The sequence below is a fragment of the Salmo salar genome, chromosome ssa11 (assembly GCF_905237065.1).
Source record: "Salmo salar chromosome ssa11, Ssal_v3.1, whole genome shotgun sequence".
NCBI classification, from domain to species: domain Eukaryota; kingdom Metazoa; phylum Chordata; class Actinopteri; order Salmoniformes; family Salmonidae; genus Salmo; species Salmo salar.
Window position 1 is genome coordinate 96,741,450 of NC_059452.1, and position 72,089 is coordinate 96,813,538.

Sequence of the window (72,089 nt, forward strand, 5' to 3'; positions counted from 1 at the left end):
GGAGAGTAGCCTATGACCACTACCAGAGCAGTGTCATCATATTGAAGAGTGAAGTGACACGAACCCTGACCTGTATGGTTCAGAATAAAGTTAGCAGCAGCAACTCCACTATTGATCTTCCAGCCTGCCAAGGTAATCTCAGGACAGTTTCAGTCCCACTTTGTGACTTGCCTGATTAGATCATTATTTATGATAAATTGTATATTTATGTTAGCCCAGAAATTGTCTTGCACACATTTTAAGTCATTCGTCTAACTGAAATCTGTTTCTCTTTTCAGCATTGTATGAATTTTGCATGAAAAAGTGACCACAAGATCAATGATTTGACAAGAACCACGTTTTGAGATTGTGGAAATTACTTTAAGTACTGTATCAGCTGACTTTCAAAATAGCATAAGTATGACATTTTCTAAATATTTAATTTAGGTGATATTTTGCAACATTATACTTGTTTTACTTAACTTTTTTATCAAGATGACTCATATCGGATGTAACTACACGCAAATAAATACTGTTGCTTTATAAATAATCTCCCTCAGTTTATTTTAAAGTTGGAAGCAGAAGTACCTCTTTCAGGGAGGAATCAGCATGACCTCTATTCAAAGCAGAAAAACACATCCAGGTATCTGATTTTGCATCTCACAGCATATTGGCTATTACAATTGCTTAATACACTATACCAGTTTACAACCTATTGCTTCAACCTCAGTTGTAGCCAAACTATTAAGATCAAGACAATGGAACGCCTTCCATTGCATCGTTGATTGTCTTTTCAGAAATAACTAATTTAGAAACATGTGCATAAGAAAAAAGGAATGATACTTTGCATTGCAAGTATACTGTTTTAGCAAGCTGTGGTAAAGTGGCTAACTGATGTGAAAATGAAACGGTCTGATGTGCATCAACAGAGCAAGGCAAACCACAGAAGTTAAACTAGGCCCAAAGTGTAAAATGCATATGGTGCTTTAGCAGGTTATTCTATATTTTATATCAAGTGGTTAATGAGTGTGTTTTGCAGAGTAGCTAAAAAAGAAACGGTACAGCATGCATATGAACAGCGTCCCGCAGCCACACCTGTTAGTGTGGCTGTTTCTACAGCTCAGTAGCTCTGCCTGGCCTGTGATCAGCCTGCTCTTCATGGAGAGAAGAAGAAGTGTTATTGTGTTATTGACTGTGCGTTTGTTTATTCCATGTGTAACTCTGTGTTGTTTTTTGTCGCACTGCTTTGATTTATCTTGGTCAGGTCGCAGTTGTAAATGACAACTTGTTTTCAAAAAGCCTACCTGGTTAAGAAAAGGTGAAATCATTTGTATATTTTTTAAAGTGAAAACATGACTAGGACATGGAGGTGAGTTGACATTGTATACACTGTGGCTACTTGTAAGCACCAAATATTTTTTTACATTTCTCTGTTCAGTGAGTGAAACTTGTAGATTGTTTAAACCCATACGCTGTGGTTTCATGACTAGAGGGCCATTTCCCCATAGCAGGAAACAGAATTGTCTGAGCGTAATGACAACTACACATTCATTTCTTGCCAAACTTTCTAGTTTACAAACATGTCCTCAACCCATACTCTGAGAGCTTTAACATCTACTGGTGGGCTTCCAATGTGGATGTTGCTTCTTCACCTCTACATAAGATATGGTAAGTAGGCTGAATAGTTTTTCTTGATAATCCCAAAATATTTTAAATAATAGTTTTTTGCTCATCTATTTTAAAGCATTGAAATGCTTTATTTTCAGATGTTGCAGAAGACATCAGAGTAGTTGGACGAGTAGGAAACTCCATATTCCTTCACCCTAAAATGCACTTACACGCCAAGATCTCTGACGTAAGATGGAAATATGTTAATACAAATATGTTAATAGCTAGAAATGGTACGCTTGTTAATTTAACGGATAGGTGTGAGATCTTTCTAAATGGTTCACTGAAGTTTAATGAAGGACTGAAAAAAGACAGTGGAAATTATACTGTGCAACAATACAGTGAAAATGGAGATTTTCTATCCGAGCAGCACATTGAGCTCAGTATTCTAGGTGAGTTGTTTGAAATTACTGCAAATTTAGACACCTGCTATAATCTAAAACATAATTTTTCAATTTGTCAGGGATGTTTTAGCACAAGCATACACATCTATGTTGATTAAAGGGGCAATCTACAATTCAAACAATAATGGTGTACACCCAGCCATTGTTTTGGTAAACAGCTGAGGGATGGGGCTGTAAAAATGCATCCACTCTCAAATTAAGACTAAGTTATGGATGCACAATATCAAAATTATTGTTTTAACAATGTTTTGAAGCTACACAGTTTGTTTACAATCACATTGTCTATAAACAATGGAGTAAAACAGGCTTATTTTGGGTTCTGGTGGGGTACAACAGTTGAACTAAGCTCATGAGGCATTTATAAGTAATATTCTTCAAGAATCAATGGGTATATCATTAATTTAAGTCCAAATATCGATGTACCCACTTGCAAATTGCCCCTTTAATGTAAGAATTAAAGTTATTTTTAGATTTTTGCTTTCGTTAATTTATTGTCCATTAATGTTAATGTATTTGCTTCATTTTGACTGAAAATAATATTCTCTGTTGCAGCTTGTTGATTGACTTTGCACTGTGTGAGTGTATATTTGTGTGACATGATTGATTTACATTTCAGAACCCGTCTCCAAACCAAAGGTGAGAACCTCCTGTACTTTTCATGGGAGAGTTGTTCTGACCTGCTCTGTTGATAAAGGAGACAGCGTTGTGATGAACTGGACCGAGCAGCCATATGCCTGGACAGGGTCCAATCAGACCCTGAGCTCAGGTCCTGTTCTATTCCTGGACAGCTATACGCCTGGAAACCTGACCTGTGTGGCAATGAACGAAATAAGTGAAGAATGCTTCAGTCCAGTTGTCCCGACATGCAGAGGTACAGTAACTCCTCATGGACTTTCTGCATACTATTGGTCCATAACCGTTCTCTCTGCACAGTACAGTAGACCTGCCCATTACTTGTCCTTTAATTGGGTAGGACAGAATATATTGAACCAAGCTTTGAAGGCACACATATGAGTCAGGTGACAGGGTACTACAGAACAAAGTACCATTTTTAAGATTCATGAATATATTTAGAATTAAACTGTGGCATTTGTTTTGGGAAAAGGTCGCACATCAGCGGTGGCTGCATTTGGGCTCTTTGCATTTGCAATGACGACACTGGCCGTCGCCATTCTAAATTTGAAGATGAGGTGTCAGAAAAAGAAAAAAGGTAAAAATCTGACTGAATGTAAGTATCTACTTTATGCATTTCTGTTGTATTTCTATGGAAAATTCACATGAAACATTTCTATGGAAAATTCACATGGAACATTCCATTTCTCAAACTGCACTGTTGTGTGTTTAGATGTGGAGGAGAACAACTACATTGAGATGCGTGGGAATTTATGCAACAAATGTCCTCAGGAGGAGACCACAATCCACCTGGACCAAGACACCTCCCATTACGTTAACTCACAGCAGAGAATTTCACACAGTACATTTCCATCACAGTTTATTAAGTGATAGTTAATAAGACTTAAAGTTAGTGCATTCATCTTAAGTTAGTTGGTGAGACAACCACATATCACAGTCGTCGTCATTTCATCATAGTTTGTGTACAGTAACAAGTATTTTATTTTAACACCGCTTTATGATTATGAATGTATATTTTGTAAGATGTTGAAATTGTATGCAACTACGCACCGTAATTACTGATCATTTTTTACAATTCATTATGGTGTATTTCTGTGATAGATGTATTTTTGTTGTATAGTCGTAGAGCCTAGAGAAGTGACATATAATGCAACGGTTGTTGTCGGGAATAGAGGACCAAAACGCAGCAGGAATGTGGATGCTCATCTTGTATTTATTTTTAAATAAAAAGAACACCAAAATAACAAAACGAAGAACTCACGAACAACAAAACAGTCTTGTCATGCTCACACAGGCAAAACAAGAAACAATCTCCCACAAACACTTAACCAAACACATACCCATATATAGGACTCTCAATCAGAGGCAACTAGAAAACACCTGCCTCCAATTGAGAGTCCAACCCCAATAAACTAGACATAGAAATACAAAAGACTAGAGACCACATAGAAATACAAACCTAGAACATAACGCCAAAACTAACTAAACCAACACCTTACTAAATAAATCACCACCCCGAACCACATAAACAAAATACCCTCTGCCACGTCCTGACCAAACTACAAAATACAATAACAAATAACTCTTATACTGGTCAGGACGTGACAGTACCCCCCCCTAAAGGTGCAGACCCCGGATGCACCTCATAAATAAACAAAAAAACAACAACAAAAAATTCCCCCTAAACTAAAGGGAGGGAAGGGAGGGTGGCTGCAGGGTGACTTGTGCTACACCCCCCCTCCCCAACCCACCTATACAGGAGGTGGTCCTGGCTCCGGCCTACTGTCCTCCAGACTGCAGACAGACTTGCTCAGTTTCGGGCCGTAGGCAGACTCCCATCGTTCCGGATCGTAGGCAGACCTCTTCCGTTCCACACTGTAGGCAGACTCATTCGATACACAGTTAATCATCTTTAGCTCCGGATTGTCAACAGACTTACTCAGTTCCGGGTTGCTGATCGACTCCCTTGGTTCCGGGTCATAGGCAGACTCACCCAGTTCTGGGTCCCAGGCAGATTCCCTCGGTCCCAGGTCGCAGGCAGACCCCTTCGGTTCCGGGTCGCAGGCAGACTCCCTCGGTTCCGGGTCGCAGGCAGACTCCCTCGGTTCCGGGTCACAGGCAGACTCCCTCGGTTCCGGGCTAGACACTGTTGCCGGATATTCGGACTGCACACTGTTGCCGGATACTCTGGACTGCACACTGTTGCCGGATACTCTGGACTGCACACTGTTGCCGGATACTCTGGACTGCACACTGTTGCCGGATACTCTGGACTGCACACTGTTGCCGGATACTCTGGACTGCACACTGTTGCCGGATACTCTGGACTGCACACTGTTGCCGGATACTCTGGACTGCACACTGTTGCCAGATACTCTGGACTGCACACTGTTGCCAGATACTCTGGACTCCACACTGTTGCCAGATACTCTGGACTGCACACTATTGCCGAACTCTCGAGGCTGGGCTGACGCACTGGAAGCCTGATGTGTGGTACTGGTACTGGATGTGCCAGTTTGGGGACACGCACCTCAGGGCTAGTGCGGGGAGCGGGAACAGGCCGAGTCGGACTGGGTTGACGCACTGGAAGCCTGATGCGTGGTGCTGGTACTGGAGGTATCAGCCTGGGAACACGCACCTAAGGGCTAGTGCGGGGAGCGGGAACAGGCCGAGTCGGACTGGGTTGACGCACTGGAAGCCTGATGCGTGGTGCTGGTACTGGAGGTATCAGCCTGGGAACACGCACCACAGGGCTAGTGCGGGGAGCGGGAACAGGACGAGTCGGACTGGGCTGACGCACTGGACCGTAGAGGCTTACTGGCGGTCTCGAGCGCAGAACTGGCATCGCTCTTACTGGCTGGATGCCCACTTCCCCCTGGCAAATGCGGGGCGCTGGTATTGCGCGTACCGGCCTAAAAATACTTGGCCTCGCCACAGTACCCATTACCCCGAAGCACGGGACCTGTCCAGTCACTGGTAGCCCAAAAAAGGTACGGGGATTTGGCCTTGTGCTCACTCCTCACCCAGCCAAACTACCCGTGTGCCCCCCCCCCAAAAAAAAATCTTGGGGCTGCCTCTCGGGTTCCTTTGAATCCTCCACAGCCCTGGAAATGCCTCTCCTCAACTCTGCCCATGTCTCCTTTTCCCGACAGTCCATATCATATTCCCATCGCTCCCTTCTCCGCTGCTTGGTCCTATTGTGGTGGGAGATTCTGTAACGGTTGTTGTCGGGAATAGAGGACCAAAACGCAGCAGGAATGTGGATGCTCATCTTGTATTTATTTTTAAATAAAAAGAACACCAAAATAACAAAACGAAGAACTCACGAACAACAAAACAGTCTTGTCATGCTCACACATGCAAAACAAGAAACAATCTCCCACAAACACTTAATAACCAAACACATACCCATATATAGGACTCTCAATCAGAGGCAACTAGAAAACACCTGCCTCCAATTGAGAGTCCAACCCCAATAAACTAGACATAGAAATACAAAACACTAGAGACCACATAGAAATACAAACCTAGAACATAACCCCAAAACCCTGGAACTAACTAAACCAACACCCTACTAAATAAATCACCACCCCGAACCACATAAACAAAATACCCTCTGCCACGTCCTGACCAAACTACAAACTACAATAACAAATAACCCTTATACTGGTCAGGACGTGACATATAGGGCATTATTTCATCTGTATTTTGATATTTTATCATACCCGTAGTCGCATAACTTCATTTTCAGACTTAACCACTAGGTGAAAGCATTACAGTATGATAAAGAAACAGGATGACTAGAGGTGAGAAGAAACATCACAGGATTACTGTCATTACATCAATAGTTGTTTCAATATATATGGACACTGCTGGGACGACTGTAAATTATTCAATTTCAAACTGTTCTGGTTATTATTGTCTAATGTATGTTTTTCTTCAAAATGTCCAGATAGAGGACTCCTGAGTGGCGCAGCTGTCTAAGGCACTGCATCTCAGTGCTAGAGGTGTCACTACAGACCCTCGTTTGATTACAGGCTGTATCACAACCGGCTGTGATTGGGAGTCCCATAGGGTGGCGCACAAATGGCCCAGTGTCGTCAGGGTTTGGCCAGAGTAGGCAGTCATCGTAAATAAGAATGTGTTCTTAACTGAATTGCCTAGTTAAATAAAGGTATAGCCAGGGCTCTCTGTTCCTGGAGAGCTACCATCCTGTAGGTTTTTAACTCCAACCCTGTTCTTGAAGAGCTCCTGGGTTTTATCTCCAACCCTGTTCCTGGAGAGCTACCACCCTGTAGGTTTTAACTCCAACCCTGTTCCTGGAGTGCTACTGTCCTGTAGGTTTTATCTCCAACCCTGTTCCTGGAGATCTACCATCCTGTAGGTTTTAACTCCAACCCTGTTCCTGGAGAGCTACTGTCCTGTAGGTTTTATCTCCAACCCTGTCCTGGAGATCTACTGTCCTGTAGGTTTTATCTCCAACCCTGTTCCTGGAGAGCTAATATCCTGTAGGTTTTATCTCCAACCCTGTTCCTGGAGAGCAACCGTTCTGTAGGTTTTAACACCTACCCTGTAGACATAATTAGTCAGGTTACAGACCATGTATCTAGGCCTAAAACCCCTAAACATAACATGTAAGGTTACAGAGAATGTAGATAGGCCTAAGACCCCTAGACATAATCAGTCAGGTTACATACCATCCAAGACTTCACGGCAGAAGCACTACAAGGACCGTTGACGCAAGGAAATGTCCCGCCATCACAAGAGTCTTCTGAGCCTGTGTTGCGACCTGATTAGAATTTGGTTTTTACTGATAACAGGTTTATTTTGTTTAGTAAATTTATTTTTCGGTAGTTTGTATGATTCGTTTTTTTTTGGGGGGGGGGGGATCTGTATTATCCACCCACACAGTAGGTGGCGGAATGCACATTTAATTGCACATTTAACGCCATTATACCATAGAAGAAGATGAGGCCTTTCATTGGTTTTGAGTCTTGAGTTTTGGCATGCTTTTTTTTGTACATATCTGTTTTTCGTCACCATCTGAAGAAATGGTAATCTGCTTGGATTGGCCAAACAAGAGGTCAAGAAGGAGCTTGCCCTGGACATATGGTAAGGTTGCTGTCTCCCGAGTACAGATATTCAACACCTAGTCACACGTGCTTACTTCCCACATTTATGCACACATCAAATCAGGCTACAGACCATGTAGCTAGGCGTAAGACATATCGAGTAAGGTTACAGACCACGTAGCTAGGCCTAAGACCCCGAGACATAACGTATCAGGTTTCAGACCACGTAGCTAGGCCTAAGACCCCTAGACATAACGTATCAGGTTTCAGACCACGTAGCTAGGCCTAAGACCCCTAGACATAACGTATCAGGTTTCAGACCACGTGGCTAGGCGTAAGACCCCTAGACATAACGTATCAGGTTTCTGACCACGTAGCTAGGCCTAAGACCCCTAGACATAACATATCAGGTTTCAGACCACGTAGCTAGGCCTAAGACCCCTAGACATAACGTATCAGGTTTCAGACCACGTAGCTAGGCCTAAGACCCCTAGACATAACGTATCAGGTTTCAGACCACGTAGCTGGACCTAAGACCCCTAGACATAACGTATCAGGTTTCAGACCACATGGCTAGGCCTAAGACCACTAGACATAATGTATCAGGTTTCAGACCACATAGCTAGGCCTAAGACCCCTAGACATAACATGTCAGGTTACAGACCATGTCGCTAGGCCTTAGACCCCTAGACATAATGAGTCAGGTTGCAGACCATGTAGCCGGACCTAAGACCCCTAGACATAACATGTCAGGTTACAGACCATGTAGCTTGGCCTAAGACCCCTAGACATAACGTATCAGGTTTCAGACCACGTAGCTAGGCCTTAGACCCCTAGACATAATGAGTCAGGTTGCAGACCATGTAGCTGGACCTAAGACCCCTAGACATAACAATTCAGGTTACAGACCATGTAGCTAGGCCTAAGACCCTTAAACATAACGAGTGCAGCAAACTTACTTGGCTAATTATTGGTTTCATAACATATTGGAGTTAATTGTTAGAGGTTAGCATTAGTGGTGTTAGTCTGGCTGGTTTTTAACGAGTATGGTTCGGAATGTTGATTGTGGAGCAGGGGTTTGTGTCGAGCTAGCATGCTAGGTGAAGTTTGCAGTAGCGCTGGTGTGAGTTTTAGTTTTCTGGATAGCAAGCTGGCTCATGGTTTTGGTCAACAGAAATGTTTGGGGTGGCAGCCAGGAGGTTAGTCAATTGTTTGCAGCTGGTAGTCGTTAGCTACTGTAGGGCTGATGTTTTATTTGCTCGTGGGCAGGAACATTTTGTGTTGACCACTTTGGTTATGGTTTTGGTAGCGTTAGTTGGCGCTGTTGCAGAAATAGATTTCCAGGTTTGGAGTCTGGACCCAGCAAACAGGGGACATCCTGAGGACATTCGGCGATGTTCCTATTAGGTCCCTTAAGGGTTTCGATGTGACATTATCCCACTGACGTTCTGAGAACGTTCTCAGTACGTTGCGTGATGGTCCAAAGGAAGTGTTCTCTGGGGGACCTTTGTCTATTTCCCTGTATGTTCCCAGGACGTCTCAGGATTTTCATTTTACAAGTCCTTAGGACGTCTCGTGATGTCCCAAGGGAATGTTCTCTGGGGGACCTTTTTATAGGTCCTGGTTTGACCCGGGATCGTTTTCAGGACGTTCATAGGACATGGTGTCATGGTCCCCTGGCAGTTTTGGCTACATCCCAGTTTGTCAGTTTGTCAATGCATTTTAATAAAAAGTTAGCAAAAATAGATAAGCTCTTGCTACCGTGTATTTTTTAATTTTTTATTAACCTTTATTTAACCAGGGAAAAAGAGATTGAGACCTAGGTCTCATTTGCAAATGTGCCATGGAAACATTACAGAAAATACAATTATACACAAAATTGTATAAATTGCAAATACACTGCTCAAAAAAATAAAGGGAACACTTAAACAACACAATGTAACTCCAAGTCAATCACACTTCTGTGAAATCAAACTGTCCACTTAGGAAGCAACACTGATTGACAATATATTTCACATTCTGTTGTGCGAATGGAATAGACAACAGGTGGAAATTATAGGCAATTAGCAAGACACCCCCAATAAAGGAGTGGTTCGGCAGGTGGGGACCACAGACCACTTCTCAGTTCCTATGCTTCCTGGCTGATGTTTTGGTCACTTTTGAATGCTGGCGGTGCTTTCACTCTAGTGGTAGCATGAAACGGAGTCTACAACCCACACAAGTGGCTCAGGTAGTGCAGCTCATCCAGGATGGCACATCAATGCGAGCTGTGGCAAGAAGGTTTGCTGTGTCTGTCAGCGTAGTGTCCAGAGCATGGAGGCGCTACCAGGAGACAGGCCAGTACATCAGGAGACATGGAGGAGGCCGTAGGAGGGCAACAACCCAGCAGCAGGACCGCTACCTCCGCCTTTGTGCAAGGAGGAGCAGGAGAAGCACTGCCAGAGCCCTGCAAAATGACCTCCAGCAGGCCACAAATGTGCATGTGTCTGCTCAAACGGTCAGAAACAGACTCCATGAGGGTGGTATGAGGGCCCGACGTCCACAGGTGGGGATTGTGCTTACAGCCCAACACCGTGCAGGACGTTTGGCATTTGCCAGAGGACACCAAGATTGGCAAATTCGCCACTGGGGCCCTGTGCTCTTCACAGATGAAAGCAGGTTCACACTGTGCACGTGACAGACGTGACAGAGTCTGGAGACGCCGTGGAGAACGTTCTGCTGCCTGCAACATCCTCCAGTATGACCGGTTTGGCGGTGGGTCAGTCATGGTGTGGGGTGGCATTTCTTTGGGGGGCCGCACAGCCCTCCATGTGCTCGCCAGAGGTAGCCTGACTGCCATTAGGTACTGAGATGAGATCCTCAGACCCCTTCTGAGACCATATGCTGGTGCGGTTGGCCCTGGGTTCCTCCTAATGCAAGACAATGCTAGACCTCATGTGGCTGGAGTATGTCAGCAGCTCCTGCAAGAGGAAGGCATTGATGCTATGGACTGGCCCGCCTGTTCCCCAGACCTGAATCCAATTGAGCACATCTGGGACATCATGTCTCGCTCCATCCATCAACGCCACGTTGCACCACAGACTGTCCAGGAGTTGGCGGATGCTTTAGTCCAGGTCTGGGAGGAGATCCCTCAGGAGACCATCCGCCACCTCATCAGGAGCATGCCCAGGTGTTGTAGGGAGGTCATACAGGCACGTGGAGGCCACACACACTACTGAGCCTCATTTTGACTTGTTTTAAGGACATTACATCAAAGTTGGATCAGCCTGTAGTGTGGTTTTCCACTTTAATTTTGAGTGTGACTCCAAATCCAGACCTCCATGGGTTGATGAATTGGATTTCCATTGATTATTTTTGTGTGATTTTGTTGTCAGCACATTCAACTATGTAAAGAAAAAAGTATTTAATAAGATTATTTCTTTCATTCAGATCTAGGATGTGTTGTTTAAGTGTAACCTTTATTTTTTTGAGCAGTATATTATATAAACAATCAAACAAAACAAACACATTTATCCATTTAAAAATCACTTGCCTTTCTCCTAAACTGACCCAGAGACAAATTAAACGTCACAGGGTTGGTTAATGATAGGGGCCTGATAGGAAATTTACCCAACTCTGTGAATACACGTGGAGTCTCCATCATTAAGCAACCCTGTGATCTAGTGTTTTAATCTGAGTTTCTATATTTCAACACTGATGCTAAGTAAATTGGTAGTTTATTGAGTAAGGCTTTATGAACGAAAACAGAATAATGAAGTGACCGACGTGTTTTTAGAAAGGTCCAATTAACTTTATGATAAAGGATACAGAGGTGTCAAAACTGTCAGATGTTGTAAAACAAAGTGTGCTATGATAAATTGTGTCCAAGGGCTTTAAAACACTGGTAGCGGCATTCATGTATTTAAAATCACCATAATCTATAACAGGAATAAATGTAGACTGAATGATCTGTTTTCTACTATTTAATGAAAGGCAAGCCCTATTCCTAATTCTTAATTTCTTGACTAACTCGTCAACATGCTTTTTAAAAGATAGCTTTTCATCAATCTAGAAAGAAAATACCTGTCTGTGGAAAAACACCCTCATTAACTCTTTAGCCATACCTCAGTTGACCTACAGTATTTGTTTATGGCCTTGTCTACACATAGCGACTTATTTATTAAATTATATGAGCAAAAAATATTCTATTTTATTTGAAACGGCAAGCCAGACAAAATAAAACTGGCCTATTCACATAATGAATATAAATTCGGAGTGCAGAATTTTTAAATATTAAAGCATTAGACCTTTCACTAAAGGATTTAGTCATACAAACGTTATACTTAAATACGAACTGGTTCTCCAGCAGATTAGTAAGAATGTCTCCCATGTTCAAGAATGGCCTTTTGCTGTCCCTTGGGGGAATAGAGTGTGGAAGTATATACTGTATAGTGTGTTTGTCTATGTCCTAACATTAACCTTGTTATTGCTCCACAGTTAGTGACGTGGCCTGTAATCTCTCTCATGAGAATGGAACTCATCAATGCTATGGGGCTTTGGGAGAATCTTAGTCCATGCAGCTGGGTGCAAACAGCAGTAATGAAGAAATAACATTGAAAAAATGTTTTACTCGTATTCTGCAGTTCAAAACCGGAGAAGTCTGGAGATTTAACCTCTTGGCGTTCCCCTAGGATAGGGGGCGCTAAAGCGATTTTTGAAAAAAATCGTGCCCATTTTAAACGGCCTCCTACTCAAACTCAGAAGCTAGGATATGCATATAATTAATACTTGTGGATAGAAAACACCCTAAAGTTTCTAAAACTGTTTGAATGGTGTCTGTGAGTATAACAGAACTCATATGGCAGTCAAAATCCCGAGACAGATGGAAACAGGAAGTGGAATTCTGAATTGCGAACTCAACTTCATCACATTGCCTATTAATCACACCGTGAGCTATGGTTCATTGAGCACTTCCTATTGCTTCCACTAGATGTCCCCAGTCTTCACATATTGGTTTGAGCCTTCTACTGTTAAAATTGAATGAATGAGACGCTGTGGAACGTGGTCACACGGAGAGGGCCATCACCATTATGACGCCGGCGCCCCTGGTTACCCTCCCCTTTCGAAACGTTTTGAAACACAATGCAATCGTCCCCCTCGAATCTTGTTGGCTCTCTTGTTGAAAAACGCCCTGAAGATTTATGTTATACAACGTTTGACATGTTTGAACGAACCTAAATGGGGAAAAAATGCATTTTCTCGAAACAGCTGTCCCGTGGCCGACGGAAGTTTTGGAGCAGCCTTCAGACGCGCTAACAAGAACAAGCTCTTGGAACATAAAGGAGTAATTTTTTCGAACAAAAATACATTTGTTGTGGATCTGGGATTCCTGGAAGTGCTTTCTGATGAAGACAACCAAAGGTAAGGGATTATTGACAATAGTATACAAGACTAGATGTGATATGCGATTGTTCCAAGATGATGCAGTCCTATATTTACTAGGTAATTTTCTGAGTATCGCATCCCCTTTCATCGCAAAGTGTGATTACCCAGTAAAGTTATTTTTAAATCTGGTATTACAGGTGCTTTCAAGAAATATTCATCTATAAATCTTAGAATGACAATATTACATTTAAAAAATGTTTTCGAATAGTAATTTAGTAAATTGTAGCTCTGTTTCACCTGATGCATTTGAGGGAAAATAGTTAGTCAACGTTACGCACCGATGTAAAATGCTGTTTTTATATATAAATATGAACTTTATCGAACAAAAGAATGTATGTATTGTGTAACATGATGTCCTAGGTGTGTCATCTGATGAAGATTGTCAAAGGTTAGTGCTGCATTTAGCTGTTTTTTGGTTATTTGTGATGCATGTGGTTGGTCGGAAAATGGCTATGTGGCTACTTTTACGATATACTCCTCTAACATAATCGAATGTTTTGCTTTTGCTGTAAAGCCTTTTTGAAATCGGACGACGTGGTTCGATTCAGGAGAGGTGTATCTATAAAACGATATAATTTGAAAAAAATATATTTTTTTAAATTATTAAATTTTGTTATGCTAATGGCGATATGATTTTTCGCTGGAGGCCGCACAGGGGTTAAACAAAACAATAAACAAACTACTACAAACGTGAAAGCCGTAGTGCACAAAACACGAACACAAACAATATCACACAAAGCAGGTGGGAACAGGGAACCCTTAAGTATGATCCCCAATTAGAGACAACAAACATCAGCTGCCTCTAATTGGGAACCATACTAAGAGCACCAACTAGAACACCCCCTAGTCACCCCCTGACCTACAACACCATAGAGAACCAAGGACTCTCTATGGCGTGACAGGGAGCGTGACAGGGAGCATTGTTGAGGGAGCATGGTTGAGAGAGCATTGTTGAGGGAGTTAGCAAATAAGCATATCACTGCACATTTTATACCTGCTGTAAACTGTGTATATGACTAATAAAATGTCCCCCCCAAAGGTGCGGACTCCGGCCGCAAAACCTGAAACCAAATGGGGAGGGTAGGGGTTGTGACTAGTGTCGGTGGCGGCTCCATTGCGGGTCGTAGCCCCCGCTCAGACCCCGGATCCGGCCATGGCGCCGGGCTGAACACCGTGCCTGGACTGGATATCGGCGCCGAGGAAGACTCCGGCCTTGGAGCGGTACTGGATGCCGTGCCTGGACTGGGCACCGGTGCAGAGGAGGGCTCCGGCCATGGAGCTGGGTTGGACGCCGTGCCTGGACTGGGCACTGGCGCAGAGGAAGGCTCAGGCTATGGAGCTGTGTTGGCTGCCGTGCCTAGACTGGGCACCGGCGCAGAGGAAGGCTCCGGCCTTGGAGCAGGACTGGACACCGTTCCTGGACTGGGCACCAGCGCAGAGGAAGGCTCCGGCCTTGGAGCGGGACTGGACGCCATGCCTGGACTGGGCACCGGCGCAGAAGAAGGCTCTGACCATGGCACCGGCGCAGAAGAAGGCTCTGGCCATGGCACCGGCGCAGGAAGCTCCGGGCCATTGACCGTCGCTGGAGGTTCTGGGCTGTAGAGGCGCACTGGAGGCCTAGTGCATGGTGCCGGCACAGGTTTCACCGGACTAGTGACACGCACTTCAGGGCGAGTGCGGGGAGCAGGCACAGGACGTACCGAGCTGGGGAGGCGCACTGGAGGCCTGGTGCGTGGAGCCGGCACAGGACGTACCGGGCTGGGGAGGCGCACTGGAGGCCTGGTGCGTGGAGCCGGCACAGGACGTACCGGGCTGGGGAGGCGCACTGGAGGCCTGGTGCATGGAGCTGGCACAGGTGGCACCAGACTGGTAACACGCACTTCAGGGCGAGTGCGGGGAGCTGGCACAGGACTTACCGGACTGGGGAGGCGCACTGGAGGCCTGATGCGTGGAGCCGGCACAGGTGGTACCGGACTGGTGACACGCACTTCAGGGCAAGTGCAGGGAGCTTTTGGGAACCATACTAAGAGCACCAACATAGAAATAAAAAGACTAGAACACCCCCTAGTCACGCCCTGACCTACAACACCATCGAGAACCAAGGGCTCTCTATGGTCAGGGCGTGACAGGGAGCATTGTTGAGGGAGCATGGTTGAGAGAGCATTGTTGAGGGAGTTAGCAAATAAGCATATCACATTTTATACCTGCTGTAAACTGTGTATATGACTAATACAATTTTATTTGAGTACCCATATTAAATATATCTGTTTCAACAACATGTTACCATGTATTTGTGTATGGTATTGAAGCCCAGATGTTAGGCGTGTGTATCGGAGGCGAAGTCAGGTGCAGGAGAGCAGAGTGTAGTGAACAGGCGCACTTTTTATTCCCGTCAAATTGACAGCACAAAAATAACAAAATGTGCTCAAAACACGGAACATAGACAAAAAGTAATGCGCGTAACAATATCCACAATATCAACATACACGTAACACAAACAATCCTACATAAAGACATGATGGGGAACAGAGGAATAAATACATATGAATTGATTGGGGAATGAAAACCAGGTGTGCAGGTAACAAGACAAAACTAATGGATACATGAAAAATGGAGTGGCGATGGCTAGAAAGCCGGAACAAGGAGAGGAGCTGACTTCGGCAGAAGTCGTGACAGTACCCCCCCGGACGCGCGGCTCCAGCAGTGCGTCGACACCGGCCGCGGGGACGACTCGGAGGGCGAGGCGCAGGGCGATCTGGCCGGCGACGGTGGAACTCACGCAGTGTAACATACGTCGTTCACTCTCCTCAGGACTTCGAATGGCCCCACAAACCGCGGGCCCAGCTTCCGGCAAGGCAGGCGGAGGGGCAGGTTTCGGGTCGAGAGCCAGACCCTGTCCCCTGGTGCGAACACCGGGGCCTAACTGCGGTGACGGTCCACGCTGGTCTTTTGGCGCAGTGCGGTCTGCTGGAGGTGACCATGGGTGGCTTCCCAGGTCTCCTCCGTACGTCTGAACCACTCGTCCACCGCAGGAGCCTCGGTCTGACTCCGATGCCACGGTGCCAGAACCGGCTGGTACCCCAATACACTGAAAGGGGGAGAGGTTAGTGGAGGAGTGGCGGAGCGAGTTCTGTGCCATCTCTGCCCAGGGCACGAACTCCGCCCACTCCCCCGGCCGGTCCTGGCAATAGAACCGCAGAAACCTGCCCACATCCTGGTTCACTCTCTCCACCTGCCCATTACTCTCGGGGTGGAAACCCGAGGTAAGGCTGATCGAGACCCCCCAAACGTTCCATGAACGCTCTCCAGACTCTTGAAGTGAACTGGGGACCCCGATCAGACACTATATCCTCAGGCACCCCGTAGTTCCGGAAGACGTGTGTAAACAGGGCCTCCGCAGTTTGTAGGGCCGTAGGGAGACCGGGCAGAGGGAGGAGACGACAGAACTTAGAAAAATGATCCACAAGGACCAAGATTGTGGTGTTCCCCTGTGAGGGAGGAAGATCCGTTAGAAAATCAACCGACAGGTGTGACCAAGGCCGTTGTGGAACGGGTAAGGGATGTAGCTTACCTCTGGGCAGGTGTCTAGGAGCCTTACACTGGGCGCACACCGAGCAGGAAGAAACATAAACCCTTACGTCCCAAGCCAAGGTGGGCCACCAGTACTTCCCAGACAGACAGTGCACCGTCCGGCCGATCCCCAGATGACCAGAGGAGGGTGATGTGTGGGCCCAATAGATCAACTGGTCACGGACAGCAGACGGAACGTACTGAAGTCCGACGGGACACTGGAGTGGAGCGAGTTCAGTACGCAACACCCGCTCAATGTCCGCGTCCAGCTCCCACGCGACCAGCACTACCAGGCAGGATGCCGGGGGAATGGGAGTCTGATCCATGGGCTGCTCCTCTGTGTCATACAGCTGGGACATGGCGTCTGCCTTAATATTATGGGAACCTGGACTGTAGGACAGGGTAAACACAAAATGGGTAAAGAACATGGCCCACCTTGCCTGACGAGGATTCAGTCTCCTCGCTGCCCGGATGTACTCCAGGTTGCGGTGGTCAGTCCAGATGAGGAAAGGGTGTTTAGGCCCCTCAAGCCAATGTCTCCACGCCTTCAAAGCCTTAACCATAGCCAACAGCTCCCAGTCCCCCACATCATAGTTCCGCTCCGCTGGGCTGAGCTTCTTCGAGAAGAAAGCACAGGGGTGGAGCTTTGGTGGCGTGCCCGAGTGTTGAGAGAGCACGGCTCTGATCCCAGCCTCTGACCCGTCCACCTCCACTATGAATGCTGAAGAGGGATCCGGATGGGCCAGCACGGGAGCCGAGGTAAACAGAGCTCTCAGCTGCCCAAAAGCCCTGTCCGCCTCAACCGACCACTGCAGACGTACAGGACCTCCCTTCAGCAGTGAGGTAATGGGAGCAGCCACCTGGCCAAAACCCCGGATAAATCTTCAGTAGTAATTGGCAAACCCTAAAAATTGCTGTACCTCCTTTACCGTGGTGGGAGTCGGCCAATTACGCACGGCTGCTATGCGGTCACTCTCCATCTCCACCCCTGATGTGGAAATGCGATACCCTAGGAAGGAGACGGACTGTTGAAAGAATAGGCATTTCTCAGCCTTGACGTACAGGTCATGCTCTAACAGTCGTCCAAGTATCTTGCGCACCAAGGACACATGCTCGGTGCGTGTAGCAGAGTATATCAGAATGTCATTGATATACACCACTACACCCTGCCTGTGCAGGTCCCTGATAATCTCGTCTACAAAGGATTGGAAGACTAATGGAGCATTCATCAACCCGTACGGCATGACGAGGTACTCATAATGCCCTGAGGTGGTACTAAACGCCGTCTTCCACTCGTCTCCCTCTCGGATACGCACCAGATTGTACGCACGCCAAGTATACTGTGCCTGCTTGCAAACTTCATATTTTATTCCACTGTCGTGTCTTTGGCTATGCCGGATTAAGTGATATGACATGCTAACTTATAAAATGATTTCTCTGTAATTAATATTACCTGATTAAGCTAATCATGTAAATGTAATTAACTAGAAAGTCGGGGCACCACGGAAGAACGTTTATAGAGCCGTTATCTTCCGAATAAACTCTTAAAATACTTTGTAATATTTTACATCGATAGCAGTCAATATTAACCCTTATCTTATTTTCAGTCTCATAATGAAAGTTGTAAATTCTTGGCTATCTTCACGAACCCTGGCGAACAAGTTGAATCAGCAATACAAAATTGGGTTTAATTATTTATTTACTAAATACCTAACTAATCACACAGAATTACAAATACACAGAATACAGATGATGTCAGACAGAAAACGTCCCGGTGGACGGAACCTGGTTACACAAAGGAAAGGGGGTTGGGCTTGAATGAAAGAGCGGGAAGATTTAGGAACAAAGAAACAGCAGCTATGCTATCGTAAATACATTATCTTATGCATTCTAAATTACCGCCCATTTGGAAAAGGAAAATGCAATAAATATTTACTCTGAGCTGCGCTTCGGTAGATTGGTCGTAGATGCTGGCCGGGTTGGCCAACAGATCTCCCTGTTTTCGGAAGAATGTCAATGGTGGTCAACTGGATACGTGGTGGTATCTTCGTCTGGTTGTTAGACTGGATCCGTCGTCCGTCCTTTCCTAGCCCACGTTACAGCGGCCGCTGCTAACTCAATGTCTAGGAAGTAGCACTTCTGTAGTGAATAAGCTCAAAGTTCATACCAGTTCATACCAGAGCTCACGCCGAGGTTGGCTTAGTTCTGTACTTGACATGTGTGTCCTTCTAACGTAGAGGCTGCAGACCTCCCGTACTGGAACAACGTGGTTATCTTTTCGTCAAAGGCTTATATAGTGGAGAGGGGGAGGGAGGTGTTTCATCGTTTATAACCCCTGTCTCTTCACAGGGTTGGGCCACTGATCAAGCAGGGCACTTTCCTTATGAAAACCAAATTCTCTCATTTGGAAGCTAAAATTACATTTAACCTCTATGGGCTAGGTGGGACGCTAGCGTCCCCCCCGTGGTGCACTCCATCAACAGCAGGTGCATTTCAAGAGCGGCAAATTTGAAACCAAATAAATGTCAAAATTCAAATTTTTCAAACATACAACTATCTTACACCCTTTGAAAGATAAACATCTCCTTAATCTAACCACGTTGTCCGATTTCAAAAAGGTTTTACGGCGAAAGCATAAAGTTAGATTATGTTAGGAGAGTACATTGACAATAGCTGTGTGTAATGTTTTGTCAATTCAAAGACAGGGTCACCAAAACCATAAAACCAGCTAAAATGATGCACTAACCTTTTACAATCTCCATCAGATGACACTCCTAGGACATTATGTTAGACAATACATGCATTTTTAGTTCTATCAAGTTCATATTTATATCCAAAAACAGCGTTTTACTATGGCATTGATGTTGAGGAAATCGTTTCCCTCCAATAACCGGCAGTCAAGTCAGCACCACAAATTAAATAATTAAAATTAGAAAACATTGGTAAAATATTATATTGTCATTTAAAGAATTATAGATTTACATCTCTTGAACGCAATCAACTTGCCAGATTTAAAAATAACCTTACTGGGAAATCACACTTTGCAATAATCTGAGCACTGCGCCCAGAAAAATACGCGTTGCGATACAGACTAGCCGCCATGTTGGGGAGATCTAAAATCGAAAATACTATGTAAATAATCCATTACCTTTGATTCTCTTCATCAGATGTCACTTCCAGGTATCACAGGTCCATAACGAATGTAGTTTTGTTCAAAAAAGCTAATCATTTATGTCCAAAAATCTCCGTCTTGTTAGCACATGATCTAAGCCCGCCGGACTTCACTTCATGAACGAGGGGAAAAAATATATTTACGTTCGTTCAAACATGTCAAAACGTTGTATAGCATAAATCATTAGGGCCTTTTTTAACCAGAACATGAATAATATTCAAGGTGGACGAATGCATTCTCTTTTATAACGTATTGGAACGAGGGTACCCAACATGAACTCGCACGCCAGAGTCTAATCGGCCATCACCGTTCCATGGCTCTTGTTCGGTCAGATCTCACAGTAAAAGACTCAAAACACTCAAAACACTTTGTAAAGGCTGGTGACATCTAGTGGAAGCAATAGGAAGTGCCAAAATATTCCTCAGCCCCTGTGTTTTTCAATGGCATAGGTTTAAAGGTAATACAACACATCAGATATCCACTTCCTGTCAGAATCTGTCTCAGGGTTTTGCCTGCCAAATGAGTTCTGTTATACTCACAGACACCATTCAAACAGTTTTAGAAACTTTAGGGTGTCTTCTATCCATATATAATAAGTATATGCATATTCTAGTTACTGGGTAGGATTAGTAACCAGATTAAATCGGGTACGTTTTTTTATCCAGCCGTGAAAATACTGCCCCCTAGCCCCAACAGGTTAATCTCCTAACAAACAATTTCCATATCAAACATTTCAATTGCATAATAATTCCATGTGACTCTGATAACTAGAGGGTGGATACTTTCCCAGGTACAGTTTATGTCGTCCTGTCATCAATCATAATGTCTCAGATGACAACTGAAATGAAATCCATACTCATTACGTTATCAAGCATATTTCCAACTGGTTTTATTAACAAAATATGGTTCCTTTCCCCATTTCTTTGATGTTCCCAGACTCTCTATATTTAACACAGGCTATTCAAGTCCTTCAGCAGATTCAGAGAGGGGAAGGGAGAAAGGTATTTATGGGGGGGGTCATAAACCTTACCCACAGGCCAACGTCATGACACCACTTAACTTGTTGTTAGGCATTTACTACCATATTATTTAATGACGATTCTCCACATGTGAGGTGGATGAATAGAGAAAATTAAATATATAAAAAAATTACTCAAGGAATACAATTAAAAGGTCATAAACTTTAACCCTTATTAGCTGCAATGGAATAAACATATTCAAAAAAGCATAAACCTATTATTACAATTTTGATTTTAGCAAAATAAATCTTACTCTGCATTGTTGATTAAGGGCTTGTAAGTAAGCATTTCACCGTAAGGTTTACATATGTTTTATTCGGCGCGTGTGAATAATAACATTAGATTGTATTTGATCACATTCTTTGATCCATTACAACCATTGCCAATTTCATTGTAGAGATCCTGAATATAGGTCCTAATGTTGGTATTTGTTTCTTTTGTAAAAAAATTATTATAAAATATCAAAGTTCAATAACTGTTACTGGCTTTTTTTGTAAAGATTGGTTTTATTAGTAATGGTACCTTGGTAAGGTTAATATTCTATGGACCACTTTCCAGGACAGAGATTATGCCTTAACTAAAAAACATGATCAATAAAGAATGTTTATCCTCTCTAGGGTAGGGGGCAGTATTTTCACGGCCGGATGAAAAATGTACCCAAATTAAACGGCTTACTACTCGGGCCCAGGAACTAGAATATGCATATTATTAGTAGATTTGGATAGAAAATACTCTGAAGTTTCTAAAACTATTTGAATGATGTCTGTGAGTATAACAGAACTCATATGGCAGGCAAAACCCTGAGAAAAATCTAACAAGGAAGTGAGAATTCTGGTGATTGTAGTCCTTTCAAGTCATTGCCTATCGAACACACAGACTTAGGGTTCATTTTGCACTTCCTAAGGCATCCACTAGATGTCAACAGTCTTTAGAAAGTTGTTTGAGGCATCTATGATGAACAGAGAGCAAACAAGAAGGTCGGGAAGTTGGTGACCCAGGGAAGGACATCAGTTCATTGGCGCGCATTCACGTGAGAGGTAGCTGTGTTCCAAAACGTTTTTCAAGACAATGGAATCGTCCGGTTGGAATATTATTGAAGTTCTAAGTGATAAAGGCCCTAAAGATTGATGCTATACAACGTTTGACATGTTTGAACGAACATAAATATAACTTTTTTTACTTTTCGTCGTGACATTTTCCGCGTGCTTCCTACACTTGGAGTAGTTTACTGAACGCGCTAACAACAAGGAGCTATTTGGACATAAATTATGGACTTTATCGAACAAAGCCACATTTATTGTGGACCTGGGATGCATGGAAGTGCCTTCTGATGAAGATCATCAAAGGTAAGTGAACATTTGTAATGCTATTTATGATTTTAGATGACTCCAAAATGGCGGGTATCTGTATTGCCTAGTGTATTTTTCTGAGCGCAGTACTCAGATTATTGCAGTGTGCTTTCCTCGTGAAGCTTTTTTGAAATCTTTCACAGCGTTTGCATAAAGGAGATGTTCATCTATAATTCTTTGAATAACAGTTTAATATTTTATCAATGTTTATGACGAGTATTTTTGTAAATTGTTGTGCTGATCCACCGGGAGTATTGGAGGCAAAATATTTTCTGAACATCAAGCGCCAATGTAAAATGGGGTTTATCGAACAAAAAATGCATGTATTGTGTAACATGATGTCCTAGGAGTGTCATCTGATGAAGATCGTCAAAGGTTAGTGCATCATTTTAGCTGGTTTTCTGGTTTTTGTGACGCCTGTCCTTGCTAGGAAAATGGCTGTGTGCTTTTTCTTGTGTTGGAACTGTCCTAACATAATCTAACTTTATGCTTTCGCCATAAAGCCTTTTTGAAATCGGACAATGTGGTTACATTAAGGAGACGTGTACCTTTAAAATGGTGTAAAATAGTCCTTTGTTTGAGAACTTTGAATTATGACATTTTGTGGTTTTGAATTTGGCGCTCTGATTTTCCACTGGCTGTTGAATAGTGTGAACCGCGGGTGGGACGCTAGCGTCCCACCTGGCCAAGAGAGGTTAACTTGCTACACCCAGAGAATTGCCCTAAAGGTTACGCCCACTTCTGACCCGAGGGTATAAGACATGTGAGTTAAGAAGTAACATATCAGACTAAGGGACCCGAGCTGCAGCCGTGGTCTGAATAGTCAACGAACCCAACACAAGGTTGAAGAGAAATAAATATTTTTTCTACCCATGCTAAGGATGAATAGCTGTGTCTAAGCGGGTGAATTCAAGCCGGACCACCTAGCCTCCACTCTCCATTGAATCGTGGTATCTACGCTGTTTCATTCCTACGCTGTGAGCTCTGAGCTACAGAGCTGTCTGTCCTCAGAAGACCCCTTCCAGAGCAAGGGTGAGGAATCAGACCACTAAGCCAAAAGGACACTGACATCGTGAGGACAACCAGAGAGTTGCACCGGAGAAGTGCATCATTGAGAAGCCTAAACGACCCACGTGGAGCTTCCCATCTGAGACCTCCAACACGTAATTACATCATTATATTCTGACCCATAAGAGCGGCAGTTCGGGGCAAGGCTAGGGTTAAAATAAGCATAGCTGACAAATGCACCCAAATGTATATTTCTCTCGTGTACTTTCTCTTATTCTCTCTCTTTTAAATCCCCATTTTGGGTAACACGCGCCATAGTGTGTTGGCCCGTTATACTAAATTCTAATCAATAGCCTAGACTGTGTTTTGTGTATGTGTATCTTTTATCATTAATTTAGCTTTCTAGGAAATAAATAATCAACTACAATTGGTGTGGTACGAACTCATTGGTGGTCTGTGCAGATTCCCAGATTATGCGACGTTCAGAATGAGATTGTAGAGGAAACTGATTAATTAGCGACTGTTGTAAAATCGATATTCTGATATTCTTTGAGTTAATTTGGGAAATATAAACTCAATAAAACAAATGTTCCCATGGTGCCCCAGGTTAATGAGTTAATAATTGCTTGATTAATTGAATCACGCAGTTAGAAACCTTTAATCATTCGATGAGCAACAGTCGTCTCATTAACTAATACAACGTCACAACAGCATCTATTGCATGAGACGAAAGGCACTGACGAATACTGGAAGCTCGTCAACAACATGGATGGCCAGACCCACTCACCAGAGGGTGAGCAGTTTCTGCAGATGATGACAAGTGTCACAAGATGGAAGGGACAACAAGTCGATGGCAAGATTGGGATAGTGAAGCTCAATCAAGCTGTGACTCTTTCGCCCAAGTCTGAACACTTAGTTTGGGGTAAACTTCTTAAACATGTGGCATTTTCTCCAGGCAGCACTGTAATAGCCTCCCTGTGGCTCAGTTGGTAGAGCATGGTGTTTGCAATGGTGTTTGCAATGCCAGGTTTGTGGGTTCGATTCCCACGGGGGGCCAGTACGGAAATTAATTGAAATGTATGCATTCACTACTGTAAGTTGCTCTGGATAAGAGCGTCTGCTAAATTACTAAAATGTAAATGTAATAGTTGAGCCTACCAGGTCAAAGGTAGCCCAGAAACATACTTGTGGATAGAGTTATTACGCCCATGTGGGGAGATGGCTGGGTCCCTTTAAAGTAGTAAACTGTTCTGACAAACATCTCACCCTAAGACGTAACATGAAGCTGGCTGATGTGTCTACATGCTCGGCTGTTGAGGATGCAACAATCTTTCAGGGCCTTCATGAAGTGAGGAAAACTCCAATGGAACAGAAGCAGGATGACAATGGCTGCCACAACCTGAAACAAAGACTGTCTGATCTAGGATTAGGGGACATTGACATTGATGGATGCCAGGTAACTGACCAGTGGAAGGATAAGCTTGTGAATACCATCACAAAATATGAAGACATCTTCTCAAGACATAATCTGGACTGCGGAGAAGCCAGGGGTGATGTTCACCGTATCCACCTGGTTGATGACAGACCCTTCCGGCTACCATACAGAAGAGTTCCACCTGCTCATTACCTGAAGCTGAGGAAGGTATTGACAGATATGGAGGAAGTAAGTCTTATACGCAAGTCGGTTAGTGAGTATGCCTCCCCTTTAGTCATGGTATGGAAGAAAGACGGGAGTCTGAGGTTGTGCACTGACTTCAGGTGGATGAATGCACGAACGGTGAGGACGCTCATCCCCTTCCTCATCAAGCAGATTGCCTCGCAGCCCTTGGTGGCAGTGCATTTTTCAGCACCATGGACATGACCTCAGGATTTTATAATGTTCCAGTTCATGAAGAGGACAAGAAGTACACAGCCTTTACCATACTGATGGGACTTTATGAGTACAATCGCATGCCACAAGGTCTGTGTAACAGCCCGGCCTCTTTCATGAGAATGATGTTAAGAGACCAGTCAGAAATAACAAGTAATATTAATAGTAACATAATTATCTACATAATAGAACATAATACTGTATGTGGGAGGAGCATCAAAGCACTTCTTTAGGTTCTTCCAATGAGGACTGAGGGTATATACCATATATCTTCCTCCTTTTTATTGTTGTCAATACAAACCCCCTCTTGCTTGTTAGAGCATTTGAACTTGCAGCGGACAGTGTAAACTACCTTATTCTGCCAACTTCAGAGTAAGAAGCAATTTACAAAAGACCACTAACACTGTCCCAGGATTTTCTGCAATAAGTTAGATGTTTTTATACTAAATAGTGTGTTCTTCTGATAAAGATTTGTTGTGGAATAAAACAAATATATATATTTTTTGTGACTTTGTTTTATTGATGTCCCATTCCCTCTATTTTGTTACTCTCTAGTGTTAACATCACTGTTTATTGCATGCAGGTGTATAAATGAGCATTGTATCTCTCTGCTTGTGTTTCTAGTTCTCATTATGGTACTGTATAGGAGGACAGCATATCGTAGGATTTATATTATTCTGGATTGGTGACACTTTCTTTCTTTATATATTTCTGTATATGTGACGCTTTCTTTATATTATTCTGGAAATGAGACGCTTTCTTTCTTTTGAGGCATGCAAGTTTGTAATGTGCTGAAGTTGATGTGTGTCTGTTTTTAATTGTTTTTATCTAAAGGGTCAAAATCGTAATTTGCTATTATTATATAATATACTGTGAATGTGGGTCTGTAAATCAAAACATATTATTATGTAAAGGTATTACAAGTTTTACAGTGTTTTAACCTGTTGGGTCTAGGGGGCAGCATTTGCACGTCTGGATAAAAAAAATGTACCCGATTTAATCTGGTTACTAATCCTACCCAGTAACTAGAATATGCATATACTTATTATATATGGATAGAAAACACTCTAAAGTTTCCAAAACTGTTTGAATGGTGTCTGTGAGTATAACAGAACTCATTTGGCAGGCAAAACCCTGAGACATTTTCTGACAGGAAGTGGATACCTGATGTGTTGTATTGATTTTAAACCTATCCCATTGAAAAACACAGGGGTTTAGGAATATTTTGGCACTTCCTATTGCTTCCACTAGATGTCACCAGCCTTTACAAAGTGTTTTGAGTCTTCTGGAGGGAGATCTGACCGAACAAGAGCCATGGAACGGTGATGTCCCATTAGACACCTGGCGCGCTACTTCATGTTGGGTACCCTCGTTCCAATACGTTATAAAAGGCTATGCATTCGTCCACCTTGAATATTATTCATGTTCTGGTTAAAAAAGGCCCTAATGATTTATGCTATACAACGTTTGACATGTTTGAACGAACGGAAATATATTTTTTCCCCTCGTTCATGACGAGAAGTCCGGCTGGCTTACATCATGTGCTAACGAGACGGAGATTTTTGGACATAAATGATGAGCTTTTTTGAACAAAACTACATTCGTTATGGACCTGTGATACCTGGAAGTGACATCTGATGAAGAGAATCAAAGGTAATGGATTATTTACATAGTATTTTCGATTTTAGATCTCCCCAACATGACGTCTAGTCTGTATCGCAACGCGTATTTTTCTGGGCACAGTGCTCAGATTATTGCAAAGTGTGATTTCCCAGTAAGGTTATTTTTAAATCTGGCAAGTTGATTGCGTTCAAAAGATGTAAATCTATAATTCTTTAAATGACAATATAATATTTTACCAATGTTTTCTAATTTTAATTATTTAATTTGTGACGCTGACTTGACTGCCGGTTATTGGAGGGAAACGATTTCCTCAACATCAATGCCATAGTAAAACGCTGTTTTTGTATATAAATATGAACTTGATAGAACTAAAAATGCATGCATTGTCTAACATAATGTCCTAGGAGTGTCATCTGATGTAGATTGTAAAAGGTTAGTGTATCATTTTAGCTGGTTTTATGGTTTTGGTGACCCTGTCTTTGACTTGACAAAACATTACACACAACTCTTGTAAATGTACTGTCCTAACATACTCTAAATTTATGCTTTCGCCGTAAAACCTTTTTGAAATCGTAAAACGTGGTTAGATTAAGGAGATGTTTATCTTTCAAATGGTGTAACATAGTTGTATTTTTGAAAAATTTGAATTTTGACATTTATTTGGATTCAAATTTGCCGCTCTTGAAATGCACCTGCTGTTGATGGAGTGCACCACAGGTGGCACGCTAGCGTCCCACCTAGCCCCAAGAGGTTAAGTTATTAGAGTTTCAGTAATGTGATCTACACGTCATCAATCATAGTATTATTTGAAATTATTGAATTGATTTGATTATGAAGACACTTTCCTGTCGCTGTGGAAGAATGTAACTTTCTTCACCCATTTTTCAGTTTTTTAACTTTCACATTATGGTCAAAGTGTAGGGCAACTTGCTGTCCCTAAAGCTACTTCAGGCTCTGCTCAAACGCTACAACCCAACCTGAGTTCTTCATTCTGACACTTCTGGTCTCTTGCCCCTCCCACCCCTTCGGGAGGGGAACTCCCGGTCAGCCCCGTCCAAGCTCTTCTCTGTCCTGGCACCCCAATGATGGAAACAGCTTCCCCCTGAATGTAAGACAGCAGAGTCCCTGCTGTCTTACATTCATGTCCCCCCCATCAGCATGGGAGGGGTGGCACCAGCCTTGACTAAGCATTCTTAGTGTCAGCTATATATTTATTTATTTTACCTTTATTTAACTAGACAAGTCAGTTAAGAACAAAATCTTATTTTCAATTCCATATTTTTACCTTGTCAGCTCAGGGATTCAATCTTGCAACCTTTCGGTGACTAGTCCAATGCTCTAACCACTAGGCTACCTGCCGCCCCATGTCCCCGGGCAGAGTACATTGCCTGTAAAGATTAAGTTCTCAGCAACACACACTTCGAAGTGTGCGGTTGATGTCTTCATTATTGCAATAATTAATAGCTATTACATAAAGACAAAGTCGTTCTCACACAATTAGAATATTCCACTACACTTTGAAAGTTTCTTCAAGTGCAGTTTCAAAAACAATCAAGCGCTATGATGAAACAGGCTCTCATGACGACCGCCACAGGAAAGGAAGACCCAAAGTTACCTCTGCTGCAGAGGATAAGTTCATTAGAGTTACCTGTCTCAGACATTGCAGCCCAAATAAATGCTTCACAGAGTTCAAGTAACAGACACATCTCAACATCAACTGTTCAGAGGAGACTGTGTGAATCAGGCCTTCATGGTTGAATTGCAAAGGACAAACTGCAAAGAAACCACTACTAAAGGACACTAATAATAAGAAGATACTTGCTTGGGTCAAGAAACACATGGACATTAGACCAGTGGAAATCTGTCCTTTGGTCTGATGAGTCCAAATGTGAGATTTTGGGTTCCAACCTATGTGTCTTTGTGAGACGCAGAGTAGGTGAACGGATGATCTCTGCGTGTGTAGTTCCCACAGTGAACCACGGAGGAGGAGATGTGATGGCGTGGGGGTGCTTTGCTGGTGACACTGTCAGTGTCAGATTTATAACCAGCATGGCTATCACAGCATTCTGTAATGATACGCCATCGCATCTGGTTTGCGCACAGTGGGACTATCATTTGTTATTCAACAGGACAATGACCTAACACACCTCCAGGCTGTGTAAGGGCTATTTGAAAAAGAATGAGAGGGATGGAGTGCTGTATCAGATGATCTGGCCCCCACAATCACCCGACCTCAACCCAATTCAGATGGTTTGGGATGAGTTGGACTGCAGAGTGAAGAAAAAGGAGCCTACAAGTGCTCATCATATGTGGGAACTCCTTCAAGACTGTTGAAAAAGCATTCCAGGTGAAGCTGGTTGAGAGAATGCCAAGAATGCGCACAGTTGTCATAAAGGCATAGGGTGGCTACTTTGAAGAATCACAAGTATAACATATATTATTATTATTATTATTTTTCACCTTTATTTAACCAGGTAGACCAGTTGAGAACAAGTTCTCATTTACAACTGTGACCTGGCCAAGATAAAGCAAAGCAGTGCGACAAAAAACAACAACACAAAGTTACACATAAACAAATGTACAGTCAATAACACAATAGAAAAATCTATGTACAGTCTGTGCAAATGTGGAGGAGTAGGGAGGTAAGACAATAAATAGTCCATAGAGGCAAAATAATTACAATTTAGCATTAACACTGGAGTGATAGTTGTTCAGATGATGGTGTGCAAGTAGAAATACTGGGGTGGAAAAGAGCATAAACAAATTTTTATTTGAGACGCAGAGTAGGTGAACGGATGATCTCTGCGTGTGTAGTTGTTAAAGGAATTCTATATCTTGATGATAATAATCAATTCGCCTTGACTAATGCCCAAGGTTTGTAAGACAATGGGTTAAATAATTAGGCAAGGACTCAGCTTTCTGCAAAAGATTTCTGTAGCTTTATTCATGAGAACGTTCTGAGGTCAGGATAACAAAACAGTCATTTTATAGATCTTGCTTACTTACGCACATGCATTTACACACAAACTGTTGGTGACCTGCATCCCCCATTGACTTCTCACACTGTTTATCACATTCTAGCTCAGCCTGTTCCTTTCCCTCAAGGTTAGGAACCTTTTGAAGTTTTACTCTCTTTACCATCTGTCCCCTGCTCTCTATACTAATTGCATACACACATTTCTTTCCCTCTCCAGTGGTTCTTGGACTTTCTGGAACTAATCAGACCAATCGATCACTACATTGATCATTACATTGATTATTCATTAACCATGCTGTATGACTAATAATTCATCATGGTTTATTGATTCATTTACCTTTATTAGATAATTTTCTTATCAATTCCACCCTTAAATTATTAAATAATTGTCACGTCCTGACCAGCAGAGGGCGTAATTGTCTTAGTTTTGGTCAGGACGTGGCAGAGTTTTTGTTTTTCTATGTTTAGTTAATTGAGGTTGGACTCCCAATTGAAGGCAGGTGTGTTGAGTTGCCTTTGATTGGGAGTCCTATATAGTAGTGTGTGTTTTTCTTTGGGGTTGTGGGTAATTGTTTCTTGTTTAGTGTGTTTGCACCTGACAGGATTGTTGGCTGTCAGTTTCCTTGTTTTGTTTGTTATCCTCTTGGGGCTAGGTGGGACGCTAGCGTGCCACCCGTGGTGCACTCCATCAACAGCAGGTGCATTTCAAGAGCGGCAAATTTGAATCCAAATAAATGTCAAAATTCAAATTTTTCAAAAATACAACTATTTTACACCATTTGAAAGATAAACATCTCCTTAATCTAACCACGTTTTATGATTTCAAAAAGGTTTTACGGCGAAAGCATAAATTTAGAGTATGTTAGGACAGTACATTTACAAGAGTTGTGTGTAATGTTTTGTCAAGTCAAAGACAGGGTCACCAAAACCATAAAACCAGCTAAAATGATGCACTAACCTTTTACAATCTCCATCAGATGACACTCCTAGGACATTATGTTAGACAATGCATGCATTTTTAGTTCTATCAAGTTCATATTTATATCCAAAAACAGCGATTTACTATGGCATTGATGTTGAGGAAATCGTTTCCCTCCAATAACCGGCAGTCAAGTCAGCGTCACAAATTAAATAATTAAAATTAGAAAACATTGGTAAAATATTATATTGTCATTTAAAGAATTATAGATTTACATCTCTTGAACTCAATCAACTTGCCAGATTTAAAAATAACCTTACTGGGAAATCACACTTTGCAATAATCTGAGCACTGCGCCCAGAAAAATACGCGTTGCGATACAGACTAGACGTCATGTTGGGGAGATCTAAAATCGAAAATACTATGTAAATAATCCATTACCTTTGATTCTCTTCATCAGATGTCACTTCCAGGTATCACAGGTCCATAACGAATGTAGTTTTGTTCAAAAAAGCTCATCATTTATGTCCAAAAATCTCCGTCTCGTTAGCACATGATGTAAGCCAGCCGGACTTCTCGTCATGAACGAGGGGAAAAAATATATTTCCGTTCGTTCAAACATGTCAAACGTTGTATAGCATAAATCATTAGGGCCTTTTTAACCAGAACATGAATAATATTCAAGGTGGACGAATGCATACTCTTTTATAACGTATTGGAACGAGGGTACCCAACATGAACTCGCGCGCCAGGTGTCTAATGGGACATCATCGTTCCATGGCTCTTGTTCGGTCAGATCTCCCTCCAGAAGACTCAAAACACTTTGTAAAGCCTGGTGACATCTAGTGGAAGCAATAGGAAGTGCCAAAATATTCCTAAGCCCCTGTGTTTTTCAATGGGATAGGTTTAAAGTCAATACAACACATCAGGTATCCACTTCCTGTCAGAAAATGTCTCAGGGTTTTGCCTGCCAAATGAGTTCTGTTATACTCACAGACACCATTCAAACAGTTTTAGAAACTTTAGAGTGTTTTCTATCCATATATAATAAGTATATGCATATTCTAGTTACTGGGTAGGATTAGTAACCAGATTAAATCGGGTAAAAAAAAATTATCCAGACGTGCAAATGCTGCCCCCTAGACCCAACAGGTTAAAGTGTTCTTTCTAATTAAATTGAAAGATGAATACTAACTCCGCTGCATTTTGGTCCATTCCTGAAGACAGCTGTGACAATAATTCAGCATGATGATCAAATGCTACATGAGAACCCTACTAATCACGTGCTATATGTAATCACACATAATCACATGCTATATGGAAACACAAATAATCACACGCTATATGTGATCACACATAATCACACGCTATATGGAAACACAAATAATCACACGCTATATGTGATCACACAAAATCACACGCTATATGGAAACACAAATAATCACACATTATATGGAAACACAAATAATCACACACTATAAGTAAACACAATTGTGATACAAGGATTAAACAAAACCAATACATGAATATTCCTCCTATACCCATCAATGACAGTCCTTGGCCTATTTCCAATTATGACACTTCGATTCAGGATTTTCATCATCATTTTCATTAAAGGAACAGTCAATCTAAACGTTGAAAATTCAATCTAAACGTTGAAAATTGTTTCATCAAACATTGGCATCTCATGATCAAAAGAAACGGAGCCATCTTCCTGGCCTGGAGGTCCGCATTCGCCATCCCACTGATCGGAGCTCGGAATCGGTCCATATCTCACCAACTGCTGCGTCATCGATCTCTCGAGAGTCCTGGTGATTAAACCTCTCACACATGGGACGAGACAACATCCACACAACACAAGCACACTCATACAGGTTAAAGCAGCCCACAATACAGTACTTACAACACTTTTCCATTTCCCAAACATGGGCTGTGTTATCAGGAATGTACGTGCAGCAATGAACCTGATCATTCTACCTACACCGCCCTCTTCTGCCAATAACATATCGAGAGTCAGTCTATTTTACCAGGTCATGAGTGGGGTGGCGGATAATTGGTCAGAGAACCTCTTTACTGCATCCCCGTTTTCATTCATGAATCTCTGTAGATTATAAAAGATGTCATTAATCCCATCCACATTTTTATTTATTGTTAACCACCAAAATAACGTAGTGTTAGAGCCTTCACATATTTGATTCATAGCTTTGTATTCATCTGGAACTTCCCTGAGGATGCCAATAGCATCCATCTAGACAAAGCTACTCCCATCCTGGTCAAAACTCCTCCTGTGCCTACTTTAGCCTCCTATAACTGGCCTCAGATGACTAACTCGAACTGGTTGGACCTATAACCCCAGGGCGCAAGTTCCTAACCACCCTTTGTGGTATCTTCTGTCGTATGCGTCCTTTACTGGTACTAGCCCACCCTACATCAGTTATAGGTGCTATGAGGTTAAACATTTTCTCCTGTGCTTTCAAACCTATGTCAGTCACATTAACGATTACCTTTCAGCCATTAAAATCATCTAAGTTCTCGGTGCCATTCTTGTATCTATAACACTGGTATTCATCCGGAGTTAAGGTGAACCGAGGTGGGTTGGCTAAGTACTTCTATCTGGCCAACCCCAATTCCTGTACAGTTGTCTGCTTCCCCAGGAAAGTGTTTAATGTTTACCTTAAACCTACATCCTGATCTTTTTTGATTCCTTATTCTGTATGTCACTCATCAGTGTATTATATAGTTTATCTTTTACTTCTTCTCAATGACAACGGTATCGTATGATTAGTACCGGAAGGTGGTGGATCTGAATGTATCAGAAAGGTTACCAAAACTATGATGCAGCTCAGAGTCTCTACTCTTCCCAAAAACCGCCAACCCTCTCCTGCCCTTAGTCTCTCTGTTAGGTACCACCCCATACTCACACCTCTAGGAGCACACACAGTGATGAACGGTCGGGATAGGAAATCTTCGTTACCTCCTTGCAGTGGATAACGTGGACCCAAGTGACTCTCTCAGCTTTTCTAATGGCAAAGGCAGTGGTTAACAGAACCTGGTATGGGCCTTCCCAACGGGGCTGCTTCCAGTCTTTTCTCCTCAGGGACTGGATCCACACCCAGTCTCCAGGTTGGACTGAGTGAATCACCTTCTTCTGTAATTCACCTGTTGGACACAAAATCTTGGACATACGGGTTTGGTTAAAAAACAGTCTTCTCACTAGTTCTGTTAGTATTTCTTCAACTTCTATGTCTACCTGTTCTGGTATCTCTATTCTCCCTAACTCTGGCATTCTATAGGCTTTACCTGATTAGCTAAAATGTCATCCATCATTTAAAGAGATGGCTCCTAGTAAACCAACTCTAGGGATCATATCTTGACCTCATGTTTTAGCTACCATAATCATGTCCACCAAGTAAGTTGGGAACGCTTCTACCCATTTGCTATACTTATCTATTATTGTTAACCACCTGTCACATCCTGACCAGCAGGTGGAGTAGGTGTATAAGTTTTGGTCAGGGCGTGGCAGAAGAAGTTGTGTTTTCTATGTTCTGTCTAGGTTGGGTGTTTCTATGTAGAGTTAATTGGGGTGGACTTCCAATTGAAGGCAGCTGTGTGGTGTTGCCTTTGATTGGAAGTCCTATAATAGTTGGGTGTGTTTGTCTGTGTGTTTGTGGGGAATTGTTTTTGCACTGCGTTTTTGTATAGCCTGCAAAACTGTTGTGAGTACTGTTTTGTTTTTGTTCTGTGGATGCGTTACATTTTTTTCATTAAAAGAATGAGTATCCATATACCCGCTGCATTTTGGTCTTCCCTGCAACACCACGATGAATTTTGTGACACCACCCCTTCCCCTTACTTCGGAATAGTTCAATAAGTCCAATTCCAAATGTTGGAATGGATCTTCTTATAAAAAAAAATTGTTTAAGTAATTATCCTCTAGGCCATCACTCTTTCCTAACTACTCTACTTCCCTCCCCTTGATACATTGCTTAGCCTATGTATCAATATTGCTGCATATCCATACAATGTCTTTGGTAGGATAAGTAAATTATCCTTATGTCAGACCTTCTCTTGTAGGATGCCCCCTTTCATTTTACACATGTCCAATTCTCCCTGGGACCTTCATCCTTGTCTATTCTGTAACAATTCTCTGTCAAGTGTTTTATCTTCTTTAAGATTTATCTGTGCTGCTTTGTATGGTTTTAAATGTCTATGTGCTTGTCTGTGTAAATAGTAACTTTTCTCTCCTTTCTTATTTCACCGGTTCTAGTCAATGCTACTATTTTGGCCTACGTGCAGAATAGTGTCTGGGCAATGGTTCAGTGTCTAACACTTGAAACCAACTAAGCTTTCATTGCCCTTTTAGTTAGGGTAACAATTACTTTCAACAAAATGATCATATCTCCTCCTAGCGAATTTACCAAACATAAACTTAAAATCAAAACTAAAATACATGCCTGCCAACGGAGCTGATAGTCTCTCCATGAATTAATATCCTAAAGCTAAGTGAACCATATTCTCTTCCTATCTACTCCTGCTGGCCCCCCTCCTTTCTTCCTGCTACTCCCCAACCCTCAAGGTTTCAGCAGTGCAGGGGAGGATTTCTCCGTCTGCCCTTCTATCTGTCTCCAGCTTTTTCTCATAACAGAAAGTGTCAAATATGGGTTGTTTCCAAATATTGACTAAATGTCTCATTGTCTCCTTGGTTGCACTCCTGAATTTTAGAAAAATCAACCTATCTGGATATTGCATATCTACTTCAATTTATCTCGATACCCTCAATAATCCTGGATCACCTACAGATGTCATATATCCCTGTCCTGTTGACATAAGTCTACCATTATTAAACTTATTCACAACAAAATATAGTAATACTATTATATCAATTCCACAGCCTTGTTGTGTTAAATCTCTTACACTGAATTCAACAACAGCTGACTTCCTAAGGGAAAATAAACTTATCTAGATCATGTAAAAAATACCCCTGCTACTGGTCAAAATATTTTCAAATAACATAATCAGATCAAAATGACTAATCTGATTTACTCCACCAAGAACATTTATTGTACCTTTATCGTCATTCTGTCTTCTCATTGGTTCAAATTATCAATTGTGTCTAAGAACTTTAACTCCATCATAATTATCAGTTCTACAAATTCCCTTAAAATCAATATCACCAATGACCTTAAATTCACCATCCAAATGGCTTTTCAATGTAGCTGATCAGACCACACAGAGAAGCCACTAGAGGGATCAAAAGTCATACCACCCTTTCAGAACCGTGTTTCTTACTACATTAGACAAATGAAGGCTAAGAATTTTATCTACATTTTGTATCCCAGGTTCCCAGAACATTCCCTATCAAAATAATTTCACGTGCTTAATTAAAACTCAGAAAACAAACTTCAAAATGCCATGTGTGTACCCCTTTAAGATATCCTGTCCCTAGGAATTTTTCCCAAAGAGAGCTAAGCGCTCCTTTTTCCATAAAATAACACTTGGTCAGCGTTTCATCCTACCACACTGATTCAAAAACCCAAAAGTTGACTCTAAACAAAACCTAATAGTACTTATAATTCCATTGTACTCCCCCAAATCATTAGTTTTAAACTTCCTCAATGGTTTATGTGATTGAACATGCCTTTCCTTCCTCCTCTGAGTCTGGCTGTGGGCGCCTGACCTTCTTCTCTCTGTATTTGTCTCGACCCCCTCTCTGGCCTTTCTTGTCTCTGTTTTTGTTACAATCTTTACGAGAATGGTTTCCCTCCTTGCAGTGGTTACACAGTGCTTTACAATGTCTAGCAAGGTGTCCTAGCTTGTGACAATTGAAACACTTGTATTCCTCTTTCTCTCCTTTCCTGCTATTCTGTTCTCTTTTGTCACCTCTACCATTCCCTGCAATCTCTCCTAGAGTGGCCATCAAATACTCTGCTCCTTTCCTTTCCTTCTTCTCTTTCTCACATTTGCCATGCTGCTCATAGTGTACTGAATATCTCTTTATATTGAAATTGTAGCACTTTCTGTCCTCGGGTTCTATCCACTTTCTACATAAGTTTGTTAAAACCTGTTCTTTCTGTGTCTCTTCCTCTTTACCTCCCTTGGCTCCCTGAGGACCAGCATATGGGGGAGGGGGTATCGGTACGGGCGGCACTTGATGTGGTTGCCTCCGTCTCACTACCACCACCTCGTTATCTGGGTTCTCCCGCCACCCCTGGTCAGCCAGGGAGGGGTATAATTTGGGTTTAGATGGTGTCTGTGGGAGCCGTGAGAGTCCTATCTGTCTGCTCCTGGCTACCCAAACCTTTATTCTTAGTAACTCCCTTATCCCTGGCCCTCTCTGCTCTCTTCCTAGCTTCTGCCAGCCAAACACGAGCGGTGTCAAGGCCTTCTGTGCGCTGCTTCTCTGTCTTATCCCCACAGACCCTATGTATTTGTTTTATCCTTAATTCCAATATTTCAACATTTAAACATCAATCCTCCATTTCGGGCCAAAATAAAATGTTCCTCTTATCTTTTCCCAGCATAAAACGTTCATCTCCCGTCAATACCGGGATCTTGTTAGAGGATTTACTACCCATGTTTTTAAAGTACACTCGTATTTATTCTGCTTCTTCTCCCAATCTATAATTTTAGAAGGATTATTCGTAAGAACCTTAAACTATCTTTTATTCTATGTGCTTTAATTTATAAAACTCTGGATCAAATACAATCAGTGTCTACTCGTTGTTAATCTTTATGTGTATGCTATTTACTGTTATTAATCTAGAATTTTTGAATTATTATTCGCATGCTTCCTGACATATTATTTATATCTCACATGTATACGACTATAAGTTATACTTATTTTCCTGTCGTTCCCTGCGACTCTTGACTTTATCAATATATCTTTCGCACACGTAACTAATTATCTTTTTCCGTTATTAACCTAGAATTTGGAGAATAATTATCATGACACATTGATTCTATCTCACGCGTAGAAGAACTACTCAGTCCTTCTCGTGACTCTCGACTTTATCAATATATCTTATGTGTAACAACACCCATTAATTTCCTTAATTATCAATATAGAGTTATTCTGCTAGAATGATTGATCCCCCACACCGATCCTGACTCACGTATAGACAAACACCGCAACCCATTTTATTTTTAGGTTTTACTGCCTGTTTTTCTTCTTTTTTTTCTCGCGATTGTTGACTGGATTCTCCTCACATGCAATCACTCATTCCAGCATAATCACTCTATCTCTCTCAAAACTTTATCTATAGAGGGGACTCTTGATCGGACATTAGGTCGAATACATATGCAACTATAAACTATTTTCCAGGGGTCGTAAAGCCCTAGTTAACAGCCTATTTATCTGTTGCTTCATGTAACTCTTGACAATAATATCTGTTTCTCACTCCGCCATATTAGGTTTCTCTTCTCCCATGGATATCAGACCTAAATAAACTCTATCTTTATGTACCGACTATCCCCCTATGGACTCTTGACCCTTTTACTACGTTATCAGGTCTCACCATGAACCTTAGTTTAGTTTTATGCAGTGGCCACAGTTGCCCAGGGTCGTTTCGGACCCTGCATCTCTTTCGAATTCGTATCCTTTTGAATTTACAACTAATTCCTGCCTTCCATTCGCGCAGAATACTTGATTCCCTTTAAAACAGTTTTCTCCACGCAAACTTCTGAAGCCAGGTCACCAGCTATAACATTCACCAATTTCAGCGTCTAACACCCAGAGTACATTAACATCCTCTACTTGCTCCCGCCTTTCACTCTCACATCAATCGCTTTTGCCTTTCACTCACATGAATCGCTTTTGCCTTTCACTCACATCAATCGCTTTTGCCTTTCACTCACATCAATCGCTTTTGCCTTTCACTCACATCAATGTTTCCTCATTTAATGCCAAAACCCAATTGTGTCCCTTATTCCATCATGCAATGCAGACATACAGGTGTATTCCTCATTTCATCATGTAATGCCGACTTACAGGTGCTTCACTCATTTCATCATGCAATGCAGACACACAGGTGTATCACTCACTCCTTATTTAATGTAATCATACAGGTGCTATTCCCCAAAAGTATGAATAAAGCTTACTAACCTTGTTATTTGCAGCTGAGTTTTTCAATGTTCATTGAATCTCGTCACCACCTCTGTCGCGTACCAGTTTGCCACCGGCCTGTAAAGAACCCACAGTAAAGGGCCAGGTCTTTGATTTACGGATATTTCATCCGCCCGTGCACGGTTTCGGTGTCTCCTTGGAACGACAGCAGCAGTTTTTGAGATCCCGCTCGAAGGACCAATTGTTAAAGGAATTTTATATCTTGATGATAATAATCAATAATCAATTCGCCTTGACTAATGCCCAAGGTTTGTAAGACAATGGGTTAAATAATTAGGCAAGGACTCAGCTTTCTGCAAAAGGTTTCTGTAACTTTATTCATGAGAACGTTCTGAGGTCAGGATAACAAAACAGTTATTTTATAGTTCTTGCATTTACACACAAACTGTTGGTGACCTGCATCCCCCATTGACTTCTCACACTGTTTATCACATTCTAGCTCAGCCTGTTCCTTTCCCTCAAGGTTAGGAACCCTTTGAAGTTTTACTCCTTTTACCATCTGTCCCCTGCTCTCTATACTAATTGCATACACACATTTCTTTCCCTCTCCAGTGGTTCCTGGACTTTCTGGAACTAATCAGACCAATCGATCACTACATTGATCATTACATTGATTATTCATTAACCATGCTGTATGACTAATAATTCATCATGGTTTATTGATTCATTTACCTTTATTAGATAATTCTCTTATCAGTAGTTCCCACAGTGAAACATGGAGGAGTAGATGTGATGGTGTGGGGGTGCTTTGTTGGTGACACTGCAAGACATACAAATAAACTAATAAACAAAACAACAAACCGTGACGAAGAGGTGCAACATACACTTATTCAAAATAATCTCGCACAAAACCTAGTGGGAAAAACAACAACTTAAATATGATCCCCAATTAGAGACAAAGATGACCAGCGGCCTCTAATTGGAGATCATCTCCCCAAAAAAACATAGAAATACAGAAACTAGAACCCCACATAGAAATACATAAACTAGACAAAAACCCCAACATAGAAAAAATAAACTATAACCAACATAGAAATAAATAAACTAGACAAAACCTCCTGTCACGCCCTGACCTACTCTACTATAGAAAATAAAAGCTTTCTGTGGGCAGGACGTGACAGTGCCTTTGGAAATTATTCAGACCCCTTGACCATTTCCACATTTTGTTAACCTGTTAGGGACAGACGTTCCGCTAGTGGAACGCCTCACCAATATCCAATGGTAGAGCGTGGCGTGAAATACAAAAACCTCAAAAATGCAATAACTTCAATTTCTCAAACATATCACTATTTTACACCATTTTAAAGACAAGACTCTCGTTAATCTAACCACATTGTCCGATTTCAAAAAGGCTTTACAGCGAAAGCAAAACATTAGATTATGTCAGAAGAGAGTACCCTTCCAAAAATAATCACACAGCCATTTTCAAAGCAAGCATATATGTCACAAAAACCAAAACCACAGCTAAAGTCAGCACTAACCTTTGATGATCTTCATCAGATGACACTCCTAGGACATTATGTTATACAATGCATGCATGTTTTGTTCAATCAAGTTCATATTTATATCAAAAAACAACTTTTTACATTAGCATGTGATGTTCAGAACTAGCATACCCACCGCAAACTTCCGGTGAATTTACTAAATTACTCACGATTAACGTTCACAAAATACATAACAATTATTTTAAGAATTATAGATACAGAACTCCTTTATGCAATCGCGGTGTAAGATTTTAAAATAGCGTTTTCGGCGAAAGCACATTTTGCAATAGTCTGAGTACATAGCCCGGCCATCACGGCTAGCTAATTTGACACCCACCAAGTTTGGCCCTCACCAAACTCAGATTTACTATAAGAAAAATTGGATTACCTTTGCTGTTCTTCGTCAGAATGCACTCCCAGAACTTCTACTTCAACAACAAATGTTGTTTTGGTTCCAAATGATCCATAGTTATATTCAAATACCTCCATTTTGTTCGTGCGTTCGGATCACAATCCGCATTTCGTGACAAAAAAAATCAAAATATTCCATTACCGTACTTCGAAGCATGTCAAACGCTGTTTAAAATCAATTTTTATGCTATTTTTCTCATAAAATAGCGATACTATTCCAACCGGGCGACGCTGTATTCATTCAAAGGCTGAAAGAAAAAATGGAGTCGTCTCGTGGACGCGCATCTCCAGTGTCACTGTCTGACCACTCACAAAAACTCCTGCTGTTTTTCGCCCAGAGACTAAATCGGGTACGTTTTTTATCCGGCCGTGAAAATACTGCCCCCTATCCCAAACAGGTTTTAAGTTACAGACTTATCCTAAAATTGATTTTTAAAAAAATTATAATAATACACAGCAAAAACAGTTTTTTTTGTAAATGTATACATAAAACCCCACAGAAATGCCTTTACTTAAGTATTCAGACCCTTTGCTATGAGACTCGAAATTAAGCTCAATTGAATCCTGTTCTCATTGATCATCCTTGAGATGTTTCTACAACTTGATTGGCGTCCGTCTGTGTTAAATTCAATTGATTGGACATGATTTAGAAAGACACACACCTGTCTATTTAAGGTCCCACAGATGAGAGTGCATGTTAGAGCAAAAACCAAGCCAATAATCAAAGTAATTGCCCGTAAACCTCCGAGACAGGATTGTGTCGAGGCACAGATTTAGGGAAGGGTTTGCATTGAAGGTCCCAAAGAACACAGTGGCCGCCATCATTCTTAAATGTAAGAAGTTTCGAACCACCAAGACTCTTCCTAGAGCTGGCCGCCCGGCCAAACTGAGCAATAGGGGGAGAAGGGCCTTGGCAAGGGTGGTTACCAAGAACCTGATGGTCACTCTGACAGAGCTCTAGAGTTCCTCTGTGGAGATGCCAGCCAAGACAATGCAGGAGTGGCTTCGGGATAAGTCTCTGAAAGTCCTTGAATGGCCCAGCCAGATTCCGGACTTGAACCCGAGCAAACATCTCTGGAGAGACCTGAAAATAGCTGTGCTGCAACGCTCCCTTATCCAACCTGACAGAGCTAGAGAGGATCTGCAGAGAAGAATGGGAGAAACTCTCCAGATACAGGTGTGCCGAGATTGTAGCATCATACCCAGGAAGACTTGAAACTGTAATCGCTGGCAAAGGTACTTCAACAATGTACTGAGTGAAAGGTCTGAATACTTATGTAAATGTGATATTTCAGATTTTTTATACATTTGCAAAAATATTATAAAATCCTGCTTTTGGTTTGTCGTTATGGGGTATTGTGTTGATGAGGGGGTAAAAAAAACGATTTTATACATTTTAGGATAAGGCTGTAATGAAAAGAAACGTGTAAAAAGTCAAGGGGTCTGAATACTTTCTGAGTGCACTGTATACATAGAAACACTCCAGGTTACTATAAATTGCATGTATTGGATCAGATAATTTAATTGGTTTATGCTTATTTTATTATCTTAATTCCATTGCAGTTAATATGGGTTAAAGTTAGTGTCCTTTTAATTGTGTTCCTTGGATTATATTTTAGATATTTAATTTTCTCTATTCATCCACCTCACCTGTGGACAATCATCATTAAATAATATGGTAGTAAATGCCAAACAACAAGTTAAGTGGAATAAAATATGAAGTTTGCAAGCAGGCACAGTATAGTTGGGGTTTTCTGTTCACACCAGGTATGCACTGCTTTCAAAAGTGTCAAAGTATGTCTGTCACCCTGACAAACACGCACATTGTGTTGTCTACAAGCCTGTCTTTCATTTGTCGAGTATCACCACATTATGATCCGCTCACGTGATTTCACTCAGTATTTATGGTAGTACTCCCGTGAGACTTCTGCTAAATGTCACTCGTCTTGTGCAGCCTGAATAGAAATGGATCCTGTGATTACTATAGTTCTGGTGGTGGCAGCGGCAGTAGCAGCAGCAATACAAGGTGAGAAATTATATTACACAGAACAGAGGACTAGCTAAGACTTAATAAGACACAAACAACAATGATTCTAATAGTTGAACATGTTCTGCTAATCCAATTTACATTTATTAGATAATATAGTTACCAAATGTACACGAAATAATAATAATAATCAGTCCATATATAAGAGTGGGTCCACTAATAACAACTGTTATATAAATAATCAAGAACCGAGATACATAAAATGTTTGCTTTGCAAAAGTGTGAATATCTGGTATTACGCAATTATTATATTTTCCAACTTGCAGACTTACATTTATGCATCACAGACATACACTTACACACTTGTTATGAAACCGATTAACTAGCCTGCTATTATTGGTGTATTCGCTAAGTCTAGGGTCTTTGAAAATATATATCATAATTGATCAAGCCTACAAGCAATACAAAACTCTATTATTATGGTGGGAGATTATAATACGATTTAAAATACCTCAATAGACCGTAAAGGAAATCACACTACAAACTATCACCCTCATGCATTTAAGGAAATCACGTATATCATGGATATATTGGAACGAGTGGATATATGGAGGCTTACATATCCTGACCTAGTGAGATATACATAGCGGAGGCCCAGTCAAGCTAGTCATCTTGACTACTTTCATATGTAATTCTCGTTGTCACAAAAAGGTTAAAAAGTGTTGATAGGGGATAGAATGCAGTCGGACCATCAAATAATTGGTATACACATTACTCTTACAGAATTTCCACGTCGGCGAGGATATTGGAAATTTAATCAAAGCCTATTTGATAACTTTTTTAACTAGGACAGAAGAATGAAGAACTGACTTCTGATATAACATACTGAAGGTACAGCAGATCCCCTTATTGTATGGGACACTTTTAAATGTGCCTTTAGAGGGCATGCAATTCAATACTCATCTTTAAAACAAAAGCAATTTAGGTCAAAAGAGTTCATATTAACAAAGTAAACAGAAGTACAAATTGTACAGATATATAGCAATAAAAACTGTACCATAGAGGCACAGAGTACGTTAGAGGAAATACTAAAACAAATGGAGGAACCTATTCAAGAAAGATCAAGTGTAATATATTATAAAAATATATTGGGAAAAATACACCAAATTATTTTTGATCTTCAACGTAGAATTACAAACAAAAATATTTTGCAGATACCTGTTACAAATGACAGTCACCCATCAATATTTTGAAGGAGGAAGCAAAGTACTTTAAGTACTGTCTCACATGTTTTCATTTCAGTCTCCTCCATCTCCTCTAATTTTTTTATTTATTAATAATGTAAAATTAACAGCTGTACAGAAAGACTAATGTGAAGGCCAAATTGGAGAGCAGGAACTTCTTGATGCAATTAAAGCCTTTAAGACTGGGAAAACTCCAGGGCTGGATGGAATACCAGTTGAGGTATACTAATTCATTTTTGATGTACTCAGAGGACCATTACTGTATGTTTTAACCACTCCTATAAAAATGGTAGATTATCAGATACTCAACAAGGTCTGATTTAATTATTACTGAAAAAGGACCCAAATGGCAAATATAAAGATCAAGTCAATAAAATAATTGGAGGACGCTTACTCTTCAGCGTTGTGAAGCAAAAACTATATTAAAATCTTCCCTGTGGCTCAGTTGGTAGAGCATGGTGTTTGCAATGCCAGCATGGTGTGTGCAACGCCAGGGTTGTGGGTTCGATTCCCACGGTGGACCAGTACAAAAAAAAAAATGAATGAAATGAGATGCATGGATAAGAGCGTCTGCTAAATGACTAAAAAATGAATAACGCATAGAATTGAAAAGGTATTGTCGGATATTATTAATTCTAGTCACAAAGGTTTTTAACTTCTATGGACACAGCCAGTGAAATATCAGGGCGGAAAATTGAAAAACAACAAAATGTCATAATTCAACTTTCTCAAACATACAACTATTTTACACCATTTTAAAGATAAACTTCTCGGTAATCTAACCACATTGTCCAATTTCAAAAAGGCTTTACAGCGAAAGCAAAACATTAGATTATGTTAGGAGAGTACATAGACAAAAATAATCACACAGCCATTTTCCAAGCAAGGACACGTGTCAATTAAACCGAAAACACAGCTAAATGAAGCACTAACCTTTGACGATCTTCATCAGATGACACTCCTAGGACATTATGTTACACAATACATGTATGTTTTGTTCGATAAAGTTCATATTTATATCCAAAAACAGCATTTTACATTGGTGCGTGATGTTCAGAAAATGTATTCCCACCAAAACATCCGGTGAATGTGCACATCAATTTTCAAAAATACTCATCATAAACATTGACAAAATATATAACAATTATTTTAAGAATTATAGATAGACTACCCCTGGATGCAACCGCTGTGTCAGATTTTAAAATAGCTTTACGGAGAAAGCACATTTTTCAATATTCTGAGTACATAGCTCAGCCATCACGGTGAGCTATTCAGACACCCGCCAAGTTCGGGGCAACCTAAACTCAGAATTAGTATTAGAAATATTCTCTTACCTTTGCTGATCTTCGTCAGAATGCACTCCCAGGACTGCTACTTCCACAAGAAATTTTGTTTTTGTTCGAAATAATCCATATTTATGTACAAATACCTCCATTTTGTTCGTGATCACTTATCCAAAGGCATAACGCGCGAGCGCAGAACGAGAGACAAAAAGTCAAAATGTTCCATTACCGTTCTTAGAAGCATGTCAAACGCTGTTTAAAATCAATCTTTATGGTATTTTTAACGTAAAATTGCGATAATATCCCAACCGGACAATAGCATATTCATTCAAGAAGAAAAAGAAGGATCGGCGTGCTCGTGTGACTGCGCATATCCAATCCCTTTGTTGCCAGGCAGACCACTCAGTAACTGAGCTCCTATTATCTGCCCAGTGACAGGAAAATGCTCAAACCACTTTCTGAAGGCTTTAGACAGCCAATGGAAGCCTTAGGAAGTGCAACGTCACCCCACAGACACTGTAGCTTCGATAGAGAATCAAAAGAACTACAATTCTCAGACTTTTCACTTCCTGCTTTGATTTTTCTAAGGTTTATGCCTGCCATATGAGTTCTGTTATACTCACAGACACCATTCAAACAGTTTTAGAAACTTCAGTGTGTTTTCTATCCAAATCTACTAATAATACGCATATTCTAGTTTCTGGGCCAGAGTAGTTACCTGTTTAAATTGGGTACGTTTTTCATCCGTCCGTGAAAATACTGCCCACTAGCCCATAACAGGTTTTAACATGGATGATACATTGGAGATAATATTAGACAAGTACTGGAAATGATAGAACACTATGAACAATCTGGAAAACAAGGCTCAATATTCACAGCTGACTTTGAAAAGGCTTTTGATAAAGTACGACTGCAACTTATATATAAAAGCCTGGAAAAATTCAATTATAGAGAATCTCTTATACAATGGGTTAAAGTTATGTATAATGTAAAAGAGTAAATAATGACCAGTTCTCTGAAAGTATTCGACTGTCACGAGGACTAAAACAAGGCTGTCCCCTATCGGCATATCTATTTATTATGAAAATCGAAATGTTTGTTATTAAAATCAGATCCAACAATAATATCAAGGGGCTAGAAATCCAGGGTTTGAAAACCGAGGTATCAGTTGTACGCTAATGATTCATGTTTTCTTTTAAATCCACAATCTGGATCCCTCCACAGCCTCATAGAGGATCTAGATACTTTTTCTAACCTCTCTGGATTACAACCAAACCAAACTATACTACCTAGTGAACCACCTTTTTTAAAAATATTACATTACCATATAGTTTACCAATAAAATGGTGTGATGGTGACGTGGACATACTCGGTATTCATATCCCGAAAGAAAGAAATGATCTCACTACAATGCGTTACTTGGAGATTATTCCACATGATACGGGCCTGGTAAGAAAATAAGATTTACCCAATTCTGTGGATACACGTGGAGACTCCATCATTAACCAACCCTGTGATCTACTGTTGTAATCCCAGATTCTATATTTCAACAATGATGTTAAGTAAATTTCTAGTTTATTGAGTAAGGCTTAATAATGAATAATGAAGTGACCGACGTGTTTTTAGCGAGGTCCAACCAACTTTATGATAAAGGATACAGTGGTGTCAAAACTGTCAGATGTTATAAAACAAAGTGTTCTGTGATAAATTGTTTCCAAGGGCTTCAAAACACTGGTAGCTGCATTCATGTATTTAATATCTCCATAATCTATAACAGGAATAAACGTAGACTGAATTATCTTTTCCTATAGAAGAAGCCCAACTTAATTCTTCATTTCTTGACTAACTCGTCAACATGCTTTTTAAAGATAGCTTTTCGTCAATCCAGAAAATAAATACCTGGCTCTGGGGGAATGGAGTGTGGAAGTGTATGCTGTATAGTGTTTGTCTATGTCCCTACACTAACATTGTCCCCATATTGTAACATACTGACCTAAGATCATTGCTCCACAGTTAATGCCATGGCCTGTAATCTCTCTCACAAGAATGGAACTCATCAATGCTATGGGGCTTTGGGAGAATCTTTGTCCATACAGCTGGCTGCAGACAGCAGTAATGAAGAAATAACATTGAAAAAAGATCTTACTCGTATTCTGCACTTCAAAACTGAAGACTGGAGATTTAAATTGCATCAGGATTATGTGAATCGCTCTGAGTTCTTTAACAATGGAACATTCAGACTGGACAGAGTTATAGAAGACGACCGTGGAGAATACCAATTGGAAATATATAATTCAAAGGGAACACTGTTGCGCAAAGTCAACATGCTACTTGAGATACAAGGTACAGTACTGTTTTATTTCTTTGTTTGGCCAATATACTTCATGAATCCTTTTCTTGGTGAGGGGTATTTCAGAAAGGTCACCAGAATGTCAGTATTTCAATAGGTTTCTGCTGTAGGACTTGGCAGCAGAGAGAGTATATTGTTAAATCATACTTTAGATATAATGTTTTATGAATGGCCAGAATCTGACCAGGAGTGTAGCCTATGTCCACTACCAGAGCAGTGTCATCATACTGAAGAGTGATGTGACAGGAACCCTGACCTGTATGGTTCAGAATAAAGTTAGCACCAGCAACTCTACTATTCATCTACTGGCGTGCCCAGGTAATGTCAGGACAGTTTCCTTCCCACAATGTAAGAATTCAAATGAATTTGACTTGCCAGATAAGATAATTTTATTGATTGGTTACTGTTGACACTGTTGATTACTCCTACTCTCAGAATTCTGTTTGTCTCTTCCCAGTTTTCTCCTCCCAGTTTCGTTTTGTAATTGTGACAGTAGCTATAGCTCTAGCTGTTGGAACTCTTGCCCTACTTCATGCAGTGTTTGTTGGCGTAAACCGTCTCTGTGGGAAACTGAGATTTGGACATACTACTTCAGGTAAAATTATGTCATGTTTTTTTCATTGCCAGAATCAGCACCTACTGTTTTATTGGTCTTCTAACCAGTCTTTCCCCAGGTTGCTCTAATGATGAAGGTGCTGCTGTTGTATACACTGAAGTATTCAATAAAAGAAAGAGAGAAGTCAACCAGAAAGCTACAGAGATGGTGGAGTATGGAGAGATCAAAATGGCTGCCAGTCTTAATGAGGAAGAAAGCCCCAATAATCAAGGGGACATGGAATTGTCAACCAACCAGACATATGACACATCTTTTCTGACAACTTTCGTCAGGACTTAGTAGAAACCAAAAATATGGGAGTGTATTACTCCCTTGTATATGTTTGTGTTGTCATTTGAGTCATTGTAAATGTGTATTGCTTCAAATTTAGAACTTTAGCCCTTTCAACCATACTTCTAAACCAAATGGAGGGACGTCGGTCTGAAACAAAAGATGACTGTTAAATATCTTAATTTTATGATTGTGTGATGTTTTCAGTGTTTGGGATCTTTTGCAATATTGTGTGTTTGCCATCCATTCTCCTTCATTTGCTGCTGACCTGGGTGTGTACTTTATTTGGCAATGTCAGAGTGTTAAATGCTAAATGTAAGAGAGAAACATTGATGAACATGACAGCTTATATTCCTTGCAATATCATACTTTTTAAACTTGAAAAGCTATTTTAAAAGGATGACATCTTATCAGATGTAAATATAATTTAATAAATACATTTATATGATAAATAATCTACCTCAGTTTCTCTTTGAGTAACAGCATACACAAAACTGCAGGAAAAGTATTCCCACATGCAACAAGTAAACAGCAGAAGGTTATACATTGAAACAGAAACACACTCACATGAGTATGTACTGTAAATATCCCCAGCATTCATGCCTCACCAGAACTCTCATCTTCCTTTAGATGAGTTTACTAAGGTTACAGTAAAGTTAGTAGCAGAAGTGCTTCTTTCAGGAAAGAGGAAAGAGGCATCATGGCCTCTGTTCAGACCTGATGCATTCTCAAAACCTCTGTATTGCTTACTCATATGATTGAGGCCCAGTTTAATTGCTCTGATACCTGTCCGCAAATAGAAAACATCTCAGTTGTAACCAATCTATCAAGATGTGTTTTTCAGTAGTCAGTCTTTGCAGTGCATGTTCTCAGCAGAAAGAGCTGTGGTAAGGTGGCTATTGGTGAGTCTGTTCTGAAAACAGTTTGATGTGTTTCATCAGAATAAGGGAAGTTAAACTAGGCCCAGAGTGTAAAATGCATTTCCTGTCCAGCAGGTAATTATTATTATTATTATTAACAATATTGTTTCGGTGAAGTTCAGTCCTAAATTTGGTCTTTGCACCTGCATAAGAAAATATTATATATCTGTCAAAGTTATATAGCAAAAGATAACGTATCATATAAATAACAGATACATTTTTAAATATTATAGTGAAGGGCATACAGTTGGCTAGTGTCAGCACCAACCAAGTCAAGGTCTGTGCTCTGCCAGGAAGCCTTGATATGCACATCAGGTTCAGGCAATTAAGGTGGTCATCAGTGAATGTCCCAGCCATGAGGCCTTTCGTTGCTCACAAGTGTCAAAGCTGTGTTGACAGTAGTAGCAGCAGGAACTGTCAGGGCGAGGTAGCCACCAGGGAAGGAAATGACGACTGTGCTTGAATCTGAAAGTGTGTGATCATGAATGGAAAATAGTGAAATCAAAGAATGGAACAAAACGAGCAAAAGTTGTAGTAGAAGACAAGGTCCGGTCCAAAAATGTATTTCTTATTGGACTGCGTTTTTTTGGACAAGTGGATACATTTGGTAAATCCATTTGTAATATCGAGGACTGTGAAGAAAGCAGTGGGAAAGGTGGATTCAATCAAGGTGACTAAAAGGGCCTTGTTTTGGTTAATTATGTTGATAACGAACAGAAGAAGCTGCACTGGATCTGGAAAAATTGTCCACATCAGAAGTAACATGTATTGATCTTCAGACCAGGGCGCATGCCAAATAAGTTATAGCTAGAGTCACGTTGGATATAGATCACAAAATCCCAGAAGTGGTCAGTGCACATCACCTGACTCATATGGTAAATGGAAGGAGGGAGAAAAGCCTATCGATATTATTGTTATTTGAGGAGACTCTACCTGTATATGTGAAGCTTGGATATGTGAGGTTTGCGGTGAGGGCATTTGTGTCCAAACCGTTATAGTGTGGAAATTGTAAAGGATATGGTCACGTGTCAAATGTTTGCAGACGGGGGAAGTATGATATTGAAGAATCTGTTACTGGAAAATGTTGCACATGTGTTGGGGATCATACTCTGGACTTCCTTGAGTGCCCTATTAGGTTGAAGGAAGTCGAGGTATCAAGGATCAGGGCTGCTCAGAGGATCTCTTATGAGGAGGTGGTGAAGAGAGTCGAAGGGGCAAGGGGCAATAGTGTTGAAGACATGGTGGTGGATGCATTGCAACCAGTTGCTAGTGTTTAAAGTCAATCAGGTGATCAAATCAAATCAGAGTTTATTGGTTGCATGCACATGGTTAGCAGATGTTAATGCAAGTGTAGCGAAATGCTTGTTCTTCTAGTTCCGACCGCGCAGTAATATCTAACAAGTAATCTAACAATTTCACAACAACTACCTTACACACACCAGTGTAAAGGAATGATTAGGAATATGTACATATAAATATATGACTACTGACACATTTATTACATCCATTTATTAACCTCTTACATCTAGACGTTCCGCTAGCGGAACACCTGCTCCAATATCCAATGATAGGCGTGGTGCGAATTACAAATTCCTCAAAAATACAAAAACTTCCATTTTTCAAACATATGACTATTTCACAGCATTTTAAAGACCAGACTCTCCTTTATCTAACCACACTGTCCGATTTCAAAAAGGCTTTACAGCGAAAGCAAAACATTAGATTATGTCAGCAGAGTACCCAGCCAGAAATAATCAGACACCCATTTTTCAAGCTAGCATATAATGTCACAAAAAACAAAACCACAGCTAAATGCAGCACTAACCTTTGATGATCTTCATCATATGACACACCTAGGACATTATGTTATACAATACATGCATGTTTTGTTCAATCAAGTTCATATTTATATCAAAAACCAGCTTTTTACATTAGCATGTGACGTTCAGAACTAGCATACCCCCCGCAAACCTCCGCAAACCTGAATTTACTAAATTACTCACGATAAACGTTCACAAAAATCATAACAATTATTTTAAGAATTATAGATACAGAACTCCTTTGTGCAATCGAGGTGTCCAATTTTAAAATAGCTTTTCGTTGAAAGCACATTTTGCAATATTCTGAGTAGATAGCCCAGCCATCACGGCTAGCTATTTAGACACCCACCAAGTTTAGCCCTGACCAAACTCCGATTTACTATTAGAAAGTTTGATTACCTTTGGTGTTCTTCGTTAGAATGCACTCCCAGGACTGCTACTTCAATAACAAATGTTGGTTTGGTTCAAAATAATCCATTGTTATATCCAAATAGTGGCGTTTTGTTCATGCGTTCAAGACACTATCCGAAGTGTAAATAAGGGTCACGAGCATGGCGCATTTCGTGACAAAAGATTTCTAAATATTCCATTACCGTACTTCGAAGCATGTCAACCGCTGTTTAAAATCAATTTTTATGCCATTTTTCTTGTAAAAAAGCGATAATTGTCACGTCCTGACCATATACTTAGGTTTTTTTGTATTATATTTGGTCAGGACGTGGCAGTTATGTTTGGTTATGGTATAGTGGGGTTGTGAGTGTTGGGGTAGGTTCTAGGTTAGGTATTTCTATGTGGAGTTTAGTGAGTGTATGTTTGTTTGGTTAATTGGGGTTGGGACTCTCAGTTGAAGGCAGGTGTTGTCTATCTGCCTTTGATTGAGAGTCCCATATAGTGGGGTGTGTTTGTTTGATTTTTGTGGGTAATTGTAATTTTGCACTGTGTTTCGTTTCACCTGTGAAACTGTCACCTTTCTCCTCTGAGTGTTTATTTTGTTTTGTCGTTTCCATCTAAAATAAATATGATGTGGAACAGTCAACCTGCTGCGTATTGGTCATCGAGTGATTTCGACATATCTTCCGATGAGGGAGAATACGAGGAACGTGACAGAATTACCCACCGACAACGGACCAAGCAGCAGAGGAAGGAGCAGCACAAGGAGAGGCACCAGGAGAAAGGCTATCTGGAGTCATGGACTTGGGAGGAAATCCTGGACGGGAAAGGACCATGGACTCAAGCTGGGGATTATCGCCGCCCACAGTGGGAGATCGAGGCGGCGAGAGCTGAGAGGCGCTGGTATGAGGAGAGGGAGCGCAACGGACACGGGAGGCAGCCCCACAATTTTTTTTTTGGGGGGGCACACGGGGAGATTGGCGGAGTCAGGTGGTAGACCTAAGCCAACTCCCCGTGCTTACCGGAAGCAGCGTGGTACTGGTAAGACACCGTGTTATGCTGTGGAGCGCACGGTGTCCCCAGTGCACGTTCAAAGCCCGGTGCGCTACATACCAGCCCCCGCAAGTGCCATGCGAGTGCAGGCATCGAGCCAGGGCGGATGGTGCCAGCTCAGCGCGTCTGGTCTCCAGTGCGCCTCCTCGGTCCAGGTTATCCTGCGCCGGCGTTGCGCACTGTGTCTCCAGAGCGCTGGGAGGGTCCAGTTCGCCCAATGCCTGCTCTCCGCCCGTGCCGGGCCAAAGTGGGCATTCAGCCTGGAGTGTGGGTAAAGAGTGTCCGTACCAGAACTCCAGTGCTCCCCCACAGCCCGGTTTATCCTGTGCCTCCTCCTCGGACCAGGCCTCCAGTGGGTCTCCCCATCCTGGTTCATCCTGTGCCACCTCCCAGGACCAGGCCTTCAGTGGGTCTCCCCATCCTGGTTCATCCTGTGCCACCTCCCAGGACCAGGCCTCCAGTGGGTCTCCCCATCCTGGTCCGTCCTGTGCCACCTCCTCGGACCAGGCCTCCAGTGGGTCTCCCCATCCTGGTTCATCCTGTGCCACCTCCCAGGACCAGGCCTTCAGTGGGTCTCCCCAGCCTGGTGAGTCCTGTGCCACCTCCCAGGACCAGGCCTTCAGTGGGTCTCCCCATCCTGGTTCATCCTGTGCCACCTCCCAGGACCAGGCCTCCAGTGGGTCTCCCCATCCTGGTCCGTCCTGTGCCACCTCCTCGGACCAGGCCTCCAGTGGGTCTCCCCATCCTGGTTCATCCTGTGCCACCTCCCAGGACCAGGCCTTCAGTGGGTCTCCCCAGCCTGGTGAGTCCTGTGCCTGTGCCCAGGGCCAGGCATCCATCATGTCTCCCCAGCCTGGTGAATCCTGGGTCAGGGCCGTCGGAGGATCCGACACCGGGGTGCGGCCCAGAGGATCCGACACCGGGGTGCGGACCAGAGTATCCGACAACCTCTTGCGACCCGGGACTGAGGGGGAGCTGCCTGTGACCCAGAACCGGGTGAGTCTGGTCACAATTCTAAAATAAAGTTGATTAACTATGACTGTGATGATTCTGCCTACAACCCAGAACCGAAGGAGTCTGCTTACAGCTTGGGACCGACGGAGTCGGCCCACGAACCAGAACCAAAGAAGTCTGCCTACTGTCCTAAGCCCAACAGGTCTGTCTACGGTCTGTTGGACAGTAGGCCAGAACCGGAGCCACCTCCAATAGAGGTGGGTTGGGGAGGGGGGGTGTAGCACTGTGCCGTCGTTGACGGCAGCCACCCTCCCTTCCCTCCCTTTAGTAAGGAGGTTAATTGTGTGTTGTTTTTTTTTGTTTTGTTTTTTTCTGTTGGTTTTGTGCATTCAGTGTATGCACCTTTAGGGGGGGGTAATGTCACGTCCTGACCATATACTTAGGTTTTTTTGTATTATATTTGGTCAGGACGTGGCAGTTATGTTTGGTTATGGTATAGTGGGGTTGTGAGTGTTGGGGTAGGTTCTAGGTTAGGTATTTCTATGTGGAGTTTAGTGAGTGTATGTTTGTTTGGTTAATTGGGGTTGGGACTCTCAGTTGAAGGCAGGTGTTGTCTATCTGCCTTTGATTGAGAGTCCCATATAGTGGGGTGTGTTTGTTTGATTTTTGTGGGTAATTGTAATTTTGCACTGTGTTTCGTTTCACCTGTGAAACTGTCACCTTTCTCCTCTGAGTGTTTATTTTGTTTTGTCGTTTCCATCTAAAATAAATATGATGTGGAACAGTCAACCTGCTGCGTATTGGTCATCGAGTGATTTCGACATATCTTCCGATGAGGGAGAATACGAGGAACGTGACAATAATATTCCGACCGGGAATCTGCGTTTAGGTAAAAAGACGAAAGAAAATAAAGCATGGGGTCGACTCGGGCACGAGCCTGAGTCTCACAGTACTGTGACCAGCCACTATCCAAACGCGCTACTTTTTTTCAGCCAGAGCCTGCAAAGCCACGATTCAGCTTTTTGCCGCCTTCTGAGAGCCCATGGGAGCCGTAGGAAGTGTCACGTAACAGCAGAGATCCCCTGTAATGGATAGAGATAATCAAGAAGGCCAAGAAATTGTCAGACAGGGCACTTCCTGCATGGAATCTTCTCAGGTTTTGGCCTGCCAAATGAGTTCTGTTATACTCACAGACACCATTCAAACAGTTTTAGAAAATTTGGAGTGTTTTCTATCCAAAGCTAATAATTATATGCATATTCTAGTTTCTGGGCAGGAGTAATAATCAGATTAAATTGGGTATGTTTTTTATCCGGCCGTGAAAATACTGCCCCCTAGCCATAACAGGTTAATTACTAAAGTGGCTAGAGATTGAGTCTGTATGTTGGCAGAAGCCACTCAACGTTAGTGATGGCTGTTCAACAGTCTGATGGCCTGGAGATAGAAGCTGTTTTTCAGTCTCTCGGTCCCAGCTTTGATGTACCTGTACTGACCTCGACTTCTGGACGATAGCAGGGTGAACAGGCAGTGGCTTGGGTGGTTGTTGTACTTTATGATCTTTTTGGCCTTCCTGTGACATCAGGTGGTGTAGGTGTCCTGGAGGGCAGGTAGTTTGCCCCCGGTGATGCGTTGTGCACACCTCACTACCCTCTGGAGAGCCTTACGGTTGTGGGCGGAGAAGTTGCCATACCAGGCGGTGATACAGCCTGACAGGATGCTCTCGATTGTGCATCTGTAAAAGTTTGTGAGTGTTTTTGGTGACAAGCCAAATTTCTTCAGCTTCCTGAGGTTGAAGAGGCGCTGTTGCGCCTTCTTCACCACACTGTCTGTGTGGGTGGACCAATTCAGTTTGTCTGTGATGTGTACGCCGAGGAACTTAAAACTTTCTACCTTCTCCACTACTGTCCCGTCGATGTGGATAGGGGGGTGCTCCCTCTGCTGTTTCCTGAAGTCCATGCTCATCTCCTCTGTTTTGTTGACGTTGAGTGTGAGGTTATTTGCCTGAAACCACAGTCCGAGGGTCCTCATCTCCTCCCTGTAGGCCATCTCGTCGTTGTTGGTAATCAAGCTTACTACTGCAGTGTCGTCTGCGAACTTGATGATTGAGTTGGAGGCGTGCATGGCCACGCAGTCATGGGTGAACAGGGAGTACAGGAGAGGACTGAGAACGAACCTTTGTGGGGCCCCAGTGTTGAGGATCAACGGGGTGGAGATGTTGTTTCCTACCCTCACCACCTGGGGGTCGCCCGTCAGAAAGTCCAGGACCCAGTTGCACAGGGCGGGGTCAAGACCCAGGGTCTCGAGCTTAATGACGAGTTTGGAGGGTACTATGGTGTTAAATGCTGAGCTGTAATCGATGAACAGCATTCTTATATAGGTATTCCTCTTGTCCAGATGGTTTAGGGCGGTGTGCAGTGTGGTTGCGATTGCGTCGTCTGTGAACCTATTGGGGCGGTAAGCAAATTGGAGTGGGTCTAGGGTCTCAAGTAGGGTGGAGGTGATATGATCCTTGACTAGTCTCTCAAAGCACTTCATGATGATAGAAGTGAGTGCTACGGGACGATAGTCGTTTAGCTCAGTTACCTTAGCTTTCCTGGGAACAGGAACAATGGTGGCCCTCCTGAAGCATGTGGGAACAGCAGACTGGGATAAGGAATGATTGAATATGTCCGTAAACACACCAGCCAGCTGGTCTTCGCATGCTCTGAGGATGTGGCTAGGAATGCTGTCTGGGTCGGCAGCCTTGCGAGGGTTAACACGTTTAAATGTTTTACTCACGTTGGCTGCGGTGAAGGAGAGCCCGCATGTTTTGGTAGCGGGCCATGTCAGCGGCAATGTATTGTCCTCAAAGCGAGCAAAGAAGTTGTTTTGTTTGTCTGGGAGCAGGACATCCGTGTCCACGACGGGGCTGGTTTTCTTTTTGTTGTCCGTGATTGACTGTAGACTCTGCCACATACGTCTCGTGTCTGAGCCATTGAATTGCTACTCTACTTTGTCTCTATGCGGATTCTTAGCTTGTTTGATTGCCTTGCGGAGGGAATAGCTACACTTTTTGTATTCTGTCTTGTTTCCAGTCGCATTGCCATGATTAAAAACAGTGGTTCGCGTTTTCAGTTTTGCGCGAATGCTGCCATCAATCCACGGTTTCTGGTTGGGGAAGGATTTAATGGTCACCGTGGGTACCACATCACCGATGCACTTGCTAATAAACTCGCTCACCGAATCAGCATATACATCAATGTTATTGCCCGATGCTATCCGGTACAAATCCCAGTCCACCTGATTGAAGCAATCGTGAAGCGTCGGACCAGCGTTGAACAGACCTGAGCACGGGCGTTTCCTGTTTTAGTTTTTTTTATAGGCTGGGACAAACAAAATGGAGTCATGGTTAGATTTGCTGAAAGGAGGGCGAGTGAGGACTTTGTATGCATTGCAGAAATTAGAGTAGCAACGATCCAGGGTATTGCCAGCCCGGGTAGGGCATTCGATATGCTGATAAAATTTAGGGAGCCTTGTTATCAGGTTAGCCTTGTTAAAATCCCTAGCTACAATAAATGCAGCCTCAGGATATGTGGTTTCCAGTTTACATAGAGTCCAAGGAAGTTCTTTCAGGGACGTCGAGGTGTCTGCTTGGGGGGGATACATTTACATTTACATTTACGTCATTTAGCAGATGCTCTTATCCAGAGCGACTTACAAATTGGTGCATTCACCTTATGATATCCAGTGGAACAACCACTTTACAATAGTACATCTATATCTTTTTGGGGGGGGAGGGTAGGGGGGAGGGTTAGAAGGATTACTTAATCCTATCCCAGGTTTTCCTTAAAGAGGTGGGGTTTCAGGTGTCTCCGGAAGGTGGTGATTGACTCCGCTGTCCTGGCGTCGTGAGGGAGCTTGTTCCACCATTGGGGTGCCAGAGCAGCGAACAGTTTTGACTGGGCTGAGCGGGAACTGTGCTTCCGCAGAGGTAGGGAGGCGAGCAGGCCAGAGGTGGATGAACGCAGTGCCCTTCTTTGGGTGTAGGGACTGATATACATGGCTGTGATTATAATCGAAGAGAATTCTCTTGGTAGATAATGCGGTCGGCATTTGATCGTAAGGACTTCTAGGTCAGTTGAACAAAAGGACTTGAGTTCCTGTATGTTGTTATGATCACACCTCGACTCGTTAATCATAAGGCATACACCCCCGCCCTTCTTCTTACCAAAGAGATGTTTGTTTCTGTCGGCGCAATGCGTGAAGAAATGGGGTGGCTGTACTGACTCTGATAACGTATCCCGAATGAGCCATATTTCCGGGAAACAAAGAATGTTACAATCTCTGATGTCTCTCTGGAAGGCAACCCTTGCTCGAATTTCGTCTACCTTGTTGTCAAGAGACTGGACATTGGCGAGTAGTATACTCAGGAGCGTTGGGCGGTGTGCCCGTATAGGGAGCAAGACCAGAAGACCGCTCCGTCTGACCCTTCTGCGGCGCCGTTGTTTTGGGTCGCCTACTGGGATCTGATTCATTGCCCTGGGTGGTGGTCTAAACAGAGGATCCGTTTCGGGAAAGTTGTATTCCTGGTCGTAATGTTGGTAAGTTGACGTTGCTCTTATTTATATCCAATAGTTCCTCCAGGCTGTATGTAATAAGACTTAAGATTTCATGGGGTAACAGTGTAAGAAATAATACGTAAAAAAACTCAATACTGCATAGTTTCCTAAGAACGTGAAGCGAGGCGTCCATCTCTGTCGGCGCCATACACTCATTGTGAAGAAGGTGGATTCTGTTGCATGTAAAGCCACATTGATTAATTGTACAGCACAAGTGTCTAAGAAGTAAAATAATCTAGATATCCTTATAGCTGCAGCCGAGATGTTTTTGGGGACCAAGACTTTTTTTCTCACCTTTATTTAAGCAGGTAGGCCAGTTGAGAACAAGTTCCCATTTCCAACTGCGGCCTGGCCAAGATAAAGCAACGTAGAAATGCTTACTTACGAGCACTTTCTCAACAATGCAGAGTTAAAAAGGAAATAGTAACACAATAAAATTACAATATCGAGGCTACCGTTGAAGTCGGAAGTTTACATACACTTAGGTTGAAATCATTAAAACTCGTTTTTCAACCACTTCACAAATTTCTTGATAACCTACCAGGTACCACCCCAAAGCCGTAAACACGGGCACCCTCATAGATATCATCCTAACCAACTTGCCCTCTAAATACACCTCTGCTGTTTTCAACCAAGATCTCAGGGATCACTGCCTCATTGCCTGCATCCGTAATGGGTCAGCGGTCAAACGACCTCCACTCATCACTGTCAAACGCTCCCTGAAACGTTTCAGCGAGCAAGCCTTTCTAATCAACCTGGCCCGGGTATCCTGGAAGGATATTGACCTTATCCCGTCAGTAGAGGATGCCTGGTTATTTTTTTTAAATGCCTTCCTCACCATCTTAAATAAGCATGCCCCATTCAAGAAATTTAGAACCAGGAACAGATATAGCCCTTGGTTCTCTCCAGACCTGACTGCCCTTAACCAACACAAAAACATCCTGTGGTGTTCTGCATTAGCATCGAACAGCCCCCGTGATATGCAATTTTTCAGGGAAGTTAGAAACCAATATACACAGGCAGTTAGAAAAGCCAAGGCTAGCTTTTTCAAGCAGAAATTTGCTTCCTGCAGCACAAACTCAAAAAAGTTCTGGGACACTGTAAAGTCCATGGAGAATAAGAACACCTCCTCCCAGCTGCCCACTGCACTGAGGATAGGAAACTCTGTCACCTCCGATAAATCCACTATAATTGAGAATTTCAATAAGCATTTTTCTACGGCTGGCTATGCTTTCTACTTGGCTACCCCTACCGCTGTCAACAGCACTGCACCCCCCACAGCTACTCGCCCTAGCCTTCCCCATTTCTCCTTCTCCCAAATCCAGTCAGGTTGTGTTCTGAAAGAGCTGCAAAATCTGGAACCCTACAAATCAGCCGGGCTAGACAATCTGGACCCTTTCTTTTTAAAATGATCTGCCGAAATTGTTGCAACCCCTATTACTAGCCTGTTCAACCTCTCTTTTGTGTCGTCTGAGATTCCCAAAGATTGGAAAGCAGCTGCTGTCATCCCCCTCTTCAAAGGAGGGGACACTCTTGACCCAAACTGCAACAGACCTATATCTATCCTACCCTGCCTTTCTAAGGTCTTCGAAAGCCAAGTCAACAAACAGATTACCGACCATTTCGAATCCCACCGCACCTTCTCCGGTATGCAATCTGGTTTCAGAGCTGGTCATGGGTGCACCTCAGCCACCCTCAAGGTCTTAAACGATATCGTAACCGCCATCGATAAGAAACAATACTGTGCTGCCGTATTCATTGACCTGGCCAAGGCTTTCGACTCTGTCAATCACGACATACACATCGGCAGACTCAATAGCCTTGGTTTCTCAAATGATTGCCTCGCCTGGTTCACCAACTACTTCTCTGATAGAGTTCAATGTGTCAAATCGGATGGCCTGTTGTCCGGGCCTCTGGTAGACTCTATGGGGGTGCCACAGGGTTCAATTCTTGGGCCAACTCTTTTCTCTGTATACATCAATGATGTCGCTCTTGCGGCTGGTGAGTCTCTGATCCACCTCTACGCAGACGACACCATTCTGTATACTTCTGGCCCTTCTTTGGACACTGTGTTAACAACCCTCCAGAGGAGCTTCAATGCCATACAACTCTCCTTCCGTGGCCTCTAACTGCTCTTAAATACAAGTAAAACTAAATGCATGCTCTTCAACCGATCGCTGCCTGCACCTGGCCGCCCGTCCATCCAGCGTCACTACTCTGGACGGTTCTGACTTAGAATATGTGGACAACTACAAATACCTAGGTGTCTGGTTAGACTGTAAGCTCTCCTTCCAGACTCACATCAAACATCTCCAATCCAAAGTTAAATCTAGAATTGGCTTCCTATTTTGCAAACAAAGCATCCTTCACTAATGCTGCCAAACATACCCTCGTAAAACTGACCATCCTATCGATCCTCGACTTCTGCGATGTCATTTACAAAATAGCCTCTAATACCCAACTCAATAAACTGGATGCAGTCTATCACAGTGCCATCCGTTTTGTCACCAAAGCCCCATATACTACCCACCACTGCGACCTGTACGCTCTCGTTGGCTGGCCCTCGCTTCATACTCGTCGCCAAACCCACTGGCTCCAGGTCATCTACAAGACCCTGCTAGGTAAAGTCCCCCCTTATCTCCGCTCACTGGTCACCATAGCAGCACCCACCTGTAGCACACCCTCCAGCAGGCATATCTCTCTGGTCACCCCCAAAGCCAATTCCTCCTTTGGCCATCTCTCCTTTCAGTTCTCTGCTGCCAAAGACTGGAACGAACTAAAAAAATCTCTGAAACTGGAAACACTTATCTCCCTCACTAGCTTTAAGCACCACCACATAGCCCATCTATAATTTAGCCCAAACAACTACCTCTTCCCCTACTGTATTTATTTATTTATTTATTTTGCTCCTTTGCACCCCATTATTTCTTTTTCTACTTTGCACTTTCTTCCACTACAAATCTACCATTCCAGTGTTTTACTTGCTATATTGTATTTACTTTGCCACCATGGCCTTTTTTGCCTTTACCTCCCTTGTCTCATCTCACTTGCTCACATTGTATATAGACTTATTTTTCTACTGTATTATTGACTGTATGTTTGTTTTACTCCATGTGTAACTCTGTGTTGTTGTATGTGTCAAACTGCTTTGCTTTATCTTGGCCAGGTCGCAATTGTAAATGAGAACTTGTTCTCAACTTGCCTACCTGGTTAAATAAAGCTGAAATAAATACATTTTTTTCTGTGTTTTTTACAGTGCTGAGATTTCCTTTGAAGTGCAAACTGTAGGAATAGGCCTACCGGTGAAATCAGTCACTAATACAGACATGGTGGCATTGCAGGAATATCAGAATGCTGTGAACCAAGGGGTTTTGAGTTGAAATCCCAGGTGAGGACATGTTGAATAATATTTTCTGTTTGAATAACCATACACAATGTTATCAAGTTTCTGTCTGTCTGTCTGTCTGTCTGTCTGTCTGTCTGTCTGTCTGTCTGTCTGTCTGTCTGTCTGTCTGTCTGTCTGTCTGTCTGTCTGTCTGTCTGTCTGTCTGTCTGTCTGTCTGTGAGAGAGAGAGAGAGAGTGTCCCTAGCATTTCCAAAACACAAAGAGCTGTGACTGGATCAGTGGTTCACCAATCAGGTCCTTGATGGGCTTGGCAACAGTAAAAAGGGATGATTTGTAATGAAACTAGGGTGCGCATGCACTGGGTAAAACGTTTCTTTGCAAACATCAGGAGACATCCCCGGGAACTAGACAAACCGGGAACTAGACAAAAACCTCCAGGAGACCATGACACAGCGACCCATGAACATTCAGGGGACCATGGCACAACCTTCCAAGAAAGTCCTAAAAACATCACCGGGAACTAGACAAAACCTCCAGGGGACAATGACATAACATACCAAGAAAGTCCAAAAAACGTCACCGGGAACTAGACAAAACCTCCATGGGACCATGACACAGCGACCCAAGAACGTTCATGGGTCCATGACACAAGTTCCCAAGAACATCCTAAAAATGTCCTCTGGGACATCCCTGGGACCATCCGTCCTGACGATTTTAGGCAACCATTTAGTGACATCCAGGGGACGTCCTAATGATTCTATATTGTTTGCAGTTGAGGACTAGCCTAGCGGTATGGTTTGTTGCTTTTGTGCATGGCCTGACAAATTTTGTCTGGTATCTCTGGGCCTTGGAGCGCCTGCATGTATTGGTTAGTTAGCAGTGAGCTAGTGGCTAATTGGAACTTTTGTCCGTTGGTTTATTGGTTCTGTTTGGTGTATGGATTTTGACAATGGGGTCATAGTCATAGTTTGAGCCAGCAGTGTTTTGTGCAGAGGTAGAGGATAGTGTGGGGTTTTGTCAAGCTAACAAGGGATCAGTTATTTCAGGTGGCAGAAATGCTGTTACCAAACTATGAAAATGTGTTTTTCAGTGGTCCGTATTTGCAGTCCATGTTCTCAGCAGACAGATCGCTGTGGTAAAAGTGGCTAACTGGGGTGACTCGGCTCTGAACATAAGTCTGATATGCTTCATCAGAGCGAGGGGAAACCACAGAGGTTAAACTAGTGGAACATGCATTGTGTGAATTAGCAGGTTATTATTCCTAACACTATTGTTTTTGTAAGGTTCAGTCTTATGGTCTGCTCTTTGCACTTGTATAAGAATAAGTTAAATATACAGTTCCAGTCATAAGTTTGGACACAACTACTCATTCAACGGTTTTTCTTTATTATTACTATTTTCTCCAATGTAGAATAGTAGTGAAGACATCAAAACTATGAAATAACACATATGGAATCATGTAGTAACCCCAACAAATTGTGTATATTTTGTGTGTGTGTATATTTTATATTTGAGATTCTTCAAAGTAGCCAAAGATGACAGCCTTGATGACAGCTTTGCACACTCTTGGCATTCTCTATGCCAGATTCACCTGGAATGCTTTTCCAACAGTCTTGAAGGAGTTCCCATATATGCTGAACACTTGTTGGCTGCTTTTCCTTCACTCTGCGGTGCAACTCATCCCAAACCATCTCCATTGGGTTGAGGTCATGTCACGCCTGCTCCCGCTCCCCCTTCCTGGTGCCCAAAGGCGCCAGGCTCCCCAGCATTACGCACTCCTGCCACCGTCGTTACGCATACCTGCCTTCCCTTGTCACGCGTATCAGCGTATTATTGGACTCACCTGGACTCAATCACCTGTTTATTACTTCCCCATATTTGTCAGTTCCCCAGCTCTGTTCCCCACTGCTGCATTAACATTCCTGACGTTTTGTTACCCGTGTGCTGATGCTGTTCCTTTCTGTTCCTCATTAAATGTTTGTCTCCACGTACTTGGTTTTCGTCTCCAGTGTCAGTCCTTACAGGTCGGGTGATTGTGGAAGCCAGGTCATCTGATGCAACACTCCATCATTCTCCTTCTTGGTTAAATAGCCCTTACACTGCCTGGAGGAGTGTTGGGTCATTGTCTTGTCGAAAAATAAATGATAGCCCCACTAAGCGCAAACCAGATGGGATGGCGTATCGCTGCAGAATTCTGTGGTAGCCAAGCTGGTTAAGTGTGCCTTGAATTCTAAATAAATCACAGACAGTGTCACCAGCAAAGCCCCCCCACACCATCACACCTCCTCCTCCATGCTTCACGGTGGGAACTACACATGCGGAGATCATCCGTTCATCTACTCTGCGTCTCACAAAGACACAGCGGTTGGAACCAAAAATCTCAAATTTGGACTCATCAGACCAAAGGACAGATTTCCAATGTTCTAATGTCCATTTCTCATGTTTCTTGACCCAAACAAGTCTCGTCTTATTATTGGTGTCCTTTGGTAGTGGTTTCTTTGCAGTAATTCGACCATGAAGGCCTGATTCATGCAGTCTCTTCTGAACAGTTGATGTTGAGATGTGTCTGTTACCTGAACTCTGTGAAGCATTTATTTGGGCTGCAATTTCTGAGGATGATAACTCTAATGAAATGATCCTCTGCGGAAGAGGTAACTGGGTCTTCCTTTCCTTTGTTCAGCATTTTTTTGTTTACTGCATGATTTCATAGTTTTGATGTCTTCACTATTATTCTACAACAAAAACTGTTGAATGAGTAGGTGTGTCCAACATTTGACTTGTACTGTACGTCAAAATAATTGACTAGACAGCATGTTAGAGGCACACGTACTGCTCCTATAAAACTGTCTTTATTCTTGTGTAGGTCTCGATCTTTCCTAGTATTCTTATTTTAAACACACTTGAAACAGACACTATTTGATATAAAGGACTTTTAAAGAGCGCAGACGGTCATTCATCATTTTTTATTATTGTGCAGGCAGCAGAGGAATGACCCCCCTGATAATTATTGTTTGTCAGGAATCCCGCTTCCTGAGTCTGTTTTCTGCCTGAGCTGACTGTTTTTTGTTTTGGAGTCTTTTGTCTGAGGTTCCTGAACGCACCCTGTCTGGTTGCCAGGCGACGAAGCTAGGCGGGAGCACTTTTGATTACCTGCACCTGCATCTCATCAACCATCTGCACACCTGGTCCTGATCATCACCTCTTCATAAGCCCTGACCTGACATCCATTCCCTGCTGGATCGTTAGCAACGAACAGTATGTTGTGCCAGCGTATCAGCCTCATGTTTCCTGAGTTTGTTTTGTTATTATGTACTTGTTGCCGTTTACTCTGTCTACAGTCATTCAATTTACACATCAATACTACCAATAAATACTCACCTTCATTTTACTCACCTTGTCCTGGTCTGCTTCTGGGTTCTGTCTTAGATAATCGTGACATTGTTCTGGTGTTGACAACAGCAGAAGGTAAGATGTTATATTACAGGGTATTATGGTATCTACCTCTTACATGTTTTGCCATGGAAAGAAACAAAATGCTTTTGTATCTCTGAAAATATAGATTTTCTTCAATGGTCACTAATTGTGGTTGCTTAGCAATGTGATTGATATGACAATTTATTGATATAATGCTATCTTATTTATTTAACCTTTATTTAACTAGGCAAGTCAGTTAAGAACAAATTCTTATTTACGATGACTGCCAAACCCGGATGATGCTGGGCCAATTGTGCGCCGCCCTATGGGACTCCCAACCACGGCCGGTTGTGATGCAGCCTGGAATCAAACCAGGGTCTGTTGTGACGCCCCACGCACTGAGATGCAGTGGCTTAGACCGCTGCGCCACTTGGGAGCCCTAAATCTTTAAATATAGATATTTCAGAATAACAAATGTAATGTAGACATGATTATTACATGCTGAGTTCTAAAATAATATATATGCTCCACACTTAGTGCTACGATCTGTAATCTCACTGAAGAGAGTAGAGATCAACAATGTTATGCGGCTCTGGGAGAATCTGTCATTCCACCTGACTGCAAGCACAAGTGATGAGAAAATTACATTGAAGGATGGGGTTGAATGTATTCTGCACTTCAAAACTGGAGAAGTCTGGAGATTTAAATTGCATCAGGATTATGTGAATTGCTCTGAGTTCTTTAATACTGGAACATTCAGACTGCACAGACTTAGAGAGGAAGACTGTGGAGATTACCAATTGGAAACATATAATTCAGAGGGAACACTTGCGCAGAGTCAACGTGCTACTTGAGATACAAGGTACAGAACCTTTTTTGTTTACCAATCATCCTGCATCCATCCTGGTTGTGAGGGAGATCATTGAAAGACCATAATATTGCCAGTGTTTTGTTCGATCATGCTACATGGCTGTAAGGTCTCTGTGTTTGTGATCTGTCAGCCCCGGTGTCAGAGCCAGTGTTGTCTCACCTCTGCATCATGGAGAGAGCGTGGTTACATGCTCCTCAGAGGGAGATGGTCTTCAGTACAGCTGCACCCTGAATGGCCAGAATCTGACCAGGAGAGTAGCCTATGACCACTACCAGAGCAGTGTCATCATACTGAAGAGTGATGTGACACGAACCCTGACCTGTATGGTTCAGAATAAAGTTAGCAGCAGCAACTCCACTATTGATCTTCCAGCCTGCCAAGGTAATCTCAGGACAGTTTCATTCCCACTTTGTGACTTGCCTGATTAGATCATTATTTATGATATTGTATTTGTTAGCCCAGAAATGGTCTTGCACACATTTTAATTCATTCTTCTTACTGAAATCTGTTTCTCTTTTCAGCTTTGTATGAATTTTGCATGAAAAAGTGGCCACAAGATCAATGTTTTGATAAGAACCACGTTTTGAGATTGTGAAAATCACTTTAAGTACTGTATCAGATGACTTTCAAAAGAGCAAAGGGATGACTTTTTCTAAATGTAATTTATGTGATATTTTGCAACATCATACTTTTTTATATAGATGACTCATATCTGATGTACATATATGGAAATAAATACTGTTGCTTTATAAATAATCTCCCGCAGTTTCTTTTAAAGTTGGAAGCAGAAGTGCCTCTTTCAGGGAGGAATCAGCATGACCTTGCCACGTTCTATCTTCAAATTCCCTGTCATATATGAGCCAAGGCGCAGCGTGCCGGTAATTCCACATCTTTATTGAAGAAAACCGAACCAAAACAATAAACAGCAAGAAACGTAACGCAACTGTGGCGTACACACATAAATAATAATAACCCACAAACACAGGTGGGGAAAAGGCTGCCTAAGTATGATTCCCAATCAGAGACAACGAATGACAGCTGCCTCTGATTGGAAACCATACTCGGCCAATAAAGAAAAAACAACAGACATACAACACAGAATGCCCACCCCATGTCACACCCTGACCTAACCAAATAGAGAAAAACGACTCTCTCAGGTCAGGGCGTGTCAGACCTCTATTCAAAGCAGGAAAAACACATCCAGGTATCTCATTTTGCACCTCACAGCATATTGGCTATTATAATTGCTTAGGTGCGGACTCCCGGCCGCAAACCTGAACCTATAGGGGAGGGTCCGGGTGGGCATCTACTCATGGTGGCAACTCTGGTTCGGGGCGTAGCCCCCACACCGCCCGCTGATCCCCCCGCTTCTGCGTCGCCGGAGGAACCAGACCGTGGATCAGCGCTGGAGGCTCTGAACTGCCAACCGCCGCTGAAGACTCTGGGCTGCAGGCCGCCGCTGAAGACTCTGGGCTGCAGGCCGCCGCTGAAGACTCTGGGCTGCAGGCCGCCGCTGAAGACTCTGGGCTGCAGGCCGCCGCTGAAGACTCTGGGCTGCAGGCCGCCGCTGAAGACTCTGGGCTGCAGGCCGCCGCTGAAGACTCTGGGCTGCAGGCCGCCGCTGAAGACTCTGGGCTGCTCCGGGCCGGAGAGCGTCTCTGTAGGTTCCGCGCCGGGGACCTTCACTACTGGTTCCGCGCCGGGGCCTTCACTACTGGTTCCGCGCCGGGGACCTTCACTACTGGTTCCGCGCCGGGGACCTTCACTACTGGTTCCGCGCCGGGGACCTTCACTACTGGTTCTGCGCCGGGGACCTTCACTACTGGTTCCGCGCCGGGGACCTTCACTACTGGTTCCGCACCATGGATCATCCTTACAGGCTCCGGGCCATGGATCATCCCTACAGGCTTCGTGCCATGGATCATCCCTACAGGCTCCGGGCCATGGATCATCACTGGAGGCTTTGTGCCATGGATCATCACTGGAGGCTTCCTACGGGGAGCTGGAACCGGTCTCACCAGACTGGGTAGACGCACAGGAGACTGGGTGCGCAGAGCAGGCACAGGGCACACTGGGCCGTGGAAGTGCACCGGAGGTCTGGAGCTCAGGGCTGGCACACCCTGTCCTGGCTGGATGGGCACTGTAGCCCAGCAAGGGCGGGGCGCTGGTACAGGACGAACAGGTTTGTGCTGATGAATGGGGGGTACCGTGCATAGAGCTGGTGCAGGATAACCTTGGCCGAAGAGACGCACTGGAGACCAGGAACGCTGAGCCGGCACACTTCTTCCTGGCTCACGGCCAACTCTAGCACGGCAACTGTGAGGAGCTTGCACTGAGCGCACCGGGCTGTGAGTGCGCACTGGCGACACAGTGCGCATCACCGCATAATACGGTGCTTGCTCGGACACTCGCTCCCCACGGTATGCACGTGAGTTGACTTTTTTTTTATTCGCGCTGCCTCTCGGGCTTCTGTTGTTGATTCTCCCCGGTCGAGCTCGTCTTCCTTGTCAGCGCACGCTGCTTGGCCTTCTTGTGGTGGGTTATTCTGTCACGTTCTCTATCTTCAAATTCCCTGTCATATATGAGCTAAGGCGCAGCGTGCCGGTAATTCCACACCTTTATTGAAGAAAACCAAAACAGGTAAACAGCAAGAAATGTAACGCAACTGTGGCGTACTCACACAGAAATAATAATAACCCACAAACACAGGTGGGGAAAAGGCTGCCAAAGTATGATTCCCAATCAGAGACAACGAATGACAGCTGCCTCTGATTGGAAACCATACTTGGCCAAAAAAGGAGAAAAAAAACATAGACATACAACACAGAATGCCCACCCCATGTCACACCCTGACCTAACCAAACAGAGAAAAACGACTCTCTCAGGTCAGGGCGTGTCAGACCTCTTCAAAGCAGGAAAAACACATCCAGGTATCTCATTTTGCACCTCACAGCATATTGGCTATTATAATTGCTTAGTTGTCTTTGCTGTCTTTGTATCTAAGATAATTGTGTAGTTTAGAGTAATTATCGAAGTTAGCTAGCCAGGTTAGCTAGCTACATAGTTGCCTTGTAAGGTGTAGCACTGAAGCTATCGAGGTTACCTGGCCAGCTACACTTTCAAACAAAGTCAACAACGCGGCCACTGCTAGCTAGCCTACTTTACCAGCCAGCAGTACTGTATCATTTTAGTCAATAAGCTGTCTTTGTCATAGTTTGTCATAGTTTGATAACTGTGTAGTTTAGAGTAATTATCGAGGTTAGCTGGTCAGCTATTTTCGTCCCCTGCGACGCCATTTCCAAACCTACCCAACTATTACCGACGAGCAGCATTGTAGAAACTAAATACATTACAAAGGAACGTCTTGACTAGTGTTATGTTAGCTAGCTACATAGCTGCCTTTGTATCATGATAAGGTGTATCATGATAAGGTGTAGCACTGTAACTATCGAGGTTACCTAGCCAGCTACACTTTCAAAGTCAACAACGCAGCCACTGCTAGCTAGCCTACTTCACCAGCCAGCAGTACTGTATCATTTTAATCATTCTAGTCAAAAAGATTTTTGCAACGTAAGCTAACTTTCTGAACATTCGAGACGTGTAGTCCACTTGTCATTCCAATCTCCTTTGCATTAGCGTAGCCTCTTCTGTAGCCTGTCAACTATGTGTCTGTCTATCCCTGTTCTCTGCCCTCTGCACAGGCCATACAAACGCTTCACACCGCGTGGCCGCTGCCACTCTAACCTGGTGGTCCCAGCGCGCATGACCCACGTGGAGTTCCAGGTCTCCGGCAGCCTCTGGAACTGCCGGTCTGCGGCCAACAAGGCAGAGTTCATCTCAGCCTATGCTACCCTCCAGTCCCTCGACTTCTTGGCGCTGACGGAAACATGGATTACCACAGATAACACTGCTACTCCTACTGCTCTCTCCTCGTCTGACCACGTGTTCTCGCACACCCCACGAGCTTCTGGTCAGCGGGGTGGTGGCACTGGGATCCTCATCTCTCCCAAGTGGACATTCTCTCTTTCTCCCCTGACCCATCTGTCTTTCGCCTCCTTTGAATTCCATGCTGTCAGTTACCAGCCCTTTCAAGCTTAACATCCTTATCATTTATCGCCCTCCAGGTTCCCTTGGAGAGTTCATCAATGAGCTTGACGCCTTGATAAGTTCCTTTCCTGAGGATGGCTCACCTCTCACAGTTCTGGGTGACTTTAACCTCCCCACGTCTACCTTTGACTCATTCCTCTCTGCCTCCTTCTTTCCACTCCTCTCCTCTTTTGACCTCACCCTCTCACCTTCCCCCCCTACTCACAAGACAGGCAATACGCTTGACCTCATCTTTACTAGATGCTGTTCTTCCACTAATCTCATTGCAACTCCCCTCTAAGTCTCCGACCACTACCTTGTATCCTTTTCCCTCTCGCTCTCATCCAACACTTCTCACTCTGCCCCTACTCGGATGGTATTGCGCCGTCCCAACCTTCGCTCTCTCTCTCCCGCTACTCTCTCCTCTTCCACTTCGTCAACCATTTTGAAAAGAAGGTTGACGACATCCGATCCTCGTTTGCTAAGTCAAACGACACCGCTGGTCCTGCTCACACTGCCCTACCCTGTGCTTTGACCTCTTTCTCCCCTCTCTCTCCAGATGAAATCTCGCGTCTTGTGACGGCCGGCCGCCCAACAACCTGCCCGCTTGACCCTATCCCCTCTCTTCTCCAGACCATTTCCGGAGACCTTCTCCCTTACCTCACCTCGCTCATCAACTCATCCTTGACCGCTGGCTACGTCCCTTCCGTCTTCAAGAGAGCGAGAGTTGCACCCCTTCTGAATAAACCTACACTCGATCCCTCCGATGTCAACAACTACAGACCAGTATACCTTCTTTCTTTTCTCTCAAACTCTTGAACGTGCCGTCCTTGGCCAGCTCTCCTGCTATCTCTCTCAGAATGACCTTCTTGATCCTAATCAGTCAGGTTTCAAGACTGGTCATTCAACTGAGACTGCTCTTCTCTGTGTCACGGAGGCTCTCCGCACTGCTAAAGCTAACTCTCTCTCCTCTGCTCTCATCCTTCTAGAACTATCTGCTGCCTTTGATACTGTGAACCATCAGATCCTCCTCTCCACCCTCTCCGAGTTGGGCATCTCCGACGCGGCCCACGCTTGGATTGCGTCCTACCTGACAGGTCGCTACTACCAGGTGGCGTGGCGAGAATCTGTCTCCGCACCACGTGCTCTCACCACTGGTGTCCCCCAGGGCTCTGTTCTAGGCCCTCTCCTATTCTCGCTATACACCAAGTCACTTGGCTCTGTCATCCTCACATGGTCTCTCCTATCATTGCTATGCAGACGACACACAATTAATCTTCTCCTTTCCCCCTTCTGATAACCAGGTGACGAATCGCATCTCAGCATGTCTGGCAGACATATCAGTGTGGATGACGGATCACCACCTCAAGCTGAACCTCAGCAAGACGGAGCTGCTCTTCCTCCCGGGGAAGGACTGCCCGTTCCATGATCTTGCCATCACGGTTGACAACTCCATTGTGTCCTCCCAGAGTGCTAAGAACCTTGGCGTGACCCTGGACAACACCCTGTTGTTCTCCACTAGCATCAAGGCGGTGACCCGATCCTATAGGTTCATGCTCTACAACATTCGCAGAGTACGACCCTGCCTCACACAGGAAGAGGCGCAGGTCCTAATCCAGGCACTTGTCATCTCCCGTCTGGATTAATGCAACTCGCTGTTGGCTGGGCTCCCTGCCTGTGCCATTAAACCCCTACAACTCATCCAGAACGCCGCAGCCCGTCTGGTGTTCAACCTTCCCAAGTTCTCTCACGTCACCCCGCTCCTCCACTCCTCCGCTCTCTCCACTGGCTTCCAGTTGAAGCTCGCATCCGCTACAAGACCATGGTGCTTGCCTATGGAGCTGTGAGGGGAACGGCACCTCCGTACCTTCAGGCTCTGATCAGGCCCTACACCCAAACAAGGGCACTGCGTTCATCCACCTCTGGCCTGCTCGCCTCCCTACCTCTGAGGAAGCACAGTTCCCGCTCAGCCCAGTCAAAACTGTTCGCTGCTCTGGCACCCCAATGGTGGAACAAGCTCCCTCACGACGCCAGGACAGCGGAGTCAATCACCACCTTCCGGAGACACCTGAAACCCCACCTCTTCAAGGAATACCTAGGATAGCATAAAGTAATCCTTCTAACCCCCCCTTAAAATATTTAGATGCACTATTGTAAAGTGGTTGTTCCACTGGATATCATGA

The 72,089-nt window shown here is 43.1% G+C and overlaps 1 protein-coding gene and 1 long non-coding RNA gene across 3 annotated transcripts; both read left to right on the plus strand.

The window, feature by feature from the left end:
- Window positions 1-1,081: 1,081 nt before the first annotated feature.
- On the plus strand, window positions 1,082-3,915 carry LOC106563739 (T-cell surface antigen CD2). Of its 2 annotated transcripts, none has more exons than XM_014129570.2 (6): window positions 1,082-1,348; window positions 1,551-1,647; window positions 1,746-2,039; window positions 2,668-2,922; window positions 3,157-3,279; window positions 3,397-3,915. In XM_014129570.2, the coding sequence occupies exons 1-6, from the start codon at window positions 1,343-1,345 to the stop codon at window positions 3,552-3,554; spliced, it is 933 nt and encodes a 310-aa protein (XP_013985045.1). In that variant the 5' UTR covers window positions 1,082-1,342; the 3' UTR covers window positions 3,555-3,915. The 2 variants fall into 2 exon arrangements, with proteins under 2 accessions (XP_013985045.1, XP_013985046.1); XM_014129571.2 differs by having other exon boundaries at window positions 3,157-3,261.
- A 38,730-nt stretch (window positions 3,916-42,645) lies between these two features.
- On the plus strand, window positions 42,646-48,875 carry LOC123725262 (uncharacterized). The gene is made up of 3 exons (XR_006757766.1): window positions 42,646-42,730; window positions 47,232-48,163; window positions 48,243-48,875. It is a non-coding gene; the product is annotated as an uncharacterized lncRNA (long non-coding RNA).
- Window positions 48,876-72,089: the final 23,214 nt, after the last annotated feature.

Excerpts from the sequence above, each read along its gene's own strand:
- LOC106563739 (XM_014129570.2), top strand. Across the intron at positions 2,923-3,156 it reads AGTTGTCCCGACATGCAGAG|GTCGCACATCAGCGGTGGCT; the intron begins GTACAGTAACTC and ends TTTTGGGAAAAG. Across the intron at positions 3,280-3,396 it reads AGGTAAAAATCTGACTGAAT|ATGTGGAGGAGAACAACTAC; the intron begins GTAAGTATCTAC and ends TTGTGTGTTTAG.